This window comes from Triticum aestivum, chromosome 2B, assembly GCF_018294505.1.
Source record: "Triticum aestivum cultivar Chinese Spring chromosome 2B, IWGSC CS RefSeq v2.1, whole genome shotgun sequence".
Taxonomy (NCBI): Eukaryota; Viridiplantae; Streptophyta; class Magnoliopsida; order Poales; family Poaceae; genus Triticum; species Triticum aestivum.
In genome coordinates this window covers 794191749-794261384 of record NC_057798.1, presented here as the reverse complement: position 1 = coordinate 794261384, position 69636 = coordinate 794191749, and the positions used below count along the sequence as shown (strand labels likewise).

The 69636-nt window shown below is 46.3% G+C and overlaps 2 protein-coding genes, 1 long non-coding RNA gene and 1 pseudogene across 3 annotated transcripts; 1 reads left to right on the top strand and 3 right to left on the bottom strand.

Moving 5' to 3' along the window:
* Nucleotides 1-17905: 17905 nt before the first annotated feature.
* LOC123042808 (UPF0481 protein At3g47200-like) lies at nt 17906-19784 on the bottom strand. Its single transcript, XM_044465183.1, has one exon. The coding sequence runs from the start codon at nt 19495-19497 to the stop codon at nt 18076-18078; it is 1422 nt and encodes a 473-aa protein (XP_044321118.1). The 5' UTR covers nt 19498-19784; the 3' UTR covers nt 17906-18075.
* A 2786-nt stretch (nt 19785-22570) lies between these two features.
* On the bottom strand, nt 22571-25208 carry LOC123039692 (UPF0481 protein At3g47200-like). Its single transcript, XM_044462740.1, has 2 exons — nt 23529-25208; nt 22571-22576 (listed from the first exon to the last, which is right to left on the bottom strand). Exons 1-2 carry the CDS (start codon nt 24930-24932, stop codon nt 22571-22573), a joined length of 1410 nt encoding a protein of 469 aa, XP_044318675.1. The 5' UTR covers nt 24933-25208.
* Nucleotides 25209-36293: 11085 nt separating this feature from the next.
* LOC123047473 (uncharacterized) lies at nt 36294-38755 on the top strand. Its single transcript, XR_006423001.1, has 4 exons — nt 36294-37074; nt 38071-38313; nt 38403-38538; nt 38636-38755. It is a non-coding gene; the product is annotated as an uncharacterized lncRNA (long non-coding RNA).
* LOC123047472 (probable LRR receptor-like serine/threonine-protein kinase At3g47570) lies at nt 38755-43198 on the bottom strand (annotated as a pseudogene).
* Between the last annotated feature and the right edge of the window lie 26438 nt (nt 43199-69636).

The window sequence follows — 69636 nt, the reverse complement described above, 5'->3', positions numbered from 1 at the left end:
TAGCTCTCCCTGAAAAGGAGGTGATCCAGCCGCACCTTCCAGTACGGCTACCTTGTTACAACTTCACTCCAGTCGCAAGCCTAGCCTTAGGCATCCCCCTCCTTACGGTTAAGGGTAATGACTTCAAACATGGCTAGCTCCTATAGTGTGACGGGTGGTGTGTACAAGGCCCTAGAACGGATTCACCGCCGTATGGCTGACATGCGATTACTAGCGATTCCTGCTTCATCCAGGCGAGTTGCAACCTGCAATCCGAACCAAGGACGAGTTTTTGGAGTTAGCTCACCCTCGCGAGATCGCGACCCTTTGTCCCGCCCATTGTAGCACGTGTGTCGCCCTGGGCATAAGGGACATGATGACTTGGCCTCATCCTCTCCTTCCTCCGGTTTAACACCGACGGTCTGTTCAGGGTTCCAAACTCATAGTGGTAACTAAACACGAGGGTTGCGCTCATTGCGAGACTTAACCCAACACCTTACGGCATGAGCTGACGACAGCCATGCACCACCTGTGTCCGCGTTCCGAGGGCACCCCTCTCTTTCAAGAGGATTCACGGGATGTCAAGCCCTGGTAAGGTTCTTCGCTTTGCATCGAATTAAACCACATGCTCCACCGCTTGTGCGGGCCCCCATCAATTCCTTTGAGTTTCATTCTTGCGAACGTACTCCCCAGGCGGGATACTTAACGCGTTAGCTACAGCACTGCACGGGTCGAGTCGCACAGCACCTAGTATCCATCGTTTACGGCTAGGACTACTGGGGTCTCTAATCCCATTTGCTACCCTAGCTTTCGTCTCTCGGTGTCAGTGTCGGTCCAGCAGAGTGCTTTTGCCGTTGGTGTTCTTTCCGATCTCAATGCATTTCACCGCTCCACCAGAAATTCCCTCTGCCCCTACCATACTCCAGCTTGGTAGTTTCCGCCGCATGTCCAGGGTTGAGCCCTGGCATTTGACGGCGGACTTGAAAAGCCACCTACAGACGCTTTACGCCCAATCATTCCGGATAACGCTTGCATCCTCGCTCCCTGCACCACGTTAATGCTAGTTCAGAGCTGACATGAACTTGCAGGATGAGGGGACGACTTCCTACCCCATTCAAGTAGGGTGACTCCGTCCGCCTGCATGGCATTCGCGTCGGCGCGACGAAATGAGAAGCCACTCCGGGCGCCTACTATTAAATGACCACAGGCCATGCCATAAACCGCACACCCTGCGAGCCCCATATCTATCCTTCTTAGCCTCCGGTGCACCACCTCTTCCCTCCTTCCTTCTTTGACCTCCACGAGCAATGGCCAGGTTCCACTGTGGGTGGTGAAAGCCTCTTTCACTGCGGCGCCGCCACAAAATCACGGTCGAGGTGGACGCTTGGCATGCCGGACGTGTGGCCCGCGTTACAGAGGGAGAACCTTTGAACTATCTGGAGGAGGATAGATCGGAGCTTGGATAAGGAGGATGCAGATGAGGAGGAGGAGGCAACCACTTTGGGTACCGTGTCGGAGGCACACTACAACACCGTCATGGCACAGGCGCCGACGCTATATATCCGTGTTTCAGACGCTGCAAGAGTAGCAACGGTACAACTTGCATCTCCTCGAGTAGCACCGGCTCATGGAGTACCAAATCATCGGCGAGCAGGCAAACGAGGAGCAATCACTGCCATGCTCGCGGAGAATCCAGGCTTCATGCATGGATGAGCAGCGAGCAATGTACAATTTCGTGTGCAGCGCCCGAACCATTTGCCGCGAACGATGGCAGCTCCCCGTCAACGATGCAGAGTATGACTGCATGTTCGGTGAGATAGCGGCGAAGTCAGAGGCGGGCGGTGCAACTCCACGACGTTCGCGTCATGCAGCAATGACTACAAGGCGGGACAGTTTGGGTCGGTCGTCGACCTCACGTCCACCGGCAACATCGACAACCAGATGGCGGATTCAAACAAAAAGTATGACGCGGGACATGGACGTGCCTACGTATGGCGAAGAATAGACTAGGGCTGATTAATTTTGCTATGTAAAAATAATCTTAATATAAATAGAAATGCCGTGTCCACTTTTATTTGATGCATCGGGTTGAATGACCGGCTTCATATGCCTGCGGACATGTCCGGACGTGTCCACGAACATTTAATGTGTCCGTTTAGGGTATTGTGTTGGATTTGCCTGAGATGGATGAAAGAGGATTCAAACTCAAAGACGTGTGCAAGTCCACACAATCAGCTCGGTCATTCAAACCCAAACTCACGGATTGTTTTCTTTCCTGGAAGCAGGAGGCTGAGCAGTTAATTAATTCTGAAATTTTGGATTTTTTTCCTTCAGGAAGATAATATGTATTGATGGTCGAGCACTCGCCGTGATTATTTATTGAACGGAGCGGATGTGTTTTGAGGGAGATCGGGTGGTGTGGGAGTCGTTCGGTAGTTTTGTCAAAAAACTCTGGTGTGCTAGTTAACTTTCTCATCGAAATTTTTGTTCAGTTTCTATACATATTTGCTCTCCATTGGAGAATATGCATTTCAAGAAGAAGTCTCATGAGTTCACGTCCAAATAATCTCCCTCCGTTCACATGCATATTCTTACATGGTTATATACAAGCATATCCACACTCGAAAAGAAAATATTTTGCGTTTACTTGCATATTTGCGCATTGGTCCCCCTAGGTTTACATACATAATTTGTGTGCTAATTATATGGCAGTCCAAAAAAAATTTGGCTATAAGATGGACCATCCTCCCTCCTTGTCCTCGTACTTACCAAACACAAGTGATGGCTCATAGGCGGAGCGCTAAGATCCAATGGATCATCAACGACGCGAAGCGCGAGGAAGCGTTAAGGAGGCGCCTCCCTACGCTCGCGAAGAAGGATCAAGAGCTAGCGACCCTCTGCAACATTCCAATCTGGCTCTTTGTGTGTGTTCCTGGTGAAGCCCGACCGGTCCTACAGTGGCCATCACCGGCGGAAGCCATTGCTCTCCTGCACTGGTATGGCAACATGTTAGACTCAGAAAAACTCAAGAATAAGGTGGACGCCGCCGGCTTCATCCAGCAGATGATCATCAAGGCAAAGGCAAGGTTGTCCAAAAATTACCAGAAGAACCACGACCTCAAGATCAATTTTTTGCTCAGTCACCTCTGTGGCGGCCGTCGGAGCTTTGGCAAGATTCCCCTTGAAATCCTTCATGCCCTTGGAAAGAGGGTAGAGATGCAACTCAATGCAGTCAATGCACGCCTTGAGGAGCTCCGTTCAATGTTTGCGCTAGTATTGCCTCCACCGCAGCAGCAAGATGTGTCGCTGGCCATGCTGCCATCTCCTCTTGCGCCAATTGAATCCATTCATGTGGTGCCAGCGACCGAGGTAATCTCAATTAATGATCATCGTTATGGTGTCGCCACCTCAGCTGATGGCGCGAACTACTATTCTGCGGTGCAAGTGCCTGACAATGTGCAGATGGTTGATCCTCTCCCTATGGTGTCATTGCCTCCTTCGATGATGGATCCATTGCCTGATGATGCTTTTGATGCTCCCATGACCAATGACCATGATCCCCTCCATGGTAGCTACCTCTTCGAGGTGCTCGATGCATACAACGGGCACAATGTCGCTATGACTAGAAATTGTATGTTGTCTTATTCAAGACAGGGTTATTTTTCTCACCGTCGTTAAGCACATACTTTGAGTACATCAAGGGTTGCACTTTTCTACCTATCGCCTAGTCTATGCAATATGCAGGGAGATTCATCTCCAGCGTCATTTGCTTTCATTGATTCATTGAGTTCAATTCATAGTGCCAGTATGTTCCTTTCTTGGACTCCATGAGTTGATATGGATTTTTGTAATTTCTTAGTGATTGTGTTTCCTTCTTTAAATGACATCCATTGTATTTGGCAACAGACTCTATGGTGTAATCCTGTCATATCATTAATTAATAAAATATGTCGTTGTCAAACTATTGGTAAGAAATTTGTTGGCATCCATTTTAGATTAGTTATCTGCTTTTGATCTTGTTTGTTGCAAGTTTTATTCATGAAACATGCTCCCTTGGGTCATGTCACTAGCTCATTTTTTTGTCGTAGTAGAATAAGTAGGCAAACATCATGAAAATGTAATACATCAAGGGGTCCACTCCCCTACCTAATGCGTCTTCTACATGCAGAGGCATGATGATCGGTATATCTACCATTGCCTTTAATTTATTTTGCTTTATTATACATTGTTGTTGTTGGAATGTTATGTCCATTTTTAGTTACTTCCATCGAGTCATCAGTTTGATTTCGTGTTGAATAAGGAAATTGATGGCAGAACGATGGTGGCAAGGGCAAATGCGATTAAATTAATTTTTTTGTATGGATGCTTACACTATATAATTATAATACATGCATCTTAAGTTGGCCAACTAACTAGTTGAGTTGACAATTCAAGTAAGAAGAGAAACTTGACTATGGTATTGACAATAAGCCACTTACCATGATAAACACTTGGGAATGGTCAGAGTCATCTCCAAGGATCCGGGAGCTCGCAATGATGATAGGTGCTAAACTTAAAAAAAACATATAACTATAATCAAAACATACTTGCATTTATATGTTTTAAAGGGAATATCGATCAACTAGGCGACCATACAATACCTTTAGCTTCTAGAGTCAAGGCGACCTCATGTCCAGGACCGGGTGTCAGGGACGGAGATAGTGGGGGGGACGAGAAGGATCTAAGCCACCCCCAAGGTTTAGATTTCCTTCATATTACTACTCATTAGAACATCATGTTTGTGATATTTTAATAATAAGCCAGTGTTACTTGGCCCCCTCAATGTTCAATACTGGCATCATCTCTGCGAGAGACACTTAGAATTTAGATTTCAGACGAATGATGGATTTGTGGTCATACAACTAACAGGCGCCCTGCGTCTTGGCGGTTTTGCAGAAGATGAAATGTTCCCAGCCTGCGAGATGATAGGACAAACAAGAAAATCAGTTTTTGAAGTCAAAGATGATCGGTATTCAATGTTCCTTTGTTCATATTTTCATGGAAGGCGGCCTTATATATAAAAAGAAGGAAGACAAATGCCAGTGTTATGTCTCGCTTATTGCGAGACAGAAGCATGGATGGCCTACAACATTCGCTTTGATGGGCCGGGCAAAAGGTGAAGTTCTTCAAAGTCAGCCAGTAGAATCGCAACATGGAGATCAATGCATTCCTTTGCGGTCTCGGCTGCGGACACCGGAGCTTCGGTGACATGCCCCTTCACATGCTGGATGGTGGAGAAGCACCTCAAGCTCGTCAACGTGTGCCACGAGGAGCTTCATTTAGGATCAGCACCTGTGCAACATCCATCACAACTCCGTGTGCTTCGCGGATCCCAGCTTTGTATGTTTCCAGGAAACCAAACTCTCTCAACTTGACGCTCGTAAGGCTATCACCTTCCTCCCTGGTCGGCTATCGCAGTTTGTTGCTAAACATACCGATGGCAGCCTCGGCGGGGTGGTTACCGCTTGGGACCCCTCCGCTTACACTCTCGTCTCCTCTTCGGAGTCTGCCTTCTCTCTCACGGTTAACCTAGGTCGCGGCTCCTCGCGCGTCTGTCTTTCTCTGACTAACATTTACGTGCCCTCGGATCACTCCCTCACAGCGGCTTTTGTTGAGGACATGCTCGCCCTTCCACCCCTCATCCACAGGCCTTGGCTTGTGGTGGGCGACTTCAACCTCATCCACCATTGCAGTGAGAAGAGTGGCGGGATTTTTCATGCCGGGCGCGCGGCCACGTTCAACGCGTTAATCAACGATCTTGTGCTTCACGAGCTGCATTTGTCTGACCGCCTGTTCACGTGGTCGAACCGCCAAAACCCCCCGATCCTGGCCAGGCTCGATCGGGCGTTTTTCGACAACTCGTGGGACGTTGTTTTCCCGGACACGAGCCTGGTGTCTCGTCCCTGCACCACTTCCGATCACGTCCCTCTCCTGATCACTGCCTCCACCGATGTCCCGAAACCATCACGGTTCTTTTTCGAGAATGCTTGGCTTCTTGACCAAGCCTTCCTCCCCACCACTCTCCTTGTCGGGTACTGTACGTGGCTCGGGCGCTGCGGGGGTTCTTGCTGCTCGGAAAACAGCCTTCAGGTACGCTGCCAAGGTTTGGAAGAAGCAACACTGGTTCATTCCCACCTTTGATAATGACTGTCGCTTCTTGATTGATCTTTTCGATTTTTTGGAAGAAAGTCGAGCTCTCTCTGCAGCTGAAGCTGCCCTACGCCATGATGCTCGCCTTGCCCTCGCTGCCTCGGTTCTTCGGCAGAGCGCACACTGGAGGTAGCGTGGGAAGCGTCGGGCGGTCTGTGAGGGAGACGAGAACACCAAGTTCTTCCACGCCTACTCCTCCAATCAACGTCGAAGCAACACCATCGGCGTGCTGGAAGTCGAAGGGGTGCCGGTGCTGGACCATGCAGGCAAGGCCACGGCCTTGTTGGGCTACTTCTCAACACTGATGGGCCGGCCCAGGCCTCCCACCTGGCGCTTCGACCTGGCGGCGCTATACGTCGACGCCCTTGTGGTGGACGGGACTTCACTGGTGGCCCCTTCCGACCACACTGAGATCAAGGCCGCGGTCGATACCCTGGACCGAACCAGCGCCCCTGGGCCGGACGGCCTGGGCCCTGCGTTCTACAAGGCTGCCTGGGCGGTGGTGGCGTCGGATATTCTCCATCTCTTCGAGGAGTTCCACGCCGGCACTGCTCGTCTCGACGGCATCAACCGGGCCTTCATCGCCCTCCTCCCCAAGAAGCCGGGGGTGCCAACCCCGGCTGATTTCCGCCCCGTCTCGCTCCAAAACGGCGACATAAAAATCCTTTGTCGAGGGCTCACGACCAAGATTCAACGACAAATCGCCCACCTGATCTACGAAGACCAATCTGGCTTCGTGCGAGGCCGCAGCATTTCGGAGAACTTCGTGTATGCCACGGAATTGGTGCAGTGCTGCCATCGGCGGCAAGCCCCGACGATGGTGCTTAAGATTGATTTCGCCAAAGCCTTCGACTCCATCAACTGGGCAAGTTTGTTCGCCGTCATGGAGGTGAGGGGGTTCCCGCCGCTCTGGTGCGCATGGCTGGACTCCCTCTTCCACTCCTCGCACTCGGCGGTCCTTCTCAACGGTGTGCCGGGGAGGTGGTTCCAAGTTGGGTGCGGCCTGCGCCAAGGAGACCCCATCTCCCCCTACCTCTTCATCATCATCGCCGACATCCTGCAGCGTCTCATTCATCGAGATGATGTGCTCCGCCACCCCATCCTGCCGGACGCCCTTGCAGTGGTGCTACAGTACACCAACGGCACTTTGATCATCATGCGGGCGTCCGAGCAGGGGGCGGCTCGCCTTAGGCTGATCCTGGACCAGTTTGCGGACGCCACGGGGCTGGTGATCAACTTCGCCAAAAGCACCCTCATCCCGATGCACATTGCCGGCTCCGTCGCGGAGCAGGAGGTGGCGGCCCTGGGGTGTGCCTCCGGCGCGTTCCCTCAGGCGTACCTGGGGCTCCCCCTCTCGTGGGAGAAACTACGCTTCGCCGACTTTCTTCCCATGATCGCGAAGGTTGATAAATACCTCGCCGAATGGGCTGCTTGTCTCCTTTCGCCTGCGGGGCGGCTCATCCTCATCAATGTTTTCCTCGACGCGCTGCCCACCTATGCCATGGCGGCGTTGCTCTTGCCTCCGGATGTGATTCGTGCGCTGGACCGGATCCGCCGTTCCTTCCTTTGGAACGTCGCTGAGCGGGCCACGGGAGCTCAGTGTCTGGTTGCCGGAAGCAGGTCTGTCGAGCCAAATCGGAGGGTGGCTTGGGGGTTTGAGACCTGGCTACCCAAGAACGAATGCCTGCTGCTGAAGATGGTACACCGGCTCCATGCCTCTCCTCCGTCCACATGGGTGTCATGGATCTGGGCTGGAGCGGGCGGCTGTTCTCTCCTATCGCGTGGCGAGCTGGTGCTTGGCGAGCACCAGGTCACCCTCGTCAAGCTGCTGCCCCTCTACCGGGCCCTCTCAAAGGTGGATGTGGGGGACGGGAGGACCTGCTCCTTCTGGTGGGACTGCTGGCTTCCCTGTGGAGCGATCGCCTCGGCCTTCCCTTCTCTCCTCTCCCACTCTGTCGATAGGGAGGCCACGGTCTGGCAGGTGCGGTGGCGTTGCATCGCCGCCTTCCTGGTCCCCTGGCTCACGACTGTGGGCGCGAGTGAGCTGCTGACTGTGCAGCGGCTGCTGGCTGAGGCCCCCGGTAGATCGGGGCACGAGAGCGTCAGCTGGTCCGTGTGAAGGCGCGCGGGGGGGGGGGGGGGGGGGCTGTCCTCCGGCATGGTCTACAGCCTCCTACGGTTTGGCGGGGTGACCGCGCCCTACGCTGCCATGATCTGGGGTGCGCGGGTGCCATCCCGAATCAAGTTCTTATGCTGGCTCCTGGTTCAACGACGCATTCACACGCGCGACGTCCTGCTCCGGAAGCGCATCCTCGCTGCGGATGAGGCCGGCTGCCCCGTCTGCTCCGCCCCCCTCGAGACAGCTGACCACTTGCTATTCTCCTGTCCATTTGCGGGCGTGTTCTGGCAAAAAATCGGGATGTGCGCTGATGGGACCTCGGTTTGCCACCTGCACTCCATGGCTGAGGCTGGAAGAAACGTTGTTGACTCCGCCCTAGAGTTTGTGATGCTCTGCTGCTGGCAGCTGTGGAAGCACCGCAACGCCGTGGTTTTCCAATGGCAGGCTCCGTCCATCCTGGGCCCTGCGGTGCTGTAGGGAGGACGCTCAGCTGTGGCGCGTCCGCCTTCGTCGCGATGATCGAGCCGATGTAGACTCCTGGTTGAGAGCGCTCGCGCCCTAGCCTTGTATCTCCCACTGTCTCCAGAAATTCTGCCTATGTAAACATCTGGGATCCTAGCCCACTTTTGATCAATATATTCAGGTGGGGGAAACTCCCCCCCCCCCCCCGCGTGAAAATTAAAAAAAAAACATCCATCACAACAGCAAAGATGCACCTCTGGCCATGCAACCATCTCCTCTTTTTTTTGGGTCAAATTCATTGATGTAGCTCGTAGGGCCAAGGTGATGTCAATACTGATCCTATCACTATGGTGTACCACCTCATCTCATGGTGCAAACTCATCTTCCACGTGAGAGCATCCTTCATGGGGTGGTAGTGCCTGATGATGGTTGATTCTCCCATGGCATGGTTTGCCTCGTCCGGTTGACAATTCTTGCCTCCTCCGGTGGTAGGTCCTTCGCCTTATCATGCTTTTCGTGATCCCATGACCCTATGTCGAGAGCTCTACAAGGTGCTCGGTGCCGTCTTCATCAACACAGGGATATTTTTCTCATCGCGTTAAAATCATATTTGGTTTGCATCAAGCGTTGTGCTCATGTACCTACAATTTTCTTTAGTTTACTTTGCTTGATTTAACATTATTGTTGTCGAAGCCTTAGGTCCATTTTCAGCGCTATTTCCTGTCGTTGAGGCATCGAGTTTGGTCCATAGTATCAATATGTTCCTTGCTTTGCTCTCAATGAGCTAGCAATCTTCAAATCTTCTTAGCGATATTTTCTCTTCTTTTAAGTCAATTGTTATCGTGCTTGACAATGGATTGTATGGTCTAATCTTGCCATATAATAATTAATTAGGGAATATGTTGTTGTCAAATTAGCAAGAAATCTAACCACGGCCAATAAGAAGTTAATGGATTTAAAGTTTGTAGAAGGTGGGCTGGGTATTAAGAATCCTAAGTTGCATAATGAATGCCTCCTGGTAAAGTTTGTGCATTGGCTGGTCACAGAACCACGGGAGAGCTATATTCGCCGGTTTTTGTCATTTTTTTATTTTTTTCTTTGTTTTCAGATGAATGCGTGTGCACCCTTTATGAACAGTAAATTCAAAAAAATGCTAGAAAAAATGAAAAAAAAGATCTGCTTTTTTTAAAATATACATAGTCGACCGATATACTCGCATACGAAGTTTCACGAAGAAATCATGTGTGTGGTAATCTGGGCAAAAATGACAAAATCGAAGCTATATTGAAAAACACTGTTTAATGAATAGTATGGTCACATTTGTATTTTCTTCAGTAAAAATACCATGGGTGTCAATACATCATGAAACTTCACACGTGAGTAGAATGATCGACTAAGGTTCATACCGTGAAATCTCAGAAATTTTTAATTTTTCTAGTATTTTTTTTATGAATTTACTATTCACATGGCTGTGCGCGCATCCATGTTCATCTTTGTATTTTGGACTAACGATGGGCCTTTATACATCCAATCCCCGCTCTGTTCTCACATGTCCTGAGGCAAATAAAAAACATGTCCTGAGGCCAAGCCTTTTTATCGCAGATTGCAAAAGAGGGGAGGCCTTGGGTACTTACAGGTTAGACACCGGAATTCCCAACGGGCAAGTGAAGAGCTTGATGCTCTCCAAACCTTGGCTGATGGTGAGGCATCTGATCATGGTGAGACAGGTACTAATTCTTCAGCAACAAATACTAGATGATGATCAGTACCTCTTTGATTGCCATGATAGCGAAACCGTGCCTCATTTTGCCTGAACAAATTGGTTGTTCACCTCAGTCTCAGTGGTCTAGTTGAGCCGGCAGACATATTTGACTCTTGGAGAAAGTAATTAGGGCGAAATAGATGGAGTACAGGGCAAAGATGTACGTGCATATACATGCCACTGAAACTCGGCTGAAATGTTAGAACTGCAGGGCGAACTCTAAGAAGATTCGCTTTCTTTATAATGGATAATAGTGACATAATTTCTGTTCAGAGATCTCAGGCCAAGAGCACATACATATATCACTGAGATCCCCAACACAAAACAACGAAATTCAGCAGGTGCACATGAATTTATTATCTCATGAGTAAATTTAACTTGAACAAAACTACTACTTAAACCAAGCAAATAGCATAGGTAACATCTCTTTCAGAATGTGGCAACACCAGCAAGCAAGGCAGAGACATAAAGATAGCACGGAAATGGAACCTTAATCATCTTAACTGAAGCATTGGTCCTCCATCTCGGAATAACCAAAACGTTACAATTACACTAGCTTTGTTTCCCTATTACCAGCCGCCTCAACTACCCAAGTCTACTAGTTAAAGTACTACTACTACTTATAGCTTAACCAAATGACGATGTTAGCTCATGGTCTTTCTTCCCAAAGCAATGTCAGATATCAGATCCACTGAAGCATGATCTCCCCCCCCCCCCCCCCCCCCCCCCCCCCGAAAAAAAATATAACGACAAGGGCTCCCTAAACTAGGAGTGTCCTGTAGCAGATTGTGCTAGCCTTTGCTGGCTTCCTGCCTGCAATAACGTAAAGCTCCATGCAGCTAGCCAAACGAGCAAAAAAGAAAGAGAGTAGATTCTGATTGACTTAGAATACCCGAAATGAACTGAAAGCAGTAAAACGACTTGGAAGGCAGAGTTCTGAGAAGTAATGAGAGAAGCAACATACATGAATTATTTATTGCAATATCCAAAGTCTAAAGCAGAGGAGATCCAAGATACACAATATTCATAGTCCTAAGTAGAGGAGATCTGAAATACACACTTAGTCGAGGTCACCATAAAGGTAGGAATTGCATTACGCACTTACAGTAATAGAATATAATAGAGTAACCTGATATGATATGAGCTTGAAATTGGAGCAGTAGCACGGCCTATTTCCTGAATCAGTTGAACAGATGCTTACCAAGTGAAGACCCAAGGGTTAACAGAATCTGAATGCATCTAACGAGTATTGATTGGTACAAAGATTCATTCAGGTCTGGCCCGGTGTGCTAAGTTAGTTGAGATAAAAAGGAGTGTCTTGAAGAGACCAAACAGGAAACCGATGAAGGAGATGTTGGAATATTAGGCAAGTTCATGATTAATTCCCGTAAATAATTCATGACTAGAAGAGATACTAGCATGCAATAATCTAGTAAACTAGAAGAACAGCAAGACATGCATAACAACAGCAAACACGTAACAATAGCTGTAGAAACAGACATGAACATAGGATGTTGGACGTACTGATCGTTAGCTATTATGGGTGCGACAGTGTTGATGACGATGTTGGCGACGATCTGCTGCTGACGGCAATGAATACGACGATGAGTAGCACCGCCCGATTTGGACGGAAGACGCCCCATGATGACGAATTTGAGCAGTCGCGCACAACGCTTCCCAAAAACCTAATTCGTCCTTTCCCGGTGCAGGATCGCAAAGACGAACGGTTCCGGAGACCTGCTCTCCCACGCGCCGATGCACGCCGGCGTTTGGGATGGAGTAGACTACGATGGCGGCGCAAGTTGTGAGATGAGGCAAAACCCTAGGTGTTTTTCGGTGTGTTTCTGGTCGCAGCCGGTAGCTGTATATATATATTAGGACCAGAGGCGGCATTGTGTCGCGACCACAATCCCAAACCGACTCGGTTTCTAATTCGTATACTTACCGGACAAGAAATCAAAAACTTGTCTGCCAAGACATAAAAATAAAACGGCAAAAGGAAGCTGCGCTCCTGCAAGGAGACGGACCGAATTTCGGCGGACCATTCACGCGCATGTCGCATGTACGCGCCGCCTCGCCTCGCCTCGCCACGGCCAGGCCAGGCCAGGCCAGGCGAGCGAGCGCGCGCGTGTGGTTTTCCCTTTCTCTTCTCACACACCACTTAGAGTGGTGGAGAGAGCCCACTATATAAAGAGGTCCAACTCTTCTTCAACTTCTAAGGTGGGACTAAACTTAGCACCACCACTTGCCATTTTACACATGGGCTTTGAGATTTCAGAAATTGCTATGGGCCTAGCCCATTAATTCTAACAATCCCCCACCAGATCTCAAATACCCATTTAGAGATTTGCCTTCTCTCACCACTTGTTTAATATACCAGTGTTTCAGCAGAGACTGTTAAGTTGAACTTCTGCCTAGAACTTTAAGCTACATCCATTCACAACTTGACAATGGACTATGCCTTGAATTGCTAGTTTTGTGTGAACAGGTTTCACTCAAAGTCTTAACCAGTACCTGACCGCCAGTAGGCTACCCCGCGGTTTGGAGCTTATACGTCATACTCCCTGGTCTCTTCGTGAGTTTACTAGAGATCACCCAAATCTCGTAGACTGTGACGTTTACAGTCAGAACTCATATAGGTGTGTTCTTTCAAGACTGCTCCGTAGGACAGCATCTTTGCTAATTATAGCCAATAGAACCACATTAAGGCATGTTGCCGACCTGCCTTACAGATCTGAGCCTTACAGCTCTGAGAGTTTTGCATCTTCACTTGAAGACGATCATAAGTTATTACTCTCCTCAGTTAACCAATAGCTTGTTCTTCCCAGATCCTAATTCACGGGATCTCCGATCACAAAGGTTGGGTTACTACTATGGTGTAACATCTATGGGTCTCATACCCATCTCCCTCGATGCAATATCTATCACATTTCGTGATAGTCCCTTTGTAAAGGGATCTGCCAGGTTTTTGTCTGTTTGTATATACGTAATAGTTATTACTCCGGAGTTTCTCAACTTCCTGACAGACTTCAAACGTCTTTTCACGTGTCTTGATGACTTTGCATTATCTTTAGAATTGTTCACTTTAGCGATAACCGTTTGGTTATCACAATTCATAAGAATAGCCGGTACAGGTTTTTTTCAACAACCGGCAAGTCCATCAAGAGCTCACGCAGCCATTCTGCCTCAACAGTAGCTGTGTCCAAAGCAGTTAATTCTGCTTCCATAGTTGACCTCGTCAATATGGTTTGCTTGCAAGACCTCCATGACACTGCGCCACCACCATGAGTAAATACATATCCACTTGTTGCGTAAAGTACATCAACATCGGAGATCCAATTTGAATCACTATATCCTTCTAGCACAGTAGGATGCCCTGAATAAGTAATTCCGTAACTCATAGTACCTCTCAGATAGCGCAAGACCCTTTCTAGTGCATGCAAATGATCATCACCCGGGTTGGACATGAACCTACTCAGTTTGCTCACAGCAAAAGAGATATCTGGTCTTGTAGCGCTAGCTAAGTACATGAGTGAACCGACAATTTGAGAGTATCTTAATTGATCTCTCGTTTCTTTCTTGTTCTTTCTGAGTGTCACGCTGGGATCATAAGGTGTTGGAGAAGGCTTGCTATCCATAAAACCGAATCGGTTCAAGACCTTCTCAACATAGTGAGATTGCGTTAATGTAATCTCACTCTCATCCTTAATAAGTTTGATGTTTAGAATTACATCGGCTTCTCCCAGATCTTTCATGTCAAAACTTTTTGATAGAAAAGACTTGACCTCATTAATTGCATTAATGTTTGTACCAAAGATCAGTATGTCGTCCACATACAAACATAATATGACACTATTGCCCCCACCATGGCGATAGTAAACACACCTAGCAGCCTCGTTAATGACAAATCCTGCAGAAGTCAAAGTTCTTTCAAACTTCTCATGCCATTGCTTAGGTGCCTGTTTCAGACCATACAAAGATTTTAACAACTTGCACACCTTTCTCTCTTCACCCTTTACCACAAACCCGTCAGGCTGATCCATATAGATCTCCTCTTCCAACTCTCCATTGAGAAAAGTTGTCTTTACATCCATTTGATGAATGATAAGACCATAAGAGGCAGCCAAGGAAAGTAACACTCGAATGGTGGTCATTCTAGCAACGGGTGAATAGGTGTCAAAGTAATCTTCGCCTTCTTTCTGAGTGTAGCCCTTGGCCACTAGCCGCGCCTTGTACTTATCAATAGTACCATCAGGCTTTAGCTTCTTCTTGAACACCCACTTACAGCCCACAGGTTTACAACCATATGATCTATCAGTTAGTTCCCAAGTTCCATTAGAAAGAATTGAGTCCATCTTATTATGAACAGCTTCTTTCCAATCATCTACATCTGGAGATGCATATGCTTCTGCAATCGTCTTGGGTGTGTCGTCCACAAGGTATACAATGAAATCATCACCAAAGGATTTTGCAATCCTTTGTCTCTTGTTCCTTCTAGGAACTTCATTGTTATCCTTCTCAAGGACTTCCTCATGTGATTGTTCGAAATATTCATCAGTTGTACTAGATTCAGGAATTATCTCAGAAGAAAATCTAGCAATGCTATGCATATCTTTCATAGGAAATATGTTCTCAAAAAATGTTGCATCACGAGATTCCATTATAGTATCAACATGCATATCAGGTACTTTAGATTTTACCACTAAAAACCTATAAGCAATGCTCCGTTGAGCATACCCTAGAAAGACACAATCCACTGTCTTTGGTCCAAGTTTGCGTTTCTTAGGAATAGGAATATTGACCTTTGCCAAACATCCCCAAGTGCGCAAATAAGAAAGTGATGGTTTTCTCCCAACCCACTCCTCATAAGGGGTTTTCTCCTTATTATTGTTGGGAACTCTATTCAGGACATGACATGAAGTCAATAGAGCCTCCCCCCACCATGCCTTAGATAAACCAGCAGTGTCTAACATGGCATTCACCAAGTCAGTCAATGTGCGGTTTTTCCTCTCGGCCACTCCATTTGATTGAGGTGAATAGGGAGGCATCCTCTCATGAATAATACCATGTTCCTCACAAAATTCATCAAAAACTTTTGGAAAATACTCTCCACCACGATCGGACCTAAGACGCTTGATCTTTCTCTCTAGTTGATTTTCAACTTCAGCTTTATAGATTTTAAAGTAGTCTAATGCTTCATCTTTAGTTTGCAACAAATAAACATAGCAAAATCTGGTCGCATCATCAATCAAAGTCATGAAATATCTCTTTCCACCTTTTGTCAACACACCATTCATCTCACAAAGATCAGAATGTATGAGTTCTAGAGGTGCCAAGTTTCTCTCCTCGGCAGCCTTATGAGGCTTTCGAGGTTGCTTAGATTGCACACAACTATGGCACTTAGAACCTTTGGCAACTGTGAAGTTCGGAATTAAACTCATGCTGGATAGCCGAGACATTAAACCAAAATTAATATGACATAAACGAGAGTGCCAAATACTTGCATCATCATTAACACTAGCACAAATTTGGTTTATTGACTTATTGCAAAAATCTGAAAGAGAAAAGCGGAACAAGCCTCCGCACTCATAGCCTTTTCCTATAAATTGTCCAAATCTTGACACGATTACTTTATTGGACTCTAAAACTACCTTAAATCCATCTCGACATAGAAGGGAGCCGCTAACTAGATTCTTGTTCATAGTAGGGACATGCTGCACGTTCCTTAGTTGCACGATCTTTCCCGAAGTAAACTTCAGATCCACCGTGCCAATGCCACGAACAAAAGCATGTGACCCATTCCCCATTAGGACGGAAGAATCCCTTGCGACCTGATAAGAAGTAAACAGGGAGATGTCAGCACACACATGAACGTTAGCACCCGAATCAATCCACCACGAAGATGATTGAAATACTGAAAGCACAATAGGTAAATTACCATACCCATCAGTATTGCTAGCGGTCACCATGTTGACAGTCTTGGAGCTTGTTTTCCCTCTGCGGTCTGCACGTTCAGGGCATTCCTTGGAAAAGTGTCCAGGCTTCCCACAGGCGTAGCACTCTAGCTCAGCCTTGTTGAACTTCTTCTTCTTGAAGGTAGTAGTCTTGGTAGGCTTGTTTAAAACAGGTTTGTTCTTCCCTTTGTTCTTGTTCTGTGGGTACCTCTGCACCATGTTAGCAGTAGGCTGAACTTCACCTCCTTTTTCAGTGGTATCTTTAGCCCGAGCTTTTTCTTCAACATCAAGAGATGCAATCAGATTTTTAACTGATATCTCCTGTCTCTTATGCTTCAGAGTTGTGACGAAATTCCTCCATGAAGGAGGCAAATTTGCAATCATGCACCCAGCCACAAATTTGTCGGGTAGAACACATTTAAGGAGTTCAAGTTCCTTCACAATGCACTGTATCTCATGAGCTTGTTCAACCACAGAACGGTTATTCACCATCTTGTAGTCATGAAAACTCTCCATGATGTACAGTTCACTGCCTGCATCTGTTGCATCGAATTTTGCATTCAGTGCATCCCACAGAATTTTTTCGTCGTTTATGTGCATGTACACATCACACAAACGGTCAGCAAGAACACTCAGAATGCATCCCACAAACATATTATTGGCTTCCTGGAATTATCTCCGATCTTCGTCGGTCATTCCCTCTGGAGCACCAACACTAGCGTGGAAAACTTTCAGAGCAGTAAGCCAGAGCGTGGTCTTCACCTGCCACCTCTTAAAGTGCACACCGGTAAACTTATCCGGCCTCAGTGCATCAGCGAATCCAGCCATAGTTAACTCAGGAAATTGCCTATAATTAGGTTTTTGGATTGTTGGAATATTAGGCAAGTTCATGATTAATTCCAGTAAATAATTCATGACTAGAAGAGATACTAGCATGCAATAATCTAGTAAACTAGAAGAACAGCAAGACATGCATAACAGCAGCAAACACGTAACAATAGCTGTAGAAACAGACATGAACATAGGATGTTGGACGTACTGATCGTTAGCTATTATGGGTGCGACAGTGTTGATGACGATGTTGGCGACGATCTGCTGCTGACGGCGATGAATACGACGATGAGTAGCACCGCCCGATTTGGACGGAAGACGCCCCGTGATGACGAATTTGAGCAGTCGCGCACAGCGCTTCCCAAAAACCTAATTCGTCCTCTCCCGGTGCAGGATCGCAAAGACGAACGGTTGCGGAGACCTGCTCTCCCACGCGCCGATGCACGCCGGCGTTTGGGATGGAGTAGACTTTTTCGGTGTGTTTCTGATCGCAGCCGGTAGCTGTATATATATTAGGACCAGAGGTGGCATTGTGTCGCGACCACAATCCTGCCCCGCCCCGCCCCGCGGCCCCGGCCCGGCCAGGCGAGCGAGCGCGCGCGTGTTGTTTTCCCTTTCTCTTCTCACACACCACTTAGAGTGGTGGAGAGAGCCCACTATATAAAGAGGTCCAACTCTTCTTCAACTTCCAAGGTGGGACTAAACTTAGCACCACCACTTGCCATTTTGCACATGGGCTTTGAGATTTCAGAAATTGCTATGGGCCTAGCCCATTAATTCTAACAGGAGAGCAGTGCAGCGATGGTTTTGTAGTTTCTGTAAACAAACTTGTGCACCTTGATCCACATCCACCTCTTGGCCCTGTATTCCTCTATATCTTCCAAGAGTTCAATGTAGAGTGGGCCGCCACTAATGTGCTTGATGAGGCTCTTGAAGAAGTCAAGCGTTTGCTTGTTGGTGAGTTCTCCTTGCACGACATGCTTTGATCGCAGCCTGTGCACGTCCTCCTCTCGATCCATGAGCATTGCGAGGACAGCAAGGTAAGAGCAGACGACCGGCATTTCAGTGGAGCTCAAAAAGTCTGTAGCGATGCATACCTCGAAAGCCGCCATGTTGACGAGCCAGCATGACCTCATTTCGTCCAACAATAGTGGCGCCACGAAGATCTGACTGAAGAGGGGTCTTTTCCTGATACCCATGTCCCCGAGCTCTCTTGTCTTGCTAGTTGTGATTGTTATGCCCATCTCTGCAAGCTCGGCAGCACTAACAGTTTTTGAAACTGGCCGCCTGATAGCTTCATCAAATATGGACTGTCCTGGTTCAATAGTCTTGCATCCTGTTTTGTAGAACCGGAGGAGGCCAAGGAGATGTGGCGGCACGTAGCTACGCAATTTACATCTTCTGTTATTACTCTCTCCCCAACGGAGCTGCAGTGTGCGTCCCATCCTGGCAACTCCCTTCATAACTGTCTTCTCGGTATCTAGGAACTTCATGAGGGCCTGCAGCACCATCCATGGCAGCTGGTTCTCCAGCAGCATTATGTCATTGCTGATGCAAACTTGATTTGAATCGAAACAGCACAGCAACGACGAATACAAAAGCCTACGGTTGTAAAGCATGCGCATATACTGCAACAAGAAGCAACCGTCAAGAAACAACATGTCCGCAAACTCAGCATCACCGATAGCCGCTGTTGCCGTCACGTCGGCGTAGAAGCCGCGGGCATCATCTATTACAGAAAGGACCCCCGCTTTCATTGCCTCATACGAGAAGCCGTCTTTGAGATTCGCCTGGCAATCCAAGATGTAGTGGTACGCAGCCACGTGCTTCACCTTCTCCATCTCCTTGAGATGCTCCGAGCCTCGATGGTAAGGGCCGATGGCCACCACCTTGGGGACAATGTACCTTGAGCCCAGGTCTCGTAGGCTCGTGGGGAATCTATGGATTCTGAAGTCCACTCGGGCGAAATCAGACTCAAACTCTCGTGCTGTTTTTCTCCATGTCTTGGCATCCATGGTTCTTCTTCTTCCCATCTCCATCATGTCGAGATTATCACTATCACTATCACTATCACTATCACTATCACTACCACTATCCTCAATCACATCACGTCGAGCTAGCGGCGCCGGACGTCGCTCCCTTCCAATAATATTAATAGCGTCGCTGAGATCGCTGCACTCCCATGAGGTTTCTGTCACCATATCCAAATAGCTGCCGATTTTTCTAACCAACACTGCAGCCACCCACGATTCGGGATTCCGGGAGGCGGGGAAGGTGTTGTTACCGGGGTCGACGAGTCGAGTCAGATCCGGACGGCTGGAGCCCGAGAAGAACGATCAGACCAAGGATCCCTCGGCGCCACCCTCTTGCTCCCGTCGCTGGAAGAGAGAGCGGGAGATCCTACGCGGCAGACGGCGGGCGTGGGGCGGGGTGGAGCTGGGGAATTTTTACTGGACGTCGGCGACGCAGAATGCGGAGAAACAGAGCAGCTCGGGAGGGGAATGAGGAGGGAACACGGCAACAGTGTCCGGATGCACATCTCACTCCTTCAATGAATCATCGTTAAGTCAAGTCAACCAACCTCAGAGCAATAAAGCACTATAGCTACTCTTCTGCACCAGCTGAAGCCGCTGAGCATGCGTCTTCATTTCCTCGCAGTAAAACAGGTCAATAGTAGGTAGGTTTGCTAAGAGCATCTATAACCGGACCCCTCAAACCCGTCTCAAAACCGGTTATGATTTTTTGACCCAGACGAGCCTCTCAAACGGCTCTCAATTGCCCGGGCTGACCGGCATCCCCATATCCATGGGGCGGATATGGGATACCCGGACACACCCGCCACATCGGACCCGGCCCATGCTGGCCCACCTGACCCCACTTATATACGTCCACATCCTCTCGTCGGAGCAAACCCTAGCCACTCCCCTCTACTCCCCTTCGTCACCCGAGCTCACCTCCGGCGGTTTGCGACCTTCTCCGCCATGGCAAGCAACAGATAGGACTCTGACCAGTCCGGATCCGTCGACTGGGGTGTTGTCCCTGTGAGTTGGAGGAGGCAATGGCAGTCCGCATTGCACTCCGCCACTCCAGGGAGGACATCCCTGGCCGACAAACGGATCCGTCCACCACGACGCCATAGCGTCTGATAAGGATCAACGCGATGATCCATAGAATTTTGCCCGATCTTTCACGGCGAATTGAACAAGATAGCAGATCTTCCAATCACGCGACGAACGCAACCTGAAGAAGAGGAACAAAATTCCAGCAAGCAACGTGTCGATGATCAACACGCCTCAAACCTAAGGCTGATAATTCTTGATGCACTCAAGAACCCTCACACAATCTTTTATTCAATACGAATAAACGGCGGCGCCGTTTGTAGAGGGATGCTCCATCCCAGAAACAACTCAATTTCTAAAACTCCCCTAAACCTTAGTCGCTGGGTCCTTTATATAGGAGACCGGAAACCAAGTCGGTTGGACATGCCCGAACCGGAAAACACAAATAAAAATCCTAATTGGCCCACAACATGACCTGAAAAAAATAGATAACTAAAAGGGACTGTGATATTTGGCACATGTGTGCCATATAAGTAAAACTGCCACACCTCTACTTCTTTCACTTTAAAGTACCGCACGATCCCCCTTCCTTCGACCCCACCTTCTCCCGAACGACCCTGCTGGCTCGCCCAAGAAACCTGCTTCTCCCGCACATCTCGCGCGCCCACCCCCGAGAAAATTGCCACTTCTTCACGTCTACCACATGATAAAAAAAATATTGCACATGTGGGATTCGAACCCACACCTCCTTGGTACCAAAGCACGCCACCACAACCAACTCACCCTTAGGTATTTGTTGCTCAAACTAAAGAAACTAATTGTTTTGATCCCTTTTTTTACAATTGTGTTACTACAAAAAAGTACAGAAAATTACCACGATTTTCCCTCAGGACAAAGTTACCATGGTATTCGCATGTAACTTATCAGGCCTGTGTTGTGTCAGTTACCATGCTATTTACATAGAATTTACCAGGTACTATGTTTCAACAACAACACCCTTTCAAAGTTACCACTGTGTTTTGTACACAAGTTATAAGGTCTTCGATGTGTCAAATACCGTGGTACTTACACATAAGTTATCAGGGTATGTGTACATCAACCTTGCCCCTGGTAAAAGTTACCATGGAGGATTGTACATGAGTTACCGGGTCTACAGTTTGTATATTATCATGGTACTTACACCTAAAAACCTGGGTGTGTTTCGGTAACTTTTTCCATAGGTCAAAAATTATCACGAAGTTTTTGCGTAACTTATCACGCCTATAGCGGGTCAAAGTGGGCCCTTTTTTTTGGGCCAACCCACGAGCACGTGTGTCCCTCATGATACTAAACATTATGTGGCTTTTCCATGGCACATCATGTGCTATGTTCATCTAAGAGGCCCTGCGAGGCGAGTGTATGTTTTTAACAACTTGTTTTCCTTTGGTAAAAAGTTACCATGATGTTTATATTGTAAGTTATCGGTTATGGGGTGCTTATATTATCATGTTATTCACACAAAAATTATTGGGGATGTTTTGAACAACTTTTTCTCGGGACAAAAGGTGATCATGGTGATTCTAGGTAACCTATCAAGCCCACAATGCTTAAAATATCATACTATTTACACAAAATTTATCAGGGGTATGTTTCAGTAAAATTTCCCCCACGGTCAAAAACTTATCATGGTGTTTAGTTACCGCGGTGCATATGTTTTCATGCTATTTACACATAAAAATACCAGGGGAGGAAGGTATAGTACCGTGCTATTTACGCAGAAGATACCGGAATATTTTTTCAAAAAAAAAATCTTCCCTATGGTCAAAGCTACCATGATGTTTCTACCTCAGTTATCAGATGTGCACTGCGTATATTACCATCTATTTACACATAAATTATCTGGTATCTTTTCACATTTTTCTTCCCCAATGGTTAAAGTTACCATGATGTTTGTATCTAAATTATCAGGTCTATGACGTGAATGTTATCGTGCTATTTACAGAAATTACCGGGGGCCGGGGTTCAACAAATTTCCTCCCAATGATCAAAGTTACCACGATGCTTTCACCAAAGTTATCACACCTTCAATGCTTATGACCATGCTACTTACACATAATGTACCGCGTGGTATACAAAAGTTATCATGTTGATGGCGCGTCATTTATCGTGGTGGTGATGAAGAATTTACCACGGGAAAAGTTTATGTGCCAGGTTTGATAGGTGAAACAAAAGTTTCTCAGTGCTAAAATGTTAAAGGCAAAACATGTCAAAAACAGTATTTTCCTTAGCTTGTTCAACAATGAGTGTCATAGCCTCACAGGCGAAGTGGTTAGCTCCCTTCATTGATTACATGCAGACCAGAGATCAAGGGTCAGTTTGATTGGATACCTGAAAGAAAATTGCCTGGACTGGAGCCTGCCTGAGACTAGCCTGGAGGTTGTTTGGTTAGCATCCTGGGAAAGGAAACAGTAGCCTGGCCTGAAATATCCTGCATGGTCATTAGCCTGGTTGAAGCGCCAGGCAAGTTTGTTAGCCTCGCACATAATTCGCGGTTATAGCTCCAATCCCCATGGAGGTTTGAGACGCCTCCTGAGACTTACCCTCATGAACTAGTTTCCGTCTATTCCACCATAAATACCAAGCAGCTATAACGATTAGTTCTCATGCATTCCGGGAGCCCAAGATAGGTAATTCATGATCAGGCATAAGGAGTAAGAATTCAAGGATTGTCTCTCCAGCACGGTCAATGACGCAGGCTTTTTTACCACTTCATACAACCCCAAATATTCCCACACTTCTTTTGCCTTCTGGCACAGAAATAATACATGTTTCGTGTCCTTTGGCCCATCCAAACATGCTGGACATATTGGCTGAGTTTTTATGTGTCTGTTGGCCAGTGTAACGCGACACGGTAGAGTCCCGTGGAGCGTACGCCAAATAAAAAATTTAACCTTCACCGGACAAGCTACTTTCCAGATCTTACCCCAAATAGGATTGACCTTACTTCTACCCATGCCATCTAAGTATTCCAATTTCCTCCCATGCTGCTTTTTCCATTCCTCCACATACGCTGATCGTACAGTGTATAAACCATTTTTTGTATAGCTCCAAGCAATAAAGTCCAACATATTATGCATAGGGATCGGGATCGCTAGGACTCTACGGGCATCAATTGGCCACAAAGTTTGTCTCACCAAATTTTCATCCCAACAATTCGTGATTGGGTCAATAAGATCAGAAACTTTCGTTAGGAGATTCCCCCTTCTTGGTGTAATAATTTTCCTATCTGCACAATTTGGGATCCATGCATCTCTCCATATGTCAATATTTTCTCCTGTTCCGACTCTCCTGTTGGTGAGTTCTCCTTGCACGACATGCTTTGATCGCAGCCTGTGCACGTCCTCCTCTCGATCCATGAGCATTGCGAGGACAGCAAGGTAAGAGCAGACGACCGGCATTTCAGTGGAGCTCAAAAAGTCTGTAGCGATGCATACCTCGAAAGCCGCCATGTTGACGAGCCAGCATGACCTCATTTCGTCCAACAATAGTGGCGCCACGAAGATCTGACTGAAGAGGGGTCTTTTCCTGATACCCATGTCCCCGAGCTCTCTTGTCTTGCTAGTTGTGATTGTTATGCCCATCTCTGCAAGCTCGGCAGCACTAACAGTTTTTGAAACTGGCCGCCTGATAGCTTCATCAAATATGGACTGTCCTGGTTCAATAGTCTTGCATCCTGTTTTGTAGAACCGGAGGAGGCCAAGGAGATGTGGCGGCACGTAGCTACGCAATTTACATCTTCTGTTATTACTCTCTCCCCAACGGAGCTGCAGTGTGCGTCCCATCCTGGCAACTCCCTTCATAACTGTCTTCTCGGTATCTAGGAACTTCATGAGGGCCTGCAGCACCATCCATGGCAGCTGGTTCTCCAGCAGCATTATGTCATTGCTGATGCAAACTTGATTTGAATCGAAACAGCACAGCAACGACGAATACAAAAGCCTACGGTTGTAAAGCATGCGCATATACTGCAACAAGAAGCAACCGTCAAGAAACAACATGTCCGCAAACTCAGCATCACCGATAGCCGCTGTTGCCGTCACGTCGGCGTAGAAGCCGCGGGCATCATCTATTACAGAAAGGACCCCCGCTTTCATTGCCTCATACGAGAAGCCGTCTTTGAGATTCGCCTGGCAATCCAAGATGTAGTGGTACGCAGCCACGTGCTTCACCTTCTCCATCTCCTTGAGATGCTCCGAGCCTCGATGGTAAGGGCCGATGGCCACCACCTTGGGGACAATGTACCTTGAGCCCAGGTCTCGTAGGCTCGTGGGGAATCTATGGATTCTGAAGTCCACTCGGGCGAAATCAGACTCAAACTCTCGTGCTGTTTTTCTCCATGTCTTGGCATCCATGGTTCTTCTTCTTCCCATCTCCATCATGTCGAGATTATCACTATCACTATCACTATCACTATCACTATCACTACCACTATCCTCAATCACATCACGTCGAGCTAGCGGCGCCGGACGTCGCTCCCTTCCAATAATATTAATAGCGTCGCTGAGATCGCTGCACTCCCATGAGGTTTCTGTCACCATATCCAAATAGCTGCCGATTTTTCTAACCAACACTGCAGCCACCCACGATTCGGGATTCCGGGAGGCGGGGAAGGTGTTGTTACCGGGGTCGACGAGTCGAGTCAGATCCGGACGGCTGGAGCCCGAGAAGAACGATCAGACCAAGGATCCCTCGGCGCCACCCTCTTGCTCCCGTCGCTGGAAGAGAGAGCGGGAGATCCTACGCGGCAGACGGCGGGCGTGGGGCGGGGTGGAGCTGGGGAATTTTTACTGGACGTCGGCGACGCAGAATGCGGAGAAACAGAGCAGCTCGGGAGGGGAATGAGGAGGGAACACGGCAACAGTGTCCGGATGCACATCTCACTCCTTCAATGAATCATCGTTAAGTCAAGTCAACCAACCTCAGAGCAATAAAGCACTATAGCTACTCTTCTGCACCAGCTGAAGCCGCTGAGCATGCGTCTTCATTTCCTCGCAGTAAAACAGGTCAATAGTAGGTAGGTTTGCTAAGAGCATCTATAACCGGACCCCTCAAACCCGTCTCAAAACCGGTTATGATTTTTTGACCCAGACGAGCCTCTCAAACGGCTCTCAATTGCCCGGGCTGACCGGCATCCCCATATCCATGGGGCGGATATGGGATACCCGGACACACCCGCCACATCGGACCCGGCCCATGCTGGCCCACCTGACCCCACTTATATACGTCCACATCCTCTCGTCGGAGCAAACCCTAGCCACTCCCCTCTACTCCCCTTCGTCACCCGAGCTCACCTCCGGCGGTTTGCGACCTTCTCCGCCATGGCAAGCAACAGATAGGACTCTGACCAGTCCGGATCCGTCGACTGGGGTGTTGTCCCTGTGAGTTGGAGGAGGCAATGGCAGTCCGCATTGCACTCCGCCACTCCAGGGAGGACATCCCTGGCCGACAAACGGATCCGTCCACCACGACGCCATAGCGTCTGATAAGGATCAACGCGATGATCCATAGAATTTTGCCCGATCTTTCACGGCGAATTGAACAAGATAGCAGATCTTCCAATCACGCGACGAACGCAACCTGAAGAAGAGGAACAAAATTCCAGCAAGCAACGTGTCGATGATCAACACGCCTCAAACCTAAGGCTGATAATTCTTGATGCACTCAAGAACCCTCACACAATCTTTTATTCAATACGAATAAACGGCGGCGCCGTTTGTAGAGGGATGCTCCATCCCAGAAACAACTCAATTTCTAAAACTCCCCTAAACCTTAGTCGCTGGGTCCTTTATATAGGAGACCGGAAACCAAGTCGGTTGGACATGCCCGAACCGGAAAACACAAATAAAAATCCTAATTGGCCCACAACATGACCTGAAAAAAATAGATAACTAAAAGGGACTGTGATATTTGGCACATGTGTGCCATATAAGTAAAACTGCCACACCTCTACTTCTTTCACTTTAAAGTACCGCACGATCCCCCTTCCTTCGACCCCACCTTCTCCCGAACGACCCTGCTGGCTCGCCCAAGAAACCTGCTTCTCCCGCACATCTCGCGCGCCCACCCCCGAGAAAATTGCCACTTCTTCACGTCTACCACATGATAAAAAAAATATTGCACATGTGGGATTCGAACCCACACCTCCTTGGTACCAAAGCACGCCACCACAACCAACTCACCCTTAGGTATTTGTTGCTCAAACTAAAGAAACTAATTGTTTTGATCCCTTTTTTTACAATTGTGTTACTACAAAAAAGTACAGAAAATTACCACGATTTTCCCTCAGGACAAAGTTACCATGGTATTCGCATGTAACTTATCAGGCCTGTGTTGTGTCAGTTACCATGCTATTTACATAGAATTTACCAGGTACTATGTTTCAACAACAACACCCTTTCAAAGTTACCACTGTGTTTTGTACACAAGTTATAAGGTCTTCGATGTGTCAAATACCGTGGTACTTACACATAAGTTATCAGGGTATGTGTACATCAACCTTGCCCCTGGTAAAAGTTACCATGGAGGATTGTACATGAGTTACCGGGTCTACAGTTTGTATATTATCATGGTACTTACACCTAAAAACCTGGGTGTGTTTCGGTAACTTTTTCCATAGGTCAAAAATTATCACGAAGTTTTTGCGTAACTTATCACGCCTATAGCGGGTCAAAGTGGGCCCTTTTTTTTGGGCCAACCCACGAGCACGTGTGTCCCTCATGATACTAAACATTATGTGGCTTTTCCATGGCACATCATGTGCTATGTTCATCTAAGAGGCCCTGCGAGGCGAGTGTATGTTTTTAACAACTTGTTTTCCTTTGGTAAAAAGTTACCATGATGTTTATATTGTAAGTTATCGGTTATGGGGTGCTTATATTATCATGTTATTCACACAAAAATTATTGGGGATGTTTTGAACAACTTTTTCTCGGGACAAAAGGTGATCATGGTGATTCTAGGTAACCTATCAAGCCCACAATGCTTAAAATATCATACTATTTACACAAAATTTATCAGGGGTATGTTTCAGTAAAATTTCCCCCACGGTCAAAAACTTATCATGGTGTTTAGTTACCGCGGTGCATATGTTTTCATGCTATTTACACATAAAAATACCAGGGGAGGAAGGTATAGTACCGTGCTATTTACGCAGAAGATACCGGAATATTTTTTCAAAAAAAAAATCTTCCCTATGGTCAAAGCTACCATGATGTTTCTACCTCAGTTATCAGATGTGCACTGCGTATATTACCATCTATTTACACATAAATTATCTGGTATCTTTTCACATTTTTCTTCCCCAATGGTTAAAGTTACCATGATGTTTGTATCTAAATTATCAGGTCTATGACGTGAATGTTATCGTGCTATTTACAGAAATTACCGGGGGCCGGGGTTCAACAAATTTCCTCCCAATGATCAAAGTTACCACGATGCTTTCACCAAAGTTATCACACCTTCAATGCTTATGACCATGCTACTTACACATAATGTACCGCGTGGTATACAAAAGTTATCATGTTGATGGCGCGTCATTTATCGTGGTGGTGATGAAGAATTTACCACGGGAAAAGTTTATGTGCCAGGTTTGATAGGTGAAACAAAAGTTTCTCAGTGCTAAAATGTTAAAGGCAAAACATGTCAAAAACAGTATTTTCCTTAGCTTGTTCAACAATGAGTGTCATAGCCTCACAGGCGAAGTGGTTAGCTCCCTTCATTGATTACATGCAGACCAGAGATCAAGGGTCAGTTTGATTGGATACCTGAAAGAAAATTGCCTGGACTGGAGCCTGCCTGAGACTAGCCTGGAGGTTGTTTGGTTAGCATCCTGGGAAAGGAAACAGTAGCCTGGCCTGAAATATCCTGCATGGTCATTAGCCTGGTTGAAGCGCCAGGCAAGTTTGTTAGCCTCGCACATGCATGAGTATTTGGACGCCTGGCTCGTGCCTGGACATTAATTATACCTCTGCATGCGGTACTATTCAGTGGTGTCAGGAGTGAACATTTATTTATGAGTAGTTAATAGCCGGCTAGGCAGCGGACACACACCAAACGCCATACAGCCAGGCTAAGCTGGCCAGACAATTTCTCTCAAATTTCCAGGCGCAAGTCAGGCACTACTTTGACCCAGGCATGGAGCCCAGGTAACGAACCAAACTAGCCCCAAATCCCAATTCAAGCATTATTTTTGCCCAAAAATCTAGAAGGCGCGTGGGGACGTAACTGATGATTGAAAGAAAGGAAATCAGGAGGGCGGGAAAGGAAGGAGATGGACGTGCAAGAAAAGAAGGAGATTGCGAGGAAAGGAAGGAGATTGGGAGGACGTGCGGCATGCAGGATAGAAAGGAGATCGCGAGGAAAGGAAGGACATCGGGAGGACATGCGGGAAAGGAAGGAGATCGCGAGGACGTTTGGGAAAGGAAGGAGATCGGGAGGGTGGCTGGAACTGACGGTGCTGGATGCGTGTGGCAGTTTTGCAATCTGCCACATGGTTGCCACTTACATATTTCGAACTAAAAATGCAACCAACCCAATTACCATGGTTCAGTCACCCCCTTGGCACGCCTCTAACTTTGGTGGAGTCCTAAAGTTGGGCTTCACCTCCTCCTTCATGGGTACAACAGGAGGTACAGGGATGCCCTCATCAGCGTCGGCTTACAAGGCGCTTAGGTCCTCTGGCGCTGGATCCTCGCGGTCCCGGCCGAAACGCCTCTCCTTCACCATCACCGGCCGGGCAGAGTATGAGTCCCACCGGGAACGCGAGGCCCGTATCGGAAATGGTGGCGGCTAATGCGGCAGTGCGGGCGGCCGCAGAGGAGGAAGCCATCCGCGCCCGCATTATGAAGAAATGGTAGCGGAGGAACACGCGCGCCCTCGCCCGTGAGCAGAGGCGGTCCGTGCCATGGCCGGACTCCCGCCGAAGGAGGACAGCGACACGACGAGCAGATCCGGTTCGATCCGTACTGCGTCTTTGACCGATACTTCCAAACATGCCAAATTTTGGTAGTCCGATGGCATGTTTAGCGAGTTGATGGAGCAGCCGAATGATGCATGTGCGCCGACGTAGTTGCATGAGTTTGTGTGGATTTGAGATATGGTAATTGAGGTGTCCGGATGTGGATTGAATTTTTCGAGGAGTGCCCAATCAATGTCCGCGTACGAGCACGGGCGTGTTCACGGGCATTTGAGGGGCCGAATTTGCCAAGTCCAGTTGTAGATGCTCTAAGCTCATAAATACTCGGACTGCAAAACTGGAGCAATGCTACACTACACACGGGGCCAGGGTTTTAGTAGATCATCTGTACTTTCTGCTTCATCCATAATCAATACAATACAAGCAAAACATAGGGTTTTACCTCTTCATACGATCTCACGCTTTTGTATTGATTGTGGATGGAGCACGATCATACGATCTCGAGGTTGATCATGTCTATTTTGTACTCCATTCACAATCAATATAATACAAGCAAAGCATACGTTTTACCTCTTCAAAAGGCCTCAAACCTGGATAAAGCTGTGTCCCTTTACTTCATGTTCACGATTGTCCTAATTAAGATCACCAGTTTGGGGCCCCTGCCCGAGATCCGCCGGTTTTAGCACCGGCATTGGTAGTGCATGCATGTCCCATTGTGTGGTCACGAAGGTTCGATAGCTCGTCTTTGGATCAATGACGACATCGGCTGTGGCAATACTTTTGTCCCCGGCCAGCTTTTTGCCTTTTGGCAACATCGTGATGCACGCATATTCGACATGCCATCTTAGTCAGGTCGAGAACTTCTCCCCGGGTGAAACTATCAGGTTTGGAAATCTGGAGTATGCCGTGGAAATCCGTAGCAAAGTGGCTTTCTTAGGTTGGTATAAGACCAGCCCGAAGATCGCACAGATACCGGCGTCCCTGCAATGGAATCAATCTTAGAGCGGGACCATGGATCAAACTGCACCTCAAATCTAACCTCGAGCTCGGATCCGAACACCTTGCCATTGGAACTAGCATCAAACCTGACCAGCAAAGATCTCGAGGCTGCGTCAGGTGGCACCTCGAGTAGACTTCAGGTCAGCCCCACCTACCATCAAGAGATGGGCAAGGCTGACCTCACACTTTTTAACAAGATGTTAGATCTGATTCAGAGCCTCGGGATTTCGGATGATCAGACATCGGTCTACGATTAGATTTATTGTAAATCCGAAGGTGTGGAATTTTTCTCTCCACCCACCACCCATCAAGCAGGACGTAGGATATTATCTCCTCCAGATGGCCCAAACCATGGTAAATTCTTGTGTCCCTGTTACCATCGTGCCAAGACTACCAGCTCGGGAACCCCTATCCAAGATCTGTTGGATTTGACTCCATCACCTAGGTCTGACCAAATTGTTATACCTGAAATGGTGATGCTTAGTTTTTTACATTGTTACATTGTTGAAGACATTGCTCAAATATGCTCAGACTGATTCTTCAGGGTGAAAACCTAGATTCTGACCTTGGTGGTTGTATCCGGTGAAGGCCATGCTTGAGCATCCCTCCCTTCTCGAAGACGTTGTTGTCGAAGAAAATCACCGTCCATGTAGTGTCAAAAGATAGTTGGTGTGGATATGGCCATTGTTATAGTTTGCCGATTCCGGATCTGATCGCCTAGGTTTTTAATTTTTCATTGCATACGCATATCTTTAGTCTTAGAGCATCTATAGCCTAGCACCCAAACCCGCCTCAAACGCCTGGGCGGACGGCCTGATCATGAAAATGCGCCCAAGACGGACTCTACAAATGGGCCTCAAACGCCCGGGCTGACCGGCACCTCTCATATCCAGCCCAAATATGGGGGAGCCCAGGCGCACCCGCCACTTAGGACTGACGATGGGGTCCCACATGGAATCGCCCGGAAACTCGACGGTCCGACGAACGTGTCCTTCGGTGGGGGATGGGAACGCAACATGGCACCGCTCTAGCTTGCCGCCGGGCAAATTATCTAATGCCGGAGCGCCGACTGCAGCTCCTTGACCTGCGGTAGCAAGGCGTGAAGTCTGGATAGCCGCGGGGCTGCCTCCTCCACCCGCGGTAAATCCGAATGAGAAGGAGGAGCATGAGGACGGGGAGGAGGACACTAGTAGAAATAGGGTCAAATGTGAAGCACAATAGTGCCGGTTTGAATTTCAGCCGGCACTAATGTGTACATTAGTGCCGGTTCGTGGCGGCGATCAATAGCACCGGTTCGTGGCGAACCTTTAGTACCGGTTCATGCCACGAACCGGTACTAAAGAGGCTGTGTCAGCCTGCGGTCAGGCTATGGCCCCACCATCACCATTTAGTGCCGGTTCGTACCATGAACCGGTACTAATAAGGTTATGACAAGCTGTTTTTAGTCCCAGCTCGCTCCCCTAACAAGCCTTTTACCACCTTAAATATGTTATTTCTCAAACTATCACAAGCACTTGGTCTTCATTGAACTCTATGTGTAAAATTTGTGGCCGCAATATGAGTCTTCATCGGTTTATAAATCGTTGATGACTCATATTGACAATTCAGATTGTACACACAAAGATCATTGATGATCAAAGTATTTTTGATGTTATAAGATCATGGATGAACCAGTACTACAGTTCCTTAGTAAGCTGTTTTTTAGTCCCACCTCGCGAAGAGAAAGGGACTAGGAGCGGTTTATAAGCCCTGAGTGCAGAGACGATGAAGAAGAGGCTCAATGCTCACGTTGCTTAGCTTCAAGCCTTCAGGAATATGGTAGACTGCACGGAGCTATGCGCAGTGCAGTTTACACTATTCCGAAAGGCTTGAATCAAATTAACGAGCATTGCACCTCTTTTTTATTTTTAATAACTTATTACAACTCCGGACTTCTTCTGTTATGGCAAAAACTAATTGCATGTTGGCATTTCTTTTTTTAAAACTTTGGTTATAACTCCAGACTTTGACCATCAAGTTTTGCACAAAAGAAAAAATAGCAGGAAAAAAACTATAGCTGAAAAGAAAAAAACTATATAAAATGAGCGTGAAATTGAAAATCACTACAAAATGAACTCTGAAAATGTTGAATTTTGGCAAACTAGATGAAAAACTACTCAGAAATAAATAGAAGAAAATAAATATAACAGAAAAGAAAAAAACTATACAAAAAACTACGCAGAAATAAATAGAAGAAAATAAAGCAGAAAAGAAAAAAACTATAAAAAAAATTGGGGCGCTACCCTGTGGGCCTGCTAGGCCACGGGCGTGCAATTACAGGCCTTAAAGGCCCAGCAGACTCACAGGGCAGCGCGCAGAATTTAGGCCCACAAGCCTGCTATATAGAGGAGTTCAAAGAGGTAGCCGCGGCTGGGTTTATAAACCAGTGCGGCTGCCCTTCGCCCGGTGAGGTGGGACTAAACTTTTGGGTGTCAGCGCGAGGCCTTTAGTACCGGTTGGTGGCTACAACCGGTACTAAAGATCACCCTTTAGTACCGGTTGGATCCACCAACCGGTACTAAAGGCCTGCTCTTCCCGCCTCTTGGCCTGGCCAAAATTGGCCTTTAGTACCGGTTGGTGGCTACAACCGGTACTAAAGGCCCATCCTATATATATAGCACTTACGAAAATTTTAGTTACATCTCCCCACTTTCGTCTCCAACCTCTCGACATCATCGCGCGCCGCTCGATCCCGTCGTCGCCGCCCGTCGCCCGTCGTCCGTCATCGTCGTCGCTGTCCCCGCCGCCGCCCGTCGTCGTCGTCGTCTCGCGCCGCCGCCCCGAACGCCGCCGCCGTCCATCGTCGTCGCCGCGGTCTCGTACGTCTCTCGCACCCGCGCGCCGGCGCCCCCGCCCCGTACGCCGCCGCCCTCGCCCCGTACGCCGGCGTCCCCGCTCGTACGTATGGGGCGGCATACACACATATACACACATATACACACACTACACACATACACACACACACACACATTTTTTACTTATTTTCAGTTTTCAGTTTTCTATTTTTTAGAAAATTTAATTAGATATTAATTAGCTAGGTATGTGAGATTTGAACTAGTTGAATAATTAATATAACTAGTATATTTTTAGTAAGAAAATTGTCGAACTAGTTTATTTAGGTATATGAGATTTGAACTAGTTGAATAATTAATATAACTAGTTTATTTTTAGTAAGAAAATTGTCGTATTTGAGATTTGATTATCTAATTAAAATATTATTTGTTAATGAGTTTTTCTGTTTATTTAATGTTTTTATATATTTTGAGTTTATATAAATGTTAGATTAATGTCGAATGTTAGATGAATTAGATAGAAAAGTTAATAGAACTAGTTTATTTTTAGTAAATGCTTAGTTGAACTAGTTGAATTAATATATAAAACTAGTTTATTTTTTGTAAATGCTTAGTTGAACTAATTGAATTAATATAACTAGTTTATTTTTAGTAAATGCTTAGTTGAACTAATTGAATTAATATAACTAGTTTATTTTTAGTAAATGCTTAGTTGAATTAATTGAATTAGTAAGTGTTTAATGTTTCGCCTAATATGAACATAGGAAATGTCGTCTGACGACGGAATTTTTTTTGGTATGTGCACATACTGTGAAGACGAGCGCGACCAGTGCGACAGAAATTTCCTTGTTGATGGTAGGCGATTCAGCATCAAACTGGATGAGACTTTCGAATTCGATACAGTAAGTCACAACGACAAGTCTGTTTTCATAATTAAGCATGACTTATATATGCTTCATTTGCCTGACTTATAATTTTTAATTTTCACTATTCTACTAGCGCATCCCATGCCATGCAAGAATTTTTGTCTTGGATAAGATATGTTTCAAAGATATGGAAACTATGGAGGTAAAGAGAGATTACCTGAAAACTGAGCATGATGGTTATACTTTCAACGTCAAAGTATATAATGCACACACGTACACCTATTTTGAACGCAAAACTTGGCAAGCACTATGCAAGGCTTATGCATTTGAGCCTGGTATGGTTATCACCTTTGATATTCGTCCGGAAGATGATATTGAAGGTAATAGAGACATATGGGTCGATGTGCAGACGCCTCCAATTCTACCATTATGTGAGTTCTTCTCAAATATATTTTTGTCTTTGATATTGCTTATTTCAAAAATAACTTACAACTAATTTCTATTGACAGCTTATCTCCATTCAACCAAACATGTCCGGCGCTTGGTAGACAGGACCTTCTACTGTCCCGGAGCTGAACTAAACTGCGAGGAGATAAGTCATTATGTTTCATGGCTTGAGGATCTTCATACCGTCAAGACAATTTTTTTCCTGCACTTGGAAATGTTAGTACTCAAAACGTGCGACCAATAGTGATGGTATTGAACTACGGTCACATCTATTTAGGAATGATGGTAAGATATTTACTATTTGTCCTCATTGCATATTTTGCATACATATTTTTTTTAAACTTTCATTGCTGAGTATATTAATTAAGTACTATACGATGTTCTTCAACAGGGACTCCCGATGACAGTTGTGCCTCAGAGGATCGAGACTAAAGGTCAGATGTCAATTGTTAGCTTAAGGCCAAGATATCCTGCATTGCACATGAATGCATTCAGGATTTCTAGAAGCGATGAATGCTTAATAGTGAAAGATTGGAGGAAAATTGTTAATGATCGCAGAGAAGTATTAGGGGGCAGCAATGAGAAGCGCATCCCACGATTAGGAGACAGATTCATCGGCATGCTCCAGTATGATCAATCAGGAGAGCTATACATGTTCTATGCTATTTTACCAGAGAGAGAGTAGCTAGCAGGAGTGATTTAGCTAGTTCTTCATGCTGCTCTTAATTAGTACTTGGCCTTTCATGTCCGTGTTCTTCGTTCTGAACTTAAGTGATTTGCTTTTGTGGTGTTATATATGAACGCTTATAATATCATGCCAATCATGCATAACGTTTACATTGTGTAGTAACTTAAAATACCAGCAAACGAAAAAAATTTAAAATGGAAACAAAAAATTAAATGAAAAAGAAATCATAAAACTAAAAACCCCCAAACCTTATAGTACCGGTTGGTGTTACCAACCGGTACTAAAGGGCTCCAGGCCCCCAGAGCTGGCTCGTGCCACGTGGTTTCCCTTTAGCACCGGTTCGTGCAGAACCGGTACTAAAGGGGAGGGGCCTTTAGTGACCACACTTTAGTGCCGGTTATGGAACCGGCACTAATAAAGGGCCTTACGAACCGGTGCTATTGCCCGGTTCTGCACTAGTGGGAGGAGGAGCCGAAGGCGGAGGTAGATGGTCTGGAGAAGGAGGAGAATGTGGGGGACGTTGGGGCCGCGGATCTGCAGGCGGAGCAAAACACGATCCTCGGTTCCCTCCTGCCGGAATTAGCGGTGGAGGCCAAGCGGCGTCGTCTGCTGGAGGCGGAGCACACAACGGATGGTCTGCAGGAGACGGACGCGGAGGCAGAGGTGGATGGTCTGCAGGAAGCGAACGTGGAGCACGTCACGGATGGTCTATAGGAGGCGGAGGCGAAGGCGGAGCACGTCGTGGACATCTCCGACGACGAAACTTAGTGGTGTATGTAGTACGTAAGAAAACTTTTCATGGTGTATGGAACTACGGGATTAAATATGAATGGAACTACGGGATTAAATATAAGGTACCACCAAATATGGTTTGTGACCCGTAAATTCGAGCGGATGCGTCCGGCTTTTAAGCTGCCGAATTTGCCATGTCGGGCTGTAGATGCTCTTATATGATTTTGCGTGTTTTTGTGTGTGCATTGATAGGCTGTGTGCATCCTATGCAGAGGTTGAGTGTGTGTTCGTTCTGTTTGTATTCGTTAATAAAATTCACCGTCAAAAATGAAAAAAAAGAAGTTAAAGTAGCTGCTTTTTAAGCTAAAAAAGAGTCAAGTAGCTACACAGCATTGACAAACGTACGTACTTGCAACGTTTTTTGTCGTTGTGTTGGGACATGGGGCCACTGCCAGGCTACCCCGGGATCGATCCCGTGCGGCGTCTGAGCAAACCGCCGACTAGCCGGGGCCGCCGGCCGCCGGCGCTGGCTACCCCGGCCACAGCGTCCTCCTTCCTCCTTCCTCCTCCCTCCTCCCTCCTCCTCCGCATGGCCGCTTCCCGTCCCTCCTCTCCCGTCCTTCGCACCGGATCGATCCACCAACGTTCATAAGCTGCCATCGGTTGTCTTCCCCAGCCTTTCTCGCTCGCGCCGCCAAATGCTACTCCGCTCGCCCCTCCCCGCCCCGCCCCTCCCCTGCCCGCCTGGAGGAGAGCCGCCTCGCATCTGTTGTCGCTGCTGCCCGCTGAGGAGGTGCACGCCACCTGTTCGACCCTTGGTCCGTGCTTTTCCAGCCTTCCTCCGTCGACTCGGCAGGTGCTGCGCCGCATCGCACCGGATGCCCTTATTCCGGTTCATAGTCTGCACCTCCTACGCCGTGCCCAGCGTCTTCGGTTCTAGGAGCTATCGAGCAGGTGCCCTCCACATGGGAGGAGCTGCTTCCTGGTGGTGCGGTGAGCCTTCAGCTTGTCCCTGCACAGAGGCCGGGTGAGCCTGGCTTGTGCCATCAGGGTCAGCACCGGCTTTGGGGCGGCGCAAGTTCTGCTACGGTTTCTTGTCCGCGTCGACTCCACCAATGCTGCACCGTGAACTGCCACCCTGTATCGCCAATTTGCTGGGGAACTTAGCTGCTTCGATTCACCCTCTAAAATGTCTCCTCGGTGGTATGTTGTCCTATCTCCTCTGCACCAAGGCTGGTTTCGCCAACCCCTATTTGGGTTGAGGTACTGTGGAACCTACCTCAGTTCATTGAGTTTACTATTAGGCTGGTTTCACCCTACACACTATAACCGTGAGCTAGGAAATAAGTACAACATAAAACTCAAATTCACCCTTCAAACAAGAACTAAGCTCAAAAAATACGAGGTGGCCCCGCTGCTTGCGACATGGTTACAGTAGTCTGCGGTGCACAATGCCCACCTATAAGCATAATGTATATAGAAACCACGCATGGTTAGAAAAAGGAAATGTATTCTCTCAAATAAAGAGCAAAAGGAAGTGGTTAGTAAAACAAATTTTTTCCAGCGTGCTGCAGTGACCACAGTTTCTACACAGTACTCCTACAAAAACCTAGTGATAAGTAATCTACTATAACAAATAGATCTGTAGCTTATTACGTGTGCTCTTGTTGTACTTCTCTGCACCCTGCAGAAGCTGTTGCAGAGAACTACAGAATTTGGTGCGGTGGCCTGGTGCCTACTTCCGAGCATCTGTGCCTTACTGTTTCCTACCATTCATGCATGGAACCGCGAGCTTAACTTTCCCTTTTTGTGTGCAAGTTTAACATGTTTACAGGGGTGTGGTTAGTTCATAGTTTGGATTAAAACTTAAATGCTAGGTGTAGGAAAATAACAGCAAGTCGTAAGAATAGTAGTTCACATGCTGAACTTCATTTTATATGCAACAAGTATGAATATGCTAGGGAAATGGAAGATGACTAGTAACATATATACCATGCTTTCAACGGAAAAAAAGCAAGCCTTGTGTAAATAAAACTAGTGTAGGTCATCATGCACCAAAGTGGTCGGACCCTTCCCCAGACCCTGCGCAAGCGGGAGCTACATGCACTGGGGCTGCCCTTTTTTTTTTAGGTCATCATGCACCAGACTAGCAGCGTGTGTGGGCAGTCTCTAGAAATTGATGGTTGTACTTCTGCTCAGTCTTGCAGTGCTGAAAATGCTTCTTTGATTGCGGTGACTTCAATGTAAACGTCTTGGATTGCTGAACGGTCTTTAGGCGTCTCTGCAGCGCATAGCGGGCCAAGCTTAACGAGAGTGGTGATGCAGCTCATTGTTTCTGCAGCCATTTGATGATTTTCTTGGTCTAAAGTACTCCCTGCTTCTTCATCTTGGTTCCCACAAAAGGGATTGATGACTCAAGATTTGGAAATCACAAATACCAGAGTAATGCATCCAGTTTTATCTTTCATAACATCTTCCTTATTGCTTCCTTGCTGGATTCCTTATCACTCAGTATTTCTTGTTGATGGCAGATAAACTGGGAATGTGTACAAGAACCTGAAGAGGAAGATTGGAAGGGGCATTTACTTTCCCAACATGCTTATCTGTGACCAACACTTGTCATATTATCCCCGCTTGCCACTGATTATGCAGTCCTACTAGAAAATGGTATGGTAAAAAAGTATTGTCTTGCTTTAGCCTTCTCTACCATGTTTTATCCTTTTACTATTACACAAGACTTGAGGATTCTGCTCTCATTTGACAGAGATGCGAATTGTCATATTGACGGCTTTATTTTTGTGGTGGCTCATACACATGGCCGGTTACTCGAAGAGCAAAGACAGCAGCACAAGTTGCAATGAGGCTTGTTAGACCTGGAAAGAAGGTACACCATGTACAGATTATCACTGTTATTTCTGTTTGGTTTCCTTTTCACAAGTTATCTTGTTTCTGTTACTGCATTTTTGTCGATAGTTCTCTCTGGACGTACTAGTCTCCTTTTTTCTCTCTTAAATTTGATTTTCTGGTTTATTAATAATCCCCTCTTCCCTCTACCGCGCAGATTGAAACTGTCTTCTCCAACAATTATTTTTTGTGAGAGAAATATGATATCCTTGGCACATGTGTTCCAATTTTTAACTTTAACAGTTTGATGTGCAAGTTTAACATCTTTACATGGGTGTGGTCATAGTTATGCTTAAACCTTAAAGTAACACAAGTTTATTAGGTGTAGGAAAAAACAGCCAAGTCGAAAAGAAAAGTTCCCATGCTGAACTTTATTCTATATAGGCTGAACTATAGTTTGCCTTCAAGACAAGAAGATAATTCAAAACATAGCATGCTTTCGATGAAGAAAAATAAAATAAAGCCTTGCGTAAAGAAAACCAGTCATAGGTCATCATGCACCAGACCAGTAGTGTGTGGGAAATTGATATACTGATGGCTGTACTTTTCTTCAGCCCTGCAGTGCTGAAAATGCTTCTTTGATTGCGGTGACTTCAATGTAAACGTCCTGCATTGCTGGACGATCTTTAGGCATCTCCGCAGCGCATAGCAGGCCAAGCTTAATGAGAGCGGTGATGCAGCTCATTGTTCCCCCGACCATTTGATGATTCAACAATATACTTACTGCTTCTTCTTCATCTAGGTTCCCACAGCAGGGGATGATTCTGGGATCTAGAATCTCACAAATCTTCCCCGGAAATGATATTTCCACAAATGTGTAAAGGCTCAGGCCATCTTTAAATATCTCATCAGTTGGACGCTTCCCTGTGAGCATCTCTAATATGATGACTCCATAGCTGTAAACATCACCCTCCGTGGAGATTTTGCTCCCCAAACCATATTCTGCAATACGTATAGTTATTCAAACAATCAATTAGCAGAGAAGGATTGGAGCAGAAGAATTAGAAGATTTTCTGGGTAAAAAATAAAGTAATATACACTACTTGCATATCCAGAGAGCATATGAGATATTTTCCAGAAATACAACATCTTGTATTAGAAAATTGTTACCTGGTGCAATGTATCCAACCGATCCTCTTGGCCCCACTAAGCTTGTAGAACCATCAATTGTCATCGAAGAAGAATAACCATGTAGGAACTTAGCCAACCCGAAGTCACCAACACATGCGCCCATGACATCATCCAGGACATTGCTAGGCTTCAGATCACAGTGGACCATAGGCGGCATGCAATGGTTATGGAGGTAATCCAAAGCAGCAGCTATGTCCACTGCTATCACTATTCTTGAACCCAAACACAATGGCCTTTTTGGATGATGCTCGTCGGGTAGTGTTGGATGGAGCCAATTCTCTAGGTCACCATTTATCATAAATTCAAGAACAAGAGCTTTGAACTCATTTCTTGCCAGGTCACATGTCGAGCATACAGTGATCACCCTTACAAGATTACGATGACGAGTGTTTCTCAGTGCCTCACATTCAGCAAGGAAGCTCTTTGTTGCTCCAAGTTGATCAAGTTTGAAAACTTTGATAGCAACTGTATGCTGTTCTTCAGACTCCATTCTACCTTTGTACACAGACCCATATTTTCCCGAACCAACTAAATTGGCTAAAGAAAAATCATTTGTTGCTTTCACTAAATCAGCATATGTAAACTTCTTTAACTCCTTGGCAGATGGATGTGCTGCTTGTTTGACTTTTTTTCTCTTTTTACAAATAATGACTCCAAAGCATGATAACAGAACCAAAGAAAGAGCAGTAATTGTTACTATCTTTAGAATCTTGGAGGTGTACCACTTTTGTTTGGATATCACTGCATTACAAAGTGGCAAATCTAGCAATGGGGGCTCGCACATAACTTCTTGTTCCCTTGTACAAACACCTCACTTTCATTCTGAAACATTCCACCTGGTGGTACTGGTCCCTCAAGGTTGTTGAACGATAAATTGAGAAGCTTCATGGAACTAAAGGACTCAAAGAAATCAGGGATTTTACCGGACAAGTTGTTCTGAGATAGATCCATCACAATGATGCCTCTCAAATTCATGAAAGATTGAGGGATTCTCCCATGAAAATGGTTTCCCTCCATGTGCAATGACTCCAAGTGGACACACTCACCTAGACTTGAGGGTATTTGTCCAGACAACTGGTTATTGGAAATATTCAATGGGCCGAGATTGACCAAGCCACCAATCTCTGGCGGTATTTCTCCTGAGAGTTTGTTGTGAGATAAGTCCAAACCTTCTGCAAGGGAAGAAAGAGTAAAGAGCTCCTTTGGTATGCTACCATCGAAGCTGTTACAAGAGAGGTTCAGTATGTCCAATTTTTTGCAGTCTCCTAGAGCTTCTGGGATCGGGCCACTCAAATTATTTTCCTGTAAATATAGCTCACTCAATTGGCTTAGATTGCCAATTGATAGCGGAATTTGTCCAGAAAGTTTGTTCTGGGATAAGCTTAGGACAAACAAGTTTTGAAGATTTCCAAGTGATTCTGGGATACTTCCACTAAGCAAATTTTTTTCCATGTAAAGAGTTTTGATGTTTGTGAGGTGCTCTATCTCCTGTGGTATCGTGCCTGATATTTTATTTTCTCTTAATAACAATACCTCTAAGCTCTCTGAAAGGCTTCCAATGGAACTCGGCAAATATCCTTGAAGGATGTTTGCATCCAAGAATAATTTCACCAGTTGGGTGCAATTGGTCAAAGAGGTTAAGAAAGACCAATCTCCTGCTTCGAGATGATTCTCACCAAGATTCAGGCTAATTAAGTTGGGAAGAGTTCCAAAAGAAGGCACAATACCATGGAATGAATTGTTAGAGAGATTAATCTCTTGAAGATATGTCGTATTGGCTAGTGAAGTGGGAATTTGGCCATGGAATTTATTCATTCCCATATCCAAAGTTTGGATTCTTGGAAGGGTATATCCAATGTTATATGGAATTTCCCCTGCAAGAATATTCGCACCCATGGCAAGGTATGTGAGTGCTGATATGTTGTAAACAGAGGCAGGGATACTCCCTGACAAGAAGTTGTAACTCAAGTCTAGTACTTGTAGGTTGGAAAGCTTACCAATACTCAACGGGATGCTACCTTTAAAGCTATTCTGTCCAAGCAAGAGCCAACAAAGGGAAGAAAAATTCCCTAGAGTAGAAGGTATTGTGCCTGCAAGATTGTTTGATGTCAGGATAAGATACTGCAAGGGTGAGTCAACAATATTGGGGAAAACAGCAGGTATGGACCCGGTAAAGTTGTTTACTGCCAGGGATAAAACTTGGAGTGATGTGCTGTTAAATAGTGCAGGTGGAATCTCTCCACCAAGGTTATTGTTGGTCAAGACCAACAATTGAAGTGATGGACTATTAGCTAGGAGAGAGGGGATAGGTCCTGTGAGGCTATTGTTGGTGAGATAGACAGAGTGGAGAGAAGAGCTGCTTCCAAGTGAAACGGGAATATTGCCAGTAAGAGTATTTCCGGCAAGGCGCAAAACAGAAAGATTGGGGAGTGTTCCCAACCCTTCTGGGATGCCACCAGTGAGCTTGTTGTCATCCAAGTTCAGCTGCTGTATATTTGAACATTGGCTTAGGTTTGGTGGGATCTCACCGTTGATGAAGTTGCTCCCAAGATCAATGACTCGAAGCTGAGAACATGTGGATAGGTTGTTTGGGATCATGCCACCAAGGTTGTTTGAGCTGAGGTTAAGATACTGCAACCTACTCAATAGGCCAAGTTCAGCAGGGATCAGACCCGTAAGCTGATTGGATGGTAGGTGGATTCTTGTGAGGAGAGTGAGATTGGCAATGCAAGGAGGTATTTGGCCATCTAGGTGGAGCAACTCGAGGTCGAGTGCAACAACGCGAGATGTGTGCCTCTTGCTGCAAGTAACACCGGACCAAGTGCAGAAATGGTGGAGGGGATCGTCAATCTTCCATGAGGCTAGGAGCCCAGAAGAAGTGGCGAGATGGATTTTAAGGCAACGGAGGGCTTGGAAGTCGGTGTTGGCATCACCGTGGAGAGTTGTGGCACCTACTATTGAATATGTCAGAAGAGAGGAGAGGACAAGGATTATTAGAGGCAGTGATGGTGAGGAACCCACACGAGGCATATGCTTTCTATCGCACATTTGGACTTAGGCTCTAGTCGACAGGGTGATGCATTGAGATATGAATTCTCTACTGCATTTATAGAAGGCTGATGGCTCTGCTTCAATGATTGATGTACATACATATGAAACGCTATGTCAACTGTTATTGCTATGATGACATGAGCTCTTCAAACTAACTTGTGGAGTCATGCGGAGACTTTGACTCTGTGTCATGCTGCTCATGGGTGATGGGACATATATATGTCGAATTTTGCAAGGAACGGCCAGCCAAGTGGACATGTCATACGTTTTTTGGCTCAAGTTTCCTAGTAAAAATGTTCCAGTTGAGTTTTAATAAATAGGTGCCCTGCAGCATCATGATTTCGAGTACGCTGCTAACATGCTACTCCCTCCGTCCCATGATGTAAGACATTTTTTGACACTACATTAGTGTCAAAAAACCTCTTACATTATGGGGCCGAGGGAGTAGTTTTTGCCCTAACAAAGGCGCAGATCTCCCCCACATTAAGAAAGAATGCTACCTAGCGCTTGCCATTTTCTTCGGTTCTAGCGGAAGTTATGTCCTTAACTCCTTTGAATATGTTTTTCTGTCGTACGCTGACTGGGACTAAATGAACAGCTTGGCTACAGGTCGTTCAACTCTTGTCAGCTAATTTAACTCAACAAGCGGATGTTCTCCACTTGAATTTGCACGCATGAGGAGCGTTCATGGTAAAATCCATATGCTCCGACATGGTTAACAGTAATACCATTTTCCATAGGAAATTCATTTGGAAGTTGAAGGTTCCATTAAGGATTAAGATCTTTATATGGTACCTATGAAGGGGGCTGATTCTAACTAGAGATAATTTAGCCAAGCGCAACTGGCAAGGTAGCAAATGGTGTTGTTTTTGTGATCAACATGAAACAATACAATAACTTTTGTAGTAGTAATTGGAGATTAGTTCACGTATCTGATTTGATTAAAATCCATCTTTTGTAGTAGTGTTTGATTTCCATCCTTTCTACTCCCTCCGTCCCGAATTATTTATCTTAGATTTTTTAAATACAAATGTATTAAGACACATTTTAGTGTTAAATAAATCCGTATCTAGACAAATCTAAGACAAATAATTTGGGGCGAAGGTAATATCCTATAGTCAACTCAAATTAGCATTCTGAGTAAAAAGATATGCACTTCGTCCATACAGAAAAGAGCAACTTGTTTAGGTTGCCTACAAACTAATGCAAGATGTACGAGCAAGTGGGCATTTACTAGATGGGAAAACTTGGCTAGAAGTGGTACTCCCTCTGATCCATATTAGTTGTCGTTGAAACGGATGTATTTCAGTGCTAGATACATTCATTTGAGCAACAAATAATTTGAATCGGAGGGAGTATTATATTTTTCCTATTCCTGCATTTTGAGAATCGTGTGAATCAAAGAAGGCCATGAGAGTTAAGACTTGGTCATACGCGAAAAATAAAATCTTGTCGATCTGGCCAACAACTCAAGCAAGCCAGGTCTTCGCTCGGAAGTTGCACTCCATTGGTTGATAAATGGAGTACACCTACTAGTACAAGTTGTGTACTACTTGGTTGTCGTTAAGTCTCCATCAACTGGTTGAGATTGATGTAAGTCTTCTCTTACTTAATGCTCATTACTCTCTTGAGTAGAGAATTAATTGCACAGCAGTGATACACTTAAGGTGGTCTGCCACACGCCATGACCTTACACATCACACTGAGAGCAAGTACAATAGAGCTGAGTCAGCTGGCTATAAAAATTAACTAGTATATTCTTGCTTAGTTGGAGGAGAGAGAAGAGGAGAGAGAAGGTAAGCGGGCTCTTGGTGAAGAGCCAGCTCTAGCACGTGCTCCTAGGCACTTTGTGAGAGTGAAATGTGGGCCATATAATAAAAAAGTAATACACTATTCAAATCAACTATTATACATATTGGCTATAAGATGGGCTATAGGTGACATGGCAGTGGCTTATAGCCAGCAGTTGGCTATACTATTAACCATGCTCTGAGACAGCCAACTGCGCAACCCTAGTCTGTCAGTAGCAACGAGGGCCACCGAGATAGGATGATTAGTCAATACCACTTCTAACCAAGTCTTCCCATCTAGTAAATGCTGACTCGCTTGTACATCTTGCAACCACAGGAATTTGAATCCAAGAGTGTTCGATGCCGCAGTAAAAAAAGGTTATAAAAAAAGTTTAGAGCGGATGTAAACTTTCAATGCACTGAAAATCCTATGAAATTACTTTGAATCAAAGAGCCCTTAGTATCATACCCCTCTGATCAACAAACAAATCGACAACCAGTTGGAAGGGCAAGACTTCATGCCAACCAGTACCTAACTTGTAGTATACTCAATTTGTCAACTAATGGAGTACAGTTTTTCGAGGTACAATTTGCAGTAGAGGAGATCTGCACTAGAGTCGAGAAGATTCTTTTCTCTTCTACATGTACTCGTATGACCAAGTCTCATCATACATTGGGAGCTGACACCTAGAAGTAGTTGCTGTCTACGATGGATAAATTAATTGGATTATGTATAGATGCTTGTCACAATTTACAACTGACAGTTGGTACTCTGGAATGTATTCACTTGCTGCAGTGGGCTGATTATGCGTGCTCCGAATTATGGAGGGGGGAATCCGAAGCACTCCCTCTGTAAAGAAATATAAGAGCATTTAGATCACTACTTTAGTGATTTAAACGCTGTTATATTTCTTTACGGAAGGAGTACCAATTAATTACTCCCTCCAGTCGGGTTAATAGGGTTGGCATGTGTTTTTAGATCCTCAATTTGCCTAATGAAACAAGTGTTATATACCGTCAAAAGAATATCATTGGATTCATATTCGAATAAAGTTTCCAAACATATAATTTTGGTGGCATATACCATACACTCCCTCAGTCTGTGAAAAAGTGTACTTCTGCCTTTTGTCCTAAGTCAATGTTTTAAAATTTTGACCAACTTTATAGAAAACTGTAGTAGCATGTATGACATCAAATTTGTATATCATCAAAGTACATTTCAAAACGAATCTACCAATATTAATTTAGTGCCATAAATGTTGATACTTTTCCTATAAAGTTTGTCAAAGTCTAACATTGACTTTGGATAAAAGTTAGGTGTACACTTATTCATGGACGTTGGGAGTAGTGTGTTAGTCAAATGGATGACCTAGGAGCACGTGCATGCCCTATGCAACCGTTTGGAGGGAGCTTGCATGTTTTACTGTGATGTGTAAGTTCATGGCGTGTGGCAGACTACCTTGAATGTATCACTGCGCCTCAATTCTCCACAAGAAGCGGTAATGAGTATTAGACTGTCCATAGATTTTTTTCAAACAAGTAGGTTTGAGTGGATGTAAATGTTCCTCCAAAATGATGTGCAGTGCACTCCTTAGGAATTTTTCTTAAGGGTCCATTCCTGTGAACCAAACTACATATGTAGGGAAAATTCATAAGGATCCGAATCCTCTTTAAATCCTATGAAATTCCTTTGAATCAAAGAACTTAGGCGAACTTAGGCCCCGTTCGGGGATCCACCAGCTTCAAGGATGTGCGGAGCGGCTGTTTTCCCGCTCCAAAACTTGGAACTACAGCTCCGCCCTTAGTATCATACTCCTCTGATCAATAAATAAATCAACGAAAAGATTGAAGGGCGAGATGGAAAGGGAAGACTTCGCAACAACCAATTACTCAACTCGTACTAGGGGGACTCTATTTGATAACCACTTGAGTATACATTTTCCAAGGTACAGTTTCCGATAAGAGACCTGCCACTACAGGAACAGGGCGCTACCCCGACAGCCAAAACAATGCCGACGGCCCCCGTCGGCTTCTATGGAGATATGTCGACAGCCTGGATCTGGCCGTCGGCGTACAATAGCCATCGGGTTACGCAGAGCTAAGCCGACGGCGCCCGTCGGCATAGAATAGCCGTCGGCCTAGCTGAATGTATGCCGACAGCTGCCGTCGGCTTACAAAGGCCGTCGGCATACCCGTGGGCCCGGCACCCCCCTGGCTAACGTCGTCAGAGCTATGCCGACGGCCGAGACGGGGGCCCGTCGGCATAGGTCCGCAAGCCACGTCACTGATCCAGGCCGCACCGTGCAGAGGATATGCCGACGGCTGCCGTCGGCATATCTGCCACGTCAGTGATCCGCGGCACGCCGCCCGCCGGCTAAACCCTGGTCGGATCTATGCCGACGGCTATGCCGTCGACATAGTTAGATTTTTTTTCGTACATATTCTTTATGCTTTTTTATGTATTATTATATCAACTAACATGTAGCATGTTAAATATAAACATACATATGAATATATATGTAGTTTGTATTTTTTTCATATATTATGAATATATATATATATATACAGTTTGTATTTTTTCGAGCACGTTAATAATGTGCGGTCATGTTCTTTTAAATATAGATCCTTATATTTTATTAAAATCAAAAACAGCTATGCCGACAGAAGTTTTGTGGCAGTTGCAAACGCCCGACACCCGTCTCAAGAGTGTGACCCCCCTCACGTCCGTGGTGTGCCCCCCTCATGGACGGCGCCGCCGCCGGCACCTGGAGGGGGGAAACGGACGCGTCCGGTCTACACGGAGTGGATGTAGCTGTGGTTTTGGCCCGGATGTTGCTCCCGAGGGTCCCTACGGGCCGACCTGACACAACCGGGTGGAGAGGTCCACTGGTCAAAGCCCGTCCGTGGGAAGTCAAAGGGCTAGATCTCGTGGTCAACCGCTCCAGGGTTAGGCGGGACGGGGGCCCTGGGGGTAGCAATGCCACCGGAGCATCGTACCGGGCCCTCATACATGCGGGGTGGTGTTGTGGCATGTCCGAAGAGGCGGCACGCGTCTCCGTTGCGTGGCCCCCTCACGGACGGCGCCGCCGCCGGCACCTCGAGGGGGGAAACGGACACGTCGGGTCTACACGGAGTGGATGTAGCTATGGGTTTGGCCCAGATGTTGCTCCCGGGTGTCCCTATGGGCCGAACTGACACAACCGAGTGGAGAGGTCCACTGGTCAAAGCCCGTCCGTGGGAAGTCAAAGGGCTAGATCTCGTGGTCAACCGCTCCAGGGTTAGGCGGGACGGGGGCCCTAGGGGGTAGCAATTCCACCGGAGCATCGTACCAGGCCCTCATACATGCGGGATGGTGTTTTGGCATGTCCGAAGAGGAGGCACACGTCTCCGGGGTGTGCCCCCCTCACGGACGGCGCCGCCGCCGGCACCTCGAGGGGGAAACGGACGCGTCTGGTCTACACGGAGTGGATGTAGCTGTGGGTTTGGCCCGGATGTTGCTCCTGGGTGTTCCTATGGGCCGAACTGACACAACCGGGTCGAGAGGTCCACCGGTCAAAGCCCGTCCGTGGGAAGTCAAAGGGCTAGATCTCGTGGTCAACTGCTCCAGGGTTAGGCGGGACGGGCCCCTGGGGGGTAGCAATGCCACCAGAGCGTCGTACCGGGCCCTCATACATGCGGGGTGGTGTTGTGGCATGTCCGAAGAGGCGGCACGCGTCTCCGTTGCGTGGCCCCCTCACGGACGGCGCCGCCGCCGGCACCTCGAGGGGGGAAACGGACACGTCGGGTCTACACGGAGTGGATGTAGCTATGGGTTTGGCCCAGATGTTGCTCCCGGGTGTCCCTATGGGCCGAACTGACACAACCGAGTGGAGAGGTCCACTGGTCAAAGCCCGTCCGTGGGAAGTCAAAGGGCTAGATCTCGTGGTCAACCGCTCCAGGGTTAGGCGGGACGGGGGCCCTAGGGGGTAGCAATTCCACCGGAGCATCGTACCAGGCCCTCATACATGCGGGATGGTGTTGTGGCATGTCCGAAGAGGAGGCACACGTCTCCGGGGTGTGCCCCCCTCACGGACGGCGCCACCGCCGGCACCTCGAGGGGGGAAACAGTAGTAGACGGACCAGGCACTCGCATAGTTACCGGATCAGGCACTCGGTTACATTTTAAATAATGTTCATGCATGTCAAAAATATGTATACCATGAATTATTTTTAATATAATTATATATCATGTATCATTCAAAGAAAAAAAATGCCTACGGCTAAGCCGTCGGCATAGGTGCCACGTGGCGACCTCAGCTATGCTGACGGCTTAGCCGTCGGCATAGGAATCCCTTATCCACTCGCGACCCCGCAGCTAGCCACTCGTTCTTTCTACCCCACCCCGACCAGCGTGCCGCCGCCGCACCCCCCGACCCCGACCTGCGCCACCGCCGCCCCCCACCCCGACCTGCCGCCACCGCCGCACGGCCCTCCCCTGCACACCCCCTCCCCTTACCGCCGCCGCACCTCTTCCAGTCGAGCCGCGTCGCCGCCCCCGCCTCCACACCCGCCGTCGCCGCCGTCTCCACCCCGCGGTCGCTGCCCCGACCTTCTCCCGACCCCGCCGCTGCCCCGGCCTCTCCCCCAACCGCGTGCTGCCCCGGCCTCCCCCGACCCCGCGGCTGCTGCAGCCGATCGCGGCCCCGGCCTCCCCCGACCCCACGGCTGCTGCAGCCGGTCGCGGCTCCGGCCAGCCCCGTCCCTCCTGTCCCCGACCGCCCCTGCCTCACCACCCCCTCCACCGCCGCGCCCCCTGCCACGCCCCTCTCGGTGAGATACTTTTTTTTCTTCATTTTTTTCATTTTTTGCTACTGTTGCATGGATGAATGAATGCATGGATGGATGTTGGATGTTAGATGGATGTTAGATGTTAGATGTTGGATGTTGGATGTTGGATGTTAGATGGATGTTAGATGTTGGATGTTGGATGTTAGATTTTTATCATGATGATCTTGTCATTTGAGTTGTGCTCCAAAATTGGTATAAGATGAGTGGTTATTTTTATGATGATGATCTTGTCGAAAAAATTGAACCGGACAAAATTGGACACTTGACAAAATATGATTTTTGTCATAGTTTTAAGTGTCAATGCTTAATGTTAAGTAGCTATGTGAGATGTGCTGCAAAATTATGATATGATGAGTGGTTATTTAATCATGATGATCTTGCTAAAAAAATTGAAGGACAAAATTTGACACTTGACGAAACATGATTTTTTTCATAGTTAAAAGTATCAATGCTTAATGTGATGTGATGACCTAATTTTTTTTCACTCGGTGTAATTAACAGGATCTGTGGTGTTCCATCTTCGTGGAGTGATCGTCGACGTTGGAGGTGTTGGTCCAGGATCGTCTCTCTCCTTTGATCGACTACAGCGGAGGGTGAGCAACAATTCCATGACCTCGTCCACTTTTTTCCATGTCACTAGATTGAATTTTCACATCAAGTCGCGTAACCTAGGTCTCCCGTCCGAAAGGGTTGCATCGATAAATATGTATTCAATTGCATATTTATCACCGCAGCTCTTTCGGATTGTCAAGCGCTTTCCATGGACAGCCCGAGGATGTGTAGATTGGGTACGTTGTTCATGCTCTACCCCGTTCCGAGACAGGATTTCGGCGGTGCCTCCCTGTTGTTCTCCAGATGCACATTCTCTCGGCATTTTGCTGAGACGTGTATTTGGAGAACAGCGGGGAGGTGCCGCCGAAATTTTGTCTCGGGATGGGGTAGATCATGGACCGTACTCAATCTATACATTCTCGGGTGGGATTAGGACCCATCTTTACCTATTAGAGATGTAGGTGGATTAAATGTCGTTTCTCGTCAACCTTGTAAAAAATAAAATATTGATGTGGGTAATTTAAATGAATCCTTAATTTTGTTGTGTGGCTTCCAATAAAGCAGAGATGGCAGATAATTAGTGGATGTATAGTGGGGGTTTTCCGTCGGAATCAAGTAACAACAGAGTGGGTCGAGAAAACTAATGTGTTTTTGAAAGAGATATTCCGTAGTCCAATGAGGATGGTGCCAGAATGCCCGTGTGCCAAATGTGAGAGACGTATCCGCAGAGATAAGAGTGCGATGACTAAGCACCTTCGCACGAATGGATTTATGCCCAACTTTAATATGCCGATAAACTTTGCCCAGCGGGACCATGGTAGAGAGGAAGTGATACGACAACGCGTCGCTGGTTATGAGGATGATGGGGTTAGTGACATGCTAGATGATGTCTTTGCTGCACAGCCGACACCTCCGTCACATTTAGCGAATGAATTGGAGGAGCCGGAGGAAACCGCAAAGGCCTTCCTGGAAATCTTGGCCTCGTCAAAGAAACCTCTCTATGAGGGTGCCAAGCTGTCTGTGCTGGATGCCATCTCGCAACTGATGGCAGTGAAGGCTGAGTACGGATGTAGCCGAGGTTGCTTCGAAGCATTTCTGGGAGTATGGGCTAACAGCCTGCCCGAGGGCCATGAACTGCCGAAAACCATGTACGGTACGAAGAAAATCATGAAGGCGCTCTCCATGGACTATGAGAAAATACATGTTTGTCCAAAGAATTGCCTTTTGTTTAGGCATGAGTATGCGGATGACAACTACTGTAGGAAGTGCGGTTCCTCTCGGTATATTGAGGTGGTCGATAAGCATGGTCAGAAGCGGCAGCTAAAAATCCCTGTGAAGGTTCTTCGGTATCTTGATTTTATAAAAAGACTGCAGCGCCTTTTCATCACCGAGGAGTCTGCCAAAATGATGAAGTGGCACAAGGAAGGGAAAAGGTACAATCCAAAAAAATTGTACATACATCAGAAGGTGAAGCATGGAAGTCATTCGATATAAAGTACCCGGAGGAAGCAGCCGAGGCTGGGAATGTCAGAATTGCTATAACAGGTGATGGGTTCAATCCATATGGTATGTCGTCTAATCCATACAGCTGCTGGCCCGTATTTGTTATTCCGCTCAATCTCCCTCCCGGCGCCATAATGCAACGCAAGACCATGTTCCCGTCGCTTATAATTCCGGGGCCTGAATATCCAGGGAAGAATTTGAGTGTGTTTATGCAGCCGTTGGTGGATGATTTGCACCATTCTTGGTACTTCCCGAGGTTGACATACGACCGACATCTGCAGAAAAATTTCTTGATGAAAGTTTGGCTACAGTATTGCATGCATGACTTTCCCGGCTATGCCCTGTTCTGCGGATGGTGTACAAGTGGAAAGATGCCTTGCCCAGTGTGCATGCAGGCCTTGATTTTCATTTGGCTGAAGAAGGGTGGCAAGTATGTTGCCTTTGACCAGCATCGACAGTTCCTCCCTCCAGACCATCCTGATAGGGAAGACAAGAAGAACTTCACAAAAGGCAAAGTTGTCCATGAAGTAAACGAGATTCCAACGTTTTCTGGTGCGGATGTGCTTGCTCAGCTCAAAGCTCTTAAGCCTGCCGGTGAAGGGAAAGGCAAAGGCAAAGGCAAAGGCAAAGGCAAGGTAAAGGGAAAAATGTTTTGAAGGATATGGTGAGACGCACAACTGGACTCACATTACCCCCTTCACGCAGCTTCCCTATTTTAAGGACCTCAAACTTCCATACAACATCGACGTGATGCACACCGAAAAGAATGTCGCAGAGTCCCTTTTTAACACGATCCTCAACATTCCTGATAAGACAAAGGATAATGTTAATGCTAGAGTCGATCAACAGAATATTTGTGATAGACCACGTCTTCACATGCAACCTCCCACAGGCAGTCGAAAATCTTGGTTCAAGCCAGATGCTGACTTCGTACTTAAAAAGGATCATAAGATGGAGGCATTCAAGTGGCTGAAACACGTCGTGAAGTTCACTGATGGTTATGCGTCGAATATAAGTAAGGGGGTCAATCTTTCAACGGGCAGAGTGACCGGGCTCAAGAGTCATGACTATCATGTATGGATTGAGCGGATTATGCCGGTGATGGTTCGGGGCTATGTTCCCGAGCGTGTCTGGCGTGTGCTTGCGGAGTTAAGCCATTTCTTCCGAACGCTTTGTGCTAAAGAAGTATGTCCTGAGAAGATAAAAGAAATGCATAAGAAGGCGCCGGAGTTGATATGCAAGCTAGAGAAGATCTTCCCGCCAGGCTTCTTTACTCCGATGACACATCTCATTTTGCACCTTGCGAACGAGGTATTGTTGGGGGGCCCTGTGCAGTATCGTTGGCAGTACGGCCCTGAGAGACAGAACAAGCATCTGAGACAGAAATGTGGAAACAAAGCTAAGATTGAAGCTTCCATAGCTGAGGCAGTTATCCTAGAGGAGGTGGCAGACCTCAGGACAGCCTACTATCCGGACCATGTTCCCACGTTGCACAATAAGGTGTCTCGATACAATACAGAAGAACCCAAGTATAAACCCAAGTTGCCTCTATTCACCGGGCAAGGTGGCAGGGCTGGATGCTCGACATCTTATGTCATGCCACGAGATGAGTGGGAGGATGTCATGTTCTATATCTTGCACAACATCAAGGAAGTTGAGGATGAGTGGATGAGGTAATACCTTTGCACCATTCTTTTAGTCAATTCATTATGTTCACTTTGCCTAGTTCTTATACCGCTTTTCTTATTGTAGTCGATTCGTTGAGGAAGAGTGGACGGGAATGCTGCCTCCTACTGAAGCGGAGGCACTTGCTCTTCTCCGAAAGGGTGCTGATGGAAGGAAAAATTTCGTTGCGTGGTTCATGGAGAAAGTAATATTTCACACTTCCCTATTACCCATTTCACACTTCCAATTAAACTCATGCACCCTATAATTTCAATTAAACTTGTAGGTAAATGATCCGAACGAATCAATGGATGAGGAATAGAGATGGGTTTCCATGGGTTTTGACCCTACCGTCATGACATGCCAAAAGTATGATGTGAATGGGTATCGCTTCCATACAGAGGAGCACCAGAACAGTCGGCCTGATCCCAAAACCATAAATACCGGAGTCTTCACCGAAGGAGATAATAAAGTAGATTACTACGGAAGGGTAGGAAAAATATACGAGCTTACATTCAAATGTGGCCGTAAACACCTAAGTCTCACTGTGTTCAAATGCCGATGGTTCGACCCCAAAAAGGGTCTGAGACATACGCCTTCTGTTGGTTTAGTTGAAGTTAAACCATCAACCGTCTATGCCGGAGCTGATCTCTTTATCGCCGCTACCCAGGCCACACAAGTATATTATCTGCCTTACCCATGCCAGAAAGAGTACCTAAAGGGTTGGGAGGTTGTGTTCAAGGTGTCGCCACATGGTAAGCTACCGGACCCGAACGATGATGATTACTACAACATAAACCCCATGACATACGAGGGAGTGTTCTTTCAAGAGGAACATGATGACGTGGTCCGAAACAAGGAGGATGATGATTTGGGTTATGTTGACCTGGACCCAAATGACGATGGCACACGGATTGATGGTGAGGCAGTTGTGAATCAAAGAGACATAATTATGCTTGAAAAGTTAAATGAAGACGCTGACGCTGACGATGAGGAAGAGCCTCCACCTCCGTCAGACAACAAAGAAGATATGCGGGATAGTGATGATGAGACCGGTCGACAAATAGATTACAATAGTGATGATTCATATGGGTTCTAGAAAATGTATGTTCTTTTAATAATGTGCTCTTCCGTTATTAATGTCTTTCCTGTATGCTTGTTTTTTTATATCCTTACTAATTGTTTTTTCTCTTCTCAATACAGGTTTGCTAATCATGGGCAAGTCCAGTGGTGCCAGTTTCCTCAGTAAACTCAAAGGAGGACTTACTCGGAGTGGACGAGCCCACAAGGTTCCCTCTCGACTACGCGAGGATGGCACCTCACAGGGAGGTGGAGGGGTCGGGGGAGGATACCCTAGAGGAGGAGGGGGTGGGGGGGGAGCCCCTAGAGGACGAGGAGGTGGGGGGGAGAGGCAACCGGGCCAAAAAACTCCGGGCCGTGTCCGAAATAGGAGGGTCTTCTTCGATGCCCTCCTATGCTGATGCAGCTTCTGAGTCTGAGGAGGAGGAGGCCAAGGAGGAGGGTGAGGAGGAGGGCGAGGAGGGTGGAGGGGAGGTTGACCCCGAGTTGTGGGGTGACTTGCCACCGGGTGCTCCGCAGGGGTGGCTGCGTGGTAATGCCGGAGTACCTACACCACCTTCTATCGAGGCGCACAAGTGGCTCATTGAACCTGCGGGGACAGAGTAAGTGCATCTCAATCATATTTTCAACACATGACAACATTTTTTTATTGTACACATGGCAACCCTTTGATTCTTTTGCAGTAACTGGATCCTTCGCGGAAAGGGCCGTAAACGGAACGACCTTCTCACTGTCCTGTTGAAGCAGTTTTGGCCTGGCCTATTCTGCCCGCGGCCAGACAAGGACCCACAGCTGCGTGTTTTGTCCACAAGTTGGGCCCACTATGAGGCTTGCAGCAACGCTGAGTACGGGACGACCGCTAAGGCCGTGATCACCAAATTTTGGGTAAGTTCCCTTTTGAATCACTTGTCTTTAGTTTTGTTCATAGTTTATCATTGAATCACTCAACTCATGCCTTGTTTGCTTCTGGTTTATGCATGATTGCAGCAACTCTATAGAGTTCTTGATGAGCACAAGGCCAGAGCCGACGTGGTCTTACTTGCGTCTGCAAAGAAGAAAGCTCGTCAGTTGCAGTACGAGGTGCGTTGGGTTACCGTCTCATAGTACTACCACATCTACCTGCAACAAAAGATGACCAAAACTCAAGCACAGAGGCAAAAAATTACCATGAGCAGGGAGCAGTTCATGATGGTAACTATTACTGACTTTTCATTGTTTCAAGGAGTCAACTATATGTTTCGTGCTCACATGTCATGCTTCCAAAATTTGCATAGGTTGTTCCTCGTTGGTGCTATGGAAGGCATGACGGATGGGCGTGTTTGGTGGATAGGTGGGTCGGTGACGATCCAGAGTTTGTTGCCAAGAGCATCAAGGCCCGGGCTAACCGTGGAAAAGACGGGACACACGGCCAAGGAAACAGGAACCACTGGGGCTTCAAGGCCATGAAGGTATATCTATATGAAAGATGCATTTTGGTTCTTCTTTACCGTCATGTTCTTATGTATGGCTAACTTCTGTTTGACGTTGCAGGAGGACAAGTTGCAGAGGCCGCTCTCAGACATGGAGTCGTGGAAGCTGGCCCGCGAGCGGAGTGATCGCAAGGAGGGCGAGAGCCAGTACTACGGCAACACCGAGCAACACCTGGAGTCTTACACTCAGAACTATCAGAAGTTGCATCCGGATGTTCCCGTTCCTGAGGTCGCCCAGTCTCAGATCGACGACACGGCGGTGGTGGCCATCCAGGGTAAGTCCCATGGCCGGTATCCGTGTTTCGATGGCTTGATCACTCCGTCGATCTCGTACACACGGCTTCGAGCTACCAACCCGAGCCCGTTAGAGAGTACGGGGCGTTCGCAGCCTCCCTTAGTCCGCCAACGTGCTGTAAGTACTTCCCCTTATCTTCTTTGTCTCTATCTTTCTTAGTTTATTTTCATCACTGCCCACTTAGAAACAACCTCAATTTTGTAGGCATATCAGGCCTTTCTCGAGCATAGGCATATTGAGGTGAGGGAGTACTTGCAACGAGTGAAGGCAAACGATGATTACAGCCGTCAAGTGATGGCGGTTAGTTTTGCCCTCTTAAACCAAGCTCAAATTTGCACTTTCATTCCTTCTGACTTGTTGATCACGGCTTGTTTCTAAGTGGACTTGTTTAACTAACATCCAGGCTATGTTGGCGTCTTGGACTAACCGCACGGAGCCACCACAAGTTGGACCCCCACCACCACCTGCGGGAGACGCCCCACACATTCTCACGTTCGAGGAATGGCTGGCACTAGGCGGTGATACTCCGGTTAGTAAATTTTCCTAACTAATGACAAACTAGTTCTCGTTCATTCAACACTATCATGTCATATTTACTGTTAGAATCTTCTTTCAAACATGTAGGGGACCAGTGGCTCGACTCCTGCTCCGTCGACCCCAGTCACTCCGATTTGGCAGAGTGATGATGGTCGCGGTGGCGGTTTTGGCGGAGGTGGACTTGGCGGTGGCGGTTTTGGCGGAGGTGGACTTGGTGGTGGTGGTGGTTTTGGCGGAGGTGGTGGTTTTGGCGGAGGTGGACTCGGTGGTGGTGGTGGTTTTGGCGGAGGTGGACTCGGTGGTGCTTGATGTCGATGATGATTCCGTGTATGCGACCGTTGTGCCATGTCTTTCATGTTTCAACTTTTATGATGTTTCTTGTCTTGCACTACTCTATGTTTGTGGAGTTTCGCCGGTGATGATCTTTAGATGATGAACTTGACTATGTTTAAATGATGATGATGAACTGTCATATTTCATATTATTCTGTTTTCAAATGTTGTCAAATGAATTGGAAAAGAGAAAACAGGGGAAAAAAAACTATGCCTACGGCAAAGCTGTCGACATAGATACGCTCAGGAGCCACCAGGAGGCGACACGTGGCAGGGCTATGCCTACGGCAAAGCCGTCGGCATAGATCGGCATAGATTTACGCCTATGCCGACGTCTTTGCCGTAGGCATAGCCCTGCCGCCAGGTCAAACCAGGGGGCGACACGTGGCAAAGATAAGCCGTAGGCATAGCCCTGCCACGTGTCCCCTCCTGAGCCGCCAGCAGTTTTGACGGCGCCGTTCATTGCCGTCAGACGGAAAACTACGCCGACGGCTAAATTATGCCGACGGCTGCCCCACGGCTGCCCCAGGGCCGTCGGCATACCCCCTATGCCGACGGCTATATTATGCCGACGGTCTGACAGGAGTACGCTGACATGATCTACACTGACGGGGCTATGCCGACGGCAGCCGTCGGCATAGATCTATGCCGACGGCATAGGGCCTATGCCGACGGCCCTTGGCCGTAGGCATAGCCCGCGAGTCCGGTAGTGTGCGGTTGCTTGATTTGTTGGACAGAACAAGAAGATTTTATTTTTCATGTATGACCAAGTCTTAGGGCCTTTTTTATTCCTAGGATTCTCAAAATCGGAAGGTGCAGTTTTGCTGTAGTGCATTGAACTCGAGAAGATTATTTTTTGTTTCATCTCTCTACATGTACTCATATGATCAAGTCTCATCATACATTGGGAGTAGGGCGTTTCGGTGCCCAGACTCATCTGCACCCGGTTAGAAAAAAATTCGTAAAAAATTCAAAAAAAAAACAAAAAAATTCTACAACAAAATTGTGCGGTAGAAAATTTGATGCGTGAGGCCCGCTCGAAATTTCAAATCATTTGGACATCTGAGCAGCTCTCAGCAAAAGAGACAAATACGGCCAAAACAATACATGAGCAGTCTTTTTTGTGGAGAGCTCCTCAGATGTCCAAATGATTTGAAAATTGGAGCTGACGTGACGCAACAAATTTTCAACCGCACAATTTTTTTTGGAATTTTTTGAATTTTCTAGTACTTTCTTTTCGTTAGCGCGGATGCAGATGAGTTCGGGTGCAGACATGGCTTTTCGATACATTGGGAGCTAACACCTACAAGTCAGTATCTAAGGTGTATGGTATTTACCGAAATCGAATGGTATACTCATTTCATATCGTATTAACCATTGTATCAAACAATATTTATCGAAGCCGCAGAAAAACCGTGTTTACCATTTAATCTTTTTAAGGGATATATTTACCAATTAACCTTAGTAATCAAACTGTATTAACCACATTAGCCAAGCAGGGCTAATTGGATTTTTGCATGTGAACGTAATGGGCATTTTATGTCTGGAGGTCCAGCTGGAATCAGTCCATTAAAAGCAACACCGGAAAAGCATGCGTCGACGATGGGCTAGAACTGCAAGTTCAGACAAACCTTGGCACGGCCAGCCAAGTGCTGGTGTCATGTCTTGGCGCAAGCCTCTCTCTGATAAATAGGTGCCCTGCGGCATTACAGTTTCCAGTACAGTACGCTAGTTGTTCCATCTCGGTGCTAACAGGCTAGGTTTTTGCAGTCGCAAAGGCGCAGAGCTCATGCATTCAGAAAGAATGCTACCTAGCGTTTGCCATTTGATTCAGCTGCTTACCATCATCCTCATGCTATTCTTTGTCTGCTTCTGCCAGCTTTCGAGCGGTTCATCAGCTGGCTACCCTTATCGTAAGTATTCATGTTTCTGCCGCTCTCGAGCGGTTTAACAGGCGTCCCTTATCGTAGGTATCCATGTTGTATAAGGGTTATATACCATGTAGTACGGCTTTCTAAACCAATTCGCAGTACTAGGGGGCTCTCTGTCTGGTGACAGTATAGTTCTATATACACATCTGCTCTTCTCTCGTACTTACATTTTTACTTGTTCATCCCCTGATATTTTCCAAATCGTAACAGATCAACCCAAGCCGAGCCCACGGCCTCACGGTCCATGGTGCCCATGGTGCTACTAGGAAGGGTACTGGCGTGAATATGTGGATGGCGGCTGGTCCGAGGCATCTGTCATTTGGATGAGCCTGGTCTTTCGTATTCTCCACGATCCATTGCACATGAAGCCTTCTCCCTATAAATGGAGTGTTCATCACTCTACAGGAGATATTACTTTCTGCAACTGTAGTCCGTCTACGTTTATTGAGATTATAACTCGTAATTTTTAAGATGATTTTTTTCCCAGCAATTGCAGATTTGTAGAGTGTTTTCCATTTAGGATGTATTTAATAGGCAAAAGTTCAGTGCCATGTACCAGCAAATAAAGACCATCTCTGCTCCGAAAGACGAGTACCTATTCTGAAGTTATCCGATTGTTTTTACTACCTGTCAATTACTTTCCTAGTAGCATTTTGGAATGGTCGTCTCAACTTCTTTTATTATTGCTATAATTTTTGTCTATTTGGGCTTAGCCCAATAGCAGTTTCAGAAATTCCTAATAAATCCTAGAGGCCCACGCAGTCCATTCGTGCAAGGCAAGAGGTGGAACTAAAGTTTAGTCCCACATTGCTAGTTTAGAGGGAGTTGGATCTCTTTATAAGGGAGGCTCTTTCCCCACTTATATGAGCATAAGAACAAGAGGGACATCCACGCGCGCTCCTCCTCCGCCGCCCGCCATGCCTCGGCGCGCCGCGGGTTGCGGGAATGAGTCAATGTTAAATTTTTGCCACGCACGACGGGTATACGAAAGGTCACGCGGGAGATGAAACGTTTTTCGTAGTGGACATTGAATCCGAACGGGGTGCCTCTTCGGCTGAAGTCCATTCGCTTCGTCTCCCTCTCTTCGTTTCGCCTCCCGTCGCTGCCCTCTCGCCTCCTTCTCTTGCGCCTATAAAAGGGAGGTCGCTCCTCTCAAAGAGACGCACCAGAACTCATTCTTCCTCTCGCCACCGGTTCTTGAACACTGCGCTGCTTCTACGATCTTCCTCATCCCGGCTTGCGGCGTGCACCGCAGGTCGGGACAGTAGGCCTCCGAAACCGCACCTCTTTGAGTCCTGTACGGGAGAAGGGTGATAACGTTTTTGGGGAGCGCTCTGCGCGACTACTGACTTTTTCGTCACGGACGCCTTGGACTCCGACGACTACTTCCCCAACGACGACTACTTCCCCGACGTCGACAACCTCCTCGACGACATGGAGGACACCGACCCCAAGTCCAGTGCCTCTGCTCCGCCTGCTGTCTCGTACGTGTTCTTGTTTTTCCTGTTAGAGGTCCTGTCACAGTTGCTTATTCTAGTGTTTGCCCTAGACATGTTAGGATCTACCTCATATATGCATCTTGATCTACTGTCTGCTCTAGAGATGATCGGTTCTAGCTCATATATGCAGATGTTATTTACCTTCTCTTTGTCAAATCGCATGACTTGTTTTTCACTGCTATACTAGTCATGATTTATCTAGTATTTCTGTTAATAAAATCATTCGGTAAATTGCTCATATTTCCAACAATTCAAAAACCTTATTCTAGGCAATTTACCCCAAGTGGTTTTGCTGCTTCCATGCGACCTCCTATATTTGAGGGTATCCACTATAAGAGGTGGTGCGTGAGAGCAGTCTTATGGTTTCGGACCATGAGCTGCTATGACGCCACTCTTGGCAAACCTGAAGGAGAGCAAGATGCCCAACAGGCACAAGCTTTTTAGAAAATGGATACCTTGTTTAAGGCTGCTCTCTTGAGTGTTCTTGGTGAGAACATAGTTGATGCTTATGCGTCAATTGATAATGGAAAAGATATGTGGGATGCACTCGAGGCCAAGTTTGGGGTCTCGGATGCTGGCACTGAGCTGTACATCATGGAGCAATTCTATGACTACAGGATGACTGAAGAGCGCTCCGTGGTTGAGTAAGCTCATGAGATACAGTCATTTGCTAGAGAACTTGAGCACTTCAATTGTATCTTACCGGACAAGTTTATTGCCGGAGGTATCATCACTAAGCTTCCTCCCACGTGGAGGAACTTTGCTACCTCACTGAAGCATAAGAGGCAGGAGTTTTCCGTTCCAGATCTCATTGGTACTCTTGATGTGGAAGAAAAGGCGAGAGCAAAGGACAATCGTGCTCGAGGTATTGAGGGAGGTTCTAGTGCCAATCTGGTACAGAAGAAGAACTTCCAGCCCCACAAGTTCAAGAACAAGGGCAAGTTTGATGGTAAAGCAAAGTTTGATGGGAAGAACAAGGCTGTGCAGCACACGAACTTCAAGAAGAAGAATGACAAGAATAAAGGTGTTTGTCATGTGTGTGGAGATCCTGATCATTGGGCTCCTAGTTGCCCCAATTGCTATGACAAGCGTCATCCTGGGAAAGGCGGCAAGACCACTAATGTTGTCATTGGAGACACTGACATGAAGGATGCTGGGTATGGTATATTTCCCACTATTCTTTCAGTATGTCATTCTCCTGATTGGTTGATTGACACGGGTGCTAATGTGCATGTATGCGGCTGAAGAACGTGCATTATGTCCCCTCCGTCAACAAAAATCTTGTTAGCGGATCTCTTCTGTGTAGAGATGGCTACAAGCTTGTCTTTGAGTCGAATAAATTTGTAATTTCCAAGTATGGAACCTTTGTTGGTAAAGGCTATGAGTCAGGAGGCCTGTTTCGTTTATCCTTATCAGACTTTTGCAATAAAGTTGTTAATCATATTTGCAACAATAGTGAATCAAATTTGTGGCATTCACGTCTTTGTCATGTTAACTTCGGTTGCATGTCGCGACTAGCAAAGTTGAACTTAATCCCTAGTTTCACCACTGTCAAGGGATCCAAGTGTCAAGTGTGTGTGCAAGCTAAGCAACCACGTAAGTGTCATGTGACTACAGAAACAAGAAATCTTGCACCACTAGAACTGATACATTCATATCTATGTGAAATGAATGGTGTTTTGACAAAAGGTGGAAAGAAATATTTCATGACGTTAATTGATGACTCCACTAGATACTGTCATGTGTATCTTCTGATATCTAAGGATGAGGCTTTGAACTATTTCAAGATCTATAAAGCTGAAACGGAAAACCAACTTGATTGAAAGATCAAGAGGCTTAGGTCTGATCGTGGTGGAGAGTATTTCTCAAATGAATTTGATTCCTTTTGTGCGGAACATGGTATAATCCATGAGAGGATGCCTCCCTATTCACCTCAGTCAAATGGGGTGGCCGAAAGGAAGAACCCTACTCTAACTGATTTGGTTAATGCCATGTTAGACACATCGGGTCTCTCCAAGGCATGGCGGGGGGAGGCGATATTGATAGCATGATATGTCCTAAACCGAGTTCCCACAAAGAACAAAGAGATAACTCCATTTGAGGAAGGGGAGAAGAAAAGGTTAAAGCTCTCTTATCTACGAACCTGGGGTTGTTTGGCGAAAGTCAATGTGCCAATTCCAAAGAAGCGGAAGCTGGGACCAAAAACTGTGGATTGTGTTTTCCTGGGATATACTTCTCATAGCATTGGTTATAGATTGTTGGTTGTAAAATCTGAGGTACCTGACATGCATGTCGGTACGATCATGGAGTCAACTGATGCGACTTTCTTTGAAGATATCTTTCCCATGAAGGATATGGCTATCTCATCTAATCAGGAGATGCCTAGTTCATCGAATCAGGAACCAATTACAATTAGTGAACCTGCCATTTCGATGTAACACTTTGAAAGTCCCGTGGAGGAGAACAATGAAGTTCCTACTAGGAGCAAGAGAGAGAGGACTGCAAAGTCTTTTGGTGATGATTTTCTTGTGTATCTCATAGATGACACTCACAGTTCTATTTCAGAGGCCTATGCATCTGAAGATGCTGACTACTCGAAGGAAGTAGTTCATAGCGAGATGGATTCCATCTTGGCGAATGAAACTTGGGAGATAACTGATCGTCCTTATGGGTGCAGACCTATAGGATGCAAATGGGTATTCAAGAAGAAGCTTAGGCCTGATGGTACTATTGAAAAGTACAAGGCTCGACTCGTGGCTAAGGGTTATACCCAAAAGGAAGGTGAAGACTTCTTTGATACTTACTCACCTGTGGCTCGACTGACCACTATTCGAGTTCTACTTTCACTAGCTGCCTCACATGGTCTTCTCGTTCATCAAATGGATGTTAAGACTGCTTTCCTAAATGGAGAGTTGGACGAGGAAATTTATATGGAACAACCAGATGGGTTTGTAATAGATGGTCAGGAAGGGAAAGCGTGCAAGTTGCTGAAGTCTTTGTATAGACTCAAGCAAGCACCCAAACAGTGGCATGAGAAGTTCGAAAGAACTTTAACAGCTGCAAGCTTTGTTGTGAACGAAGCTGACAAATGTGTGTACTATCGCCATGGTGGGGCGAGGGAGTTATGCTTTGCTTGTATGTTGATGACATACTGATTTTCGGAACAAATCTGAATATTATTAAGGAGGTCAAGGATTTCCTATCTCGCTGTTTTGAGATGAAGGATTTAGGAGTGGCTGATGTCATTCTGAACATCAAGTTGTTGAGAGACGATGATGGTGGGATTACATTGCTTCAATCTCACTATGTGGAAAAGATCTTGAGTCGCTTTGGCTACAGTGACTGCAAGCCCTCTCCAACACCATATGATGTTAGTGTGTTTCTTCGAAAGGATCGAAGAATTGCTAGAGACCAACTGAAATATTCTCAGATTATTGGCTCGCTTATGTACTTAGCCAGTGCTACAAGACCTGACATCTCTTTTGCTGTTAGCAAACTGAGCCGGTTTGTCTCAAAACCAGGAGATGTGCATTGGAAAGCTCTAGAGAGTTTTGCGTTATTTGAAAGGTACTGCAAATTATGGAATTTGCTACACTGGGCATCCAAAGGTGCTTGAAGGGTATAGTGACTCAAACTGGATCTCAGATGCTGATGAGATAAAGGCCACGAGCAGTTATGTATTCACTCATGGAGGTGGCGCTGTTTCTTGGAAGTCTTGCAAGCAAACCATCTTAACGAGGTCAACAATGGAAGCAGAACTCACAGCACTAGATACAGCTACGGTCGAAGCAGATTGGCTTCGCCAGCTCTTGAATGACTTGCTGGTTGTTGAGAAACCTGTACCGGGTATCGTTATGAACTGCGACAATCAAACTGTGATCACGAAAGTGAACTGCTCAAAGGATAACATGAAGTCATCAAGACACGTTCAGAGAAGGTTAAAGTCTATCAGGAAAATGAGAAACTCCGGAGTTATTGCATTGGATTATATCCAAACGTCTAAAAATCTGGCAGATCCTTTCACTAAGGGTCTATCACGTAATGTGATAGATAATGCATCGAGGGAGATGGGTATGAGACCCTGAAAGTGCAACTATCCCTACGTGGTTTTGGTAATTCCTAACAACATATAGATCATTGAGCTAACATTATTTCAAGATAAATATTTCAGGAAAAGCTCAATGAATGGCATGGCATGGATGAGAAAAGTGGACCCCTCAAAATGCTAAGTATAAAAGCATTCACTCAAGCTTCAAGCTCAAGACTCTACATTTTATATTTTAGTGATCCAAGATCACATTGAGTCTATAGGAAAAGCCAATACTATCAAGGAGGGATGAGGTGTTGCTTAATGAGGTTCTTGCTTCATAGTGCTTAGTGATGTGATCCAAAACCCTCAACTACTTTCCCACATCCACATATGACCTAAACCTAGAGTCTAACTCGACCCCACCGATTCTTTCTATCCGGCGCCACCGAGTTCAGATGTCATAGCCACTGCCACAAACCCTAGGCAAATCGGTCTCATCGATAGGAATCTCGGTCTCACCGAGATGGGATTGTAATCTCTCTGTTTCCCTTCGTAACGTCTCGGTACCACCGAGATGAGCGATCGGTCCCACCGAGATTGCAATGTAAACTCTTTGTTTCCCTTTCGTAACATTTCGGTCCCACCGAAATGAGCGAACCGGTCCCACCGAGTTTACCTGACCAACTCTATGGTTAGCTTATTACAAAAATCGGTCTTACCGAGTTTTTGTAATCGGTCTCACCAAGATTACGTTATGCCCTAACCCTAACCATATCGGTCCTACGGAGTTGCATGTCGGTCCCACCGAAAACCCTAACGGTCACTAGGTTTACTGAATCGGTCAGACCGAGTTTCTCAATTCGGTCCCACCGAGATTGGTAAATTGTGTGTAACGGTTAGATTTTGTGTGGAGGCTATATATACCCCTCCACCCCCTCTTCATTCGTGGAGAGAGCCATGAGAACAAACCTACACTTCCAACTTACATTTTCTGAGAGAGAACCACCTACTCATGTGTTGAGTCCAAGATATTCCATTCCTACCATATGAATCTTGATCTCTAGCCTTCCCCAAGTTGATTTTCACTCAAATCTTCTTTCCACCAAATCCAAATCCTGTGAGAGAGAGTTGAGTGTTAGGGAGACTATCATTTTAAGCACAAGAGAAAGGAGTTCATCATCAACACACCATTTGTTACTTCTTGGAGAGTGGTGTCTCCTAGATTGGCTAGGTGTCACTTGGGAGCCTCCGACAAGATTGTGGAGTTGAACCAAGGAGTTTGTAAGGGTAATGAGATCGTCTACTTCGTGAAGATCTACCGCTAGTGAGGCAAGTCCTTCATGGGCGACGGCCATGGTGGGATAGACAAGGTTGCTTCTTCGTGGACCCTTCTTGGGTGGAGCCCTCCATGGACTCCCGCAGCCGTTACCCTTCGTGGGTTGAATACTCCATCAACGTGGATGTTCGATAGCAACACCTATCGGAACCACGGCTCAGAAATCACCGTGTCTCCAAATTGCGTTTGATTTCTCCAAACCCTTCCCTTTACATTCTTGCAAGTTGCATGCTTTATTTTCCGCTACTCATATACTCTTTGCATGCTTGCTTGAATTGTGTTAAGATTGCTTGACTTATGCTAAGTTTGCTAAAATATGCCAAAGACTAAAATTGGGAAAAGTTTAAGTTTTTATTGGTCAAGTAGTCTAATCACCCCCCCCTCTAGACATACTTATGATCCTACAATTGGTATCAGAGCTTAGGTCTCCATTTGCTTTGATTTCCATAGCTTTTGGTGGTCATAGTCTTGGTTTCACAACCTAGGAGAGTATGGCGTCTAGCAAGGGAAACTACCACCGTAGAGGTCCTTACTTTGATGGTACTAATTTTGCTAGTTGGAGGCATAAGATGAAAATGCATATTCTTGGACATAACCCCGCTGTTTGGGCTATTGTGTGTATTGTCTTGCAAGGTGAATACTTTGATGGGAGAGAACCGAACCGTGAAGCTAGCGCGGAAGAGTTGAAGATGCTGCAATACAACACTCAAGCTTGTGATATCCTCTTCAATGGATTGTGCCCCAAAGAATTCAACAAAATCAGCCGTCTTGAGAATGCAAAGGAAATTTGGGACACTTTGATTGACATGCACGAAGGTACCGACTCTGTCAAGGAATCCAAGTTGGATGTGCTTCAAAGTCAATTTGACAAGTTCAAGATGAAGGATGGTGAAGGCGTCGCTGAAATGTACTCTAGGCTTGCTCTCATCACAAATGAGATTGCTGGCTTAGGAAGTGAAGAGATGACCGATAAATTCATCATCAAGAAGATCCTAATAGCCTTGGATGGAAAATATGATACCGTGTGCACATTGATCCAAATGATGCCCAATTACAAGAATCTCAAGCCAACGGAGGTCATTGGAAGAATTGTTGCTCATGAGATGTCACTCAAGGATAAGGAGGAGCTGCACAACAAGTCAAGTAGTGCTTACAAAGCCTCATGTGAAGCTCCCACATCATCAAGTGAGAAAAAAACCTTCAATGAAGAATTGAGCCTAATGGTGAAGAACTTCAACAAATTCTACAAGAGTAGAAGCAAGGAAAGAAGTTCCAAGTCAAGGTCCTACAATGATAAAAGATCTTCTAGTCGAGAGCGCAATTTCTACAACTGTGGAAGACCCGGACACTACTGTAATGAGTGTACGGCTCCCTACAAAAGAAGAGAAGAATCATCTAAGAGGAGAAGTAAAAGAGAAGAATCACTACCAAGAGAGAGAAGGAGTAGAGATGATCGTTATGAATGGAGAACATCCCGGAGTAGCAAGGATTCAGAAAGGAAGGACAAGTCATCAAGGAGCTACACAAAACGAAGACATCAAGCTCATGTTGGTGAATGGGTATCCGGTTCCGACTCCAAACATCACTCCGAGGGAAGCTATCACTCCGACTCCGAACATACTCAATATGAAGGTGTTGCCGGTCTAGCACTTGTGTCAACCGACTCCTACGACATATTTGATTCACCAAATGAGGGACTTGGAAGATGCTTCATGGCTAAAGGCCCAAAGGTAACACACCCCGAGTATGTTGATTTCAATAGTGATGAAGATGACTTGCTAGTTGATGATGATTTACTTATTGACAACTCTAGTGATGAATACTATGATGAAACGCCAATTAATCATGCTAATCAAGATAAAACGAATGACGGTGATAAGGAGAAGATTGAGCTCCTAACTAAAGAACTAAACACTCTTAAGTTAGCTCATGAAACTATCTTAGGGGATCATCGAGAACTTTTAAGGACTCATGAGAAGTTACGCTTTGAAAAGCTCAACCTTGAGCAAGAGCATGAGTTCTTAAAAGCAATCAATGTTGATCTTCGCAAGAAAAGTTCTTCTTACATTGCCAAGCGTTTACTCTTATCTACTTATATGCCTCAAGTCAAGTATAGTAACAAGAACAAGAAGGATTCTTCCTCTAGTAGTAACAATAATCATGTTAAATCCAATGTTGTTGCTTCTAGTAGTTCTCTTGATTCCACTAATGATTCTCTTAGCCAAGTTACACTTGAGCAAGAAAATAGCTCATTGAAGGGAATTATAGAGAAAGGTGTTTACAAGAGCCTTGCCGGGAGTAAGCAATTCAAGGAAATTATACGCAAGCAAGGAAGGCACCAGAAGAACCAAGGTGTTGGTTTTGAACGAAAGTTCAATGCCAATGGAGTTGAGTGGGAAGAAGATCAATACCCCAAGACGAAGTTTGTTCCACAACAAGAGAAGTATGATCCTACTTCCTTCAAAGGGACACAAGCTCAAGATGATCTTCCACCACAAGACCACAAGCAAAAAGGCAAGGATGAGCTTCAAGAGGAGATTGATGCATTTGAAGAAGCTCCCAAGGCCTTGGTCAAGTGGGTTCCCAAGACTACGTCAAGTTCTACTTCATCAAGTACGACTACAACTCCAAGGATTCCCATCAACATGTTGTGGATCCCGAAGAAGAAGAACTAGAGAGTTCTTGAGGGTGACTCCGCCAACATACTTCACTCATATCATTTTGGCAAGGGCAAGTGCAATCAAATTCCACATCTTTCACTAGTTCATGGAGTCACAAACCCTCTTGTTGGTAAGACAAGGGACAAGGTAACCTAATGCTTTCATAGACATCATTTTGTGTGTGCATCACTCTATGTCTATGGATATCCTTGTTTGTTCCTTGTGGGACTAACCCGTGTAGGTATTGAAAGTGCCACTCACTCCAAAGGATTGCTCCAAAAGATCTACATCAACATTGATCATCCACATCTTCAACACCTACATGAAGTCATCATCGACAAAACCCAAGGTTAGTTCATCCCTCTAAGGGGGGATCTCAAATCTAGGGGGAGCTTTACTGTAAGAATTGAGTTAAAGCAACTCTAATGGTGTGAACACATCAATGCACTATGTAAAAGTGGTAACCCCACTTGAGCTTAAACGATGAGTATGACCTATGATCAAATGTTCTCATTTGACTCCTAAGTCAATATACTCATATATAGATGACCTAGTCACCGCCAATTGCTTGATAGATGCTAGATTGGTTGTGCATACTTTGCCACATTTCATTTGTCATTTTATCACTACTAGGGAAAAGCCTATACACAGAGGTATAGCAGTAGCGCCGGTTAAAATAGGGCGCTACTGCTAATATGTAGTGGCATGTTCACGCAAAGCGCGCTATAGCTCAAAAGTTAGCAGTAGCGCATGTCCGGAAACAAGCGCTACCACTATAATTCCCACGGCTTAGCCGATATGCTACACATAGTAGTAGCGATCCATATAGAACAACTCTACCGCTATTTATTTGTAGCAGCGCGTTTTCTTCTAAACACGCTACTACTAAACGATTTAAAATTAAATGGAAAGCAAATAGAAAGGTAATTGAAAATGAAAGAAATAGAATAAGGTGAAAGGAAAAAAATAAAATATGAAGAAAAATAAATGAAAAAGGGAAAAAAGAGAAAGGAGTAGGAGTAGCGTGTATACCAGAACGCGCTGTAGCTAACGTAGCAGCAGCGCGCTTTCCGGAACGCGCTACTGCTACTTCTGAATTAACCACCCGCCCCGGCTCAAAATTTGGCTAAGTCCTCCATCCCCCCTTTCCCCTACTCCTCTGTCGCCGCCGCC

What these genes read in the sequence shown, in the direction of transcription:
- LOC123039692 (XM_044462740.1), bottom strand. Translation starts at nt 24,932, where the DNA reads ATGGTGACAGAAACCTCATGGGAGTGCAGCGATCTCAGCGACGCTATT.
- LOC123042808 (XM_044465183.1), bottom strand. Translation starts at nt 19,497, where the DNA reads ATGGTGACAGAAACCTCATGGGAGTGCAGCGATCTCAGCGACGCTATT.